Below are 72,089 nucleotides of genomic sequence, written 5' to 3'. Positions count from 1 at the left end.
AGCAGACATTTCTGTCTATTTTGTTTACTGCTGCATCCTCAGTGCCTAGAAAAATGTTTAGCACAGGGTAGATCTTTTAAATATAAATATTTGGCAGTTGAACTGACAAATGCCTTTAACTACTTGTGAGATGCCAATAATTTTATAGCTGCATTCTTATACTTACAAAGCCTCCCCCAGAATGTGTAAGCTTTAGGTCTTGCTCATTTGCCGCCACACATTTATTATTTCTTTAATAAAACATATGACGAAACACATGGGAAATTAAGAGGCCAGACATGGTCTCATATGAGTGCAAGCTAAGTTTGCTCATGAGCATGACTGATGGAATTAAGGTCTTGACTGGGAGTGTGGAACACTTGAAGGGATGAGCACCTTTGGCAGAGGAGAAAAAACACTGCAGCTCTGCGATATACAGGTGGAGTGGTCCCAGACTTTGTGATTCTCAGCTTTCTCATCTATGAAATGGAGCAGTTGCAGTGCCCCCCCCTCACTGATTTGCCATACGGATTTCATGAGATCATGTCAAAGCCAGTAGGAATTCCAGGAGGTTGCACCCATCATGCTTACCACTGAACTAGGGCCACACACTTCATACGTGACTTAGGAACATGTATGCATTATTCTGCAAAGTGCCTGCCATGTCATAGGCAGCAGGCTGATAGTGAAGATAATCACTGCACATGTTTAAATATCACCTGGATGCCGCGGCCAAGCCATAAGAAACAGTCTCCATCCAGCATCAGTATTTGGATCATAAAATTAAATCCCTCTACCATCACACCTGCTATAGTTTAAGTGCTCAAACTTGGGATCCAAAAACAGGTAGGAGAGGATCACACTGGTTCCGTATGGCCTAAACTGGGGTTGACAAAAGGCAGCCCACAGAAAGAAGTTCCACACATTGCTTGTTTTGGACAGCCCGAGTGTTATGAACGCTTCCTGCATTTTTAAATGGTGATAAAAATCAAAAGACCAGTAATAATAGTCTTTCGTGACGAATAATAATTTGATGAGAAATTTCAGAAGCCCAATTTCAGTGACCATCAGTAAAGTGTTACCAGAACACAGCCAGGCTCTTTCATTTATTGTCTCCTGCTATTTTTGTGCTACAGAAGTAGAACTGAGTGGTGGAGACTGAGAATGTATAGCCCCCAAAGCCTAAAATGTTTACAATGTCACCCTTTAAAGAAAGTGTGTGGGACTCCAGGTCTAAGAGAATCTAAGGCCTCAGATAAAGGTAAACCTGGTTTTATTTCTGTTGCTTTAGTAGCAAAAAGCAGTGGAGCCAAGCAGAGATCCATAAAAGTATTTCTGGGAAATACTGCCAAGTATGTTGCGTGCGTACCCGCAGAAAGATATTCACAGAAACAGCTCATGTTCCCTGTCTCTCAGATGCTCTTTTTCCCCCTCATCTCTGGAAGAAAATGGCAGAGCACGTTTTACATCTTCTGCAAAGAAAGCTCAATGTGGGCTGAAGGGTTTATTCTTGATCTCACGCTGCCTTCCAGCATGGCTCTGTGCTTCCAGTCTTGGCCTCAAAATGTGATGCTTTTTCAGATTATTTATTCGATTTGTTTCCTTTCCTTTGGAGTTTGGCATTCTGTCCCACAAACATGCTTTTCCAGAGATGTCAAAGCCTACTAAATTTAGGAAAAGTAGGTTGCCTTCTTCTGGCTTGTTTCTTTTCCTTTCTTTAGCCCTAATTTAAAGCCAGCATCTCCCTGCCCCTCTCCTCTTTAGAGCTCATCAATTGGTAATTCATTAAAAAAGAAGAACACAGTGTTTTTGTTTCTGCCAAGGGTGTGGGTGGGTGAAATATAGTTTTTGGGGGAATGCTTGGGAACTTCAGCATATGCACAACACCAAATTCAGAGCCCTTAATTGCAAAGTGTTCTTTCTGTTCCTGTTGGAGGGGGATTCCCATGGATACAGCTGCCAGGACCATAGGACTAGGGTCCAGTCCTTCTCTGCTGAAAGGCTCTTGATTGGGAGACAGGGTACTTTCTGAGGCCACATTAAGCTTGCTGCCCTATATTATGAGCCCTGTGACAGCAGAGAAATACCAGGTCTACTTTTCCAGCTTCCCCCCTGAAAAGGGCCCTTGCAGCCAGAGGACTGACATTTCACTGTATTTCTGCCTTAATTAACGTCTAGGAGATGAACTCTGATTCCCACCCACAGCAGCATCAATTAGATAGAATTAAATGCAGTGCTTCTCTTCAGTTCTGCTATTTTTACCTGCTGGCCATCCTTTTACCTCTCAAATAAGACAACCACATAGTGGATTTCTAGATAGTAGCTCAGAATGAGACATCTGGCTACAAAAATATGTTACCTGAGGCTGACAGGCCTTCTGGTGCCTTGGATATCCTCCTCGGTCTGGCTGTGGAGGGACATTGGGATCCAGAAGGGAGGGATCTCTGGTGTTTCTCATTGGGAAGTTCTAGTTCAGGGAGCAATGCTCTGCTTCTGGTTAAGGATGGCCCACCCCATGATATGCAAAGGAACTGAGCATATGAATATTAAGGGTGCTCTCCCACTAATAGCAAGGCTACCTCCTGGACTCATCCTAACCCCTGTCACTTTGCCAGGGGGCCACTGCAGAATGGAGAATACCGTGCGGGCTTACAGATCCTCTGGAGACTCAATGCTGCTGTCACCATGGTGCCTAGAATACTCTCCTCATTCAGTAAGAAAACATGCACGTAACAAAAGAGACAACAATTAGTTCAGGGTCACCAGCAGATTCTGAACTTCTGCTAAGGAGGCTTCTGTTAATGAGGGCACTGGAGCCAGGCTCATCATTTCCTAGCTCTGTGGCTTTAGGCAAGTTACTTAGCCTGTATGAATCTCAGTTTCCTTATCTACAACATGAGAATGATAATCGTCACTACTTCATAGGCTTCTGATAAAGACTAAGTGAGATAAATCATACAGATGGTAGTCATATCTCAGCCATCAATTATGTGCTTAATAATGGCTAAGTTTTGTTGCCACTGCTATGATAATGGTCAGGATATGCCTATACTTTGCTAGGCCCAGGGCAAAGATCAGGCCCTTTCTTGGCTTCTGAAGACCTCTTGAGATTATGGACTCTTTAGCTTTGTTTAAAAAAAAAAAAAAAAAGCAGAAGAAGAAAGTATGACATAAAAATAGTAAATCAAACTGATTATAATTGAAGGAATAAGCCTGATTATAGACTTACATGCCAACAAGGGTGTTCCTGCTCCTCAATGTGCTACAACCTTCTCAGATTATTTTTGTAGGACTGTTAATGTTCAGAGTCCCAGAAGCAATGTTCCCACTGGGAGAACTGGGTCCCGTCCTGGGGGTAATTGTGGGTGTTTCAAAAAGGGTTATGGATCTGGGAAGCAACTGGGGAAATTGACCAACAGAGTGGGAGGGACATCCCAGAGCCACACCTCATGGGAATGAAAGAATGGAACCTAATGGGAATGGGGCTGTGTTTTCCTGGGGCCCAGAACACTAATGGGCAAAGTGATCACTGTCAGGAAAGGGTGCAGTGGTTTGCTTTCTGCACACCTAGAACAGCTGGACACCAATTAGGAGAAGTTTTGAAGAGGTTTTCAGCCCATATTTGTAATTAATTTTTGAATCAATGGGTTGGCCTCCTACTAGAATTTCCCATCCTGGGAAGTAGAGGAATTCTTTTCATCCTAAGGAACGTCTTTCAGGAAGGTCTTTAAGGATGAATCCTCATGGTGGGGAGGTTAAACTGGCTGGTTTCTGAGATCCTTTCCTAATTTAAATTCTGAGAAGATATTTTGTTAATTTGTTTGTTTGTAGCAAGAGCTTATTTATATGGGCTTAGTGCACCAAACCTTTCTCTCCTTTCTATAGTATCTAGATTTGTTCTGTGAGTCTGAAATATAGATGTGTGTCATTCCTGCCAAAGATGCAGCTTTTCCACTAGAGAATGTTCTTTGGAGAATCGGAAGCATTAGAAATGCATATTTCCCCATCTAAGAAATAAATCATCCCTTATGTTCTTCAAAAGCAAAATACGGGGAAAGGATTAATATGGAAATCCTAGTCTTTGAACGCAAAGTGTGACAGCCACTTCACATTGTTGCCACACAGACACCCAAAGTAGTACAAACTGGATGAGCTTCCAAACAGGCGGTTCGTTTGCCACTGAAGCATGACCAATGCCTCAGCTACAACAAGCAAACAAGCGGCTGAACATGTTAACATCATTTTCCATCATTTCTATTTGATGTGGATTGGGTGGAAAATCTGGGATGCAAGCCATGATGTAGATTTTCAAAATTGATTAGCATTTTCTGGACATTGGCAGCCATTTCTATGGCATTTCAATGTGAGTTAAAATTGATTAGTGCTTTTGGAAAAATGTATACTGAATTGCTGTACAAATTGAGGCAGCTCCAAACATGGGTTGATGACAGGATACAGGCACACAATAGAATATGAGATCCATGCAACTATGGCCACTCTACTGAGATGAAATCTTAAGGGAGAGGGTGTGAATGGTTCTGTGCAGTTTTAGATTAGCTGTTGGTACTTGTCGAACCCTTAAGACTCTACTTGTGACAATGTGTAAAATGGGTTGCATGCTTGTAGGGGAAAGGTTGTTTTGTTCTTTGTCATAACATTAATCATGGGGAAACTCATTTTAGTTGTTAATGTGAAGGCACTATATAAATTTTGCAGAAATTCCATTGTAAACATGTAGATGTCCACTCTCTTTAAAGTTTCAGAGGTTTTCAGAATGGCTGTAACAAACATTCAACTGATTCCAGATGACTGCTTATAGGAATGATAAATTGGTTTTATAATTTCTCAATTCTCCTCTATTTTGCCACATAAAACCACAGTTCTCTGAGCCACTGTGTCCCTTTTCTGTTATCAAACACAGACAGGAAGTTAAGAAGTGAGTCCTAGCAGGCCACATCTTGGAAGAATGAGAACCTTCAAAGGTCAGCTTTTCTTGATTGTCAATAGCTGACATTTAAGCATTTATTTCAGACATTACTGATAATGTTTTTTGAGATAGTCAAGAAGAATTGCTGTGTCGGTATGCAATTATGTTCATAATGAGATGCAAAAATGCAAATATGGCAGTACGTGCCGGTTCTTTGGAGTGCCTTTTGTCAGAATTGCAAGCACCATGAGACTTTGATAGATACCATGTCACTGTGCAGAGTTGGAGGGCTGATAGCTTTTAAAGAAGCATCTATAACATGATATCTCTAGATGCTAATTAGCAGGAACCTTTAGCAATGATAAATGTGGAGGTCATTTGTTTTTTTCTTGGTAAATCTTGACAACTTCATTGAACCAATTGTATCAATAGGATTGTTGGTAGATGCAGTGAACATCTTTATCCTTTTTTTATTTAATGCGCCATATAAAATACATTGTATATTCATAAGCATATCCACTATCTTGCATGATTGATTTTTGAAGTTCATTTAAAATGTAAATAAGAGGATAACCCATTAAGTAACTTCATAAAATACTTAAAAACTATATGTTTTCAATATATTATTTCCATTTTTTGCATTTTATCCTTTTGTAAAAAAATCAGAGTTTATATAGATGGTGGCTTTGAAAATTATTTCATATTATGAGTTATTCCAATTGTTAATCTGTTGTTATTTTTCAAGAATCACAAAGTAATTACAGCTAAAGAAATGGCATAATGAAGGAGGCATAAAGCGGACTTTTATTTCCAGAGCTTTCTTTTTCACAAGCATAGTATTTATACTGAATTCTCACAATGGCAACAGGAAGCGATAACTTGGAACAATGAATGATCCTAGCCAACAAACCATGTAGAGAGAGATGAAAGCGCAGCCATGTGTTCAACAAACATTCCATAAATGTCTACTGAGTGCCATATTCTGGCTAAATATGGATGAAAGCAACACAGCCATTCCCCTCAGGAATCTTGGGTGTAACAGGGGTGTCAGATATGAAAATGACAATTATTTTACAAAATGACGGGGGCCACATGGCAGTACATGAAGGGGCAAGAAAGTTCTGAAGAAGGGATCATACTTCCCAGATGGTCTTCTCCATTGCTGAAGGTCTCTGCCCACGAGCAGTACATACTTTTGCCAGCTTCCACTACCTGCCTCACTCACTGACTCTAGAAAAGGGGAGCGGGCCTTCTACTTTTTGTCTGTATGTAGTAAGGCAACTGAGCAGCACCTGCCAGTGCTCATGGGCATGCTGAGACCAGGTGGTGGTAACAGCTTTTCTGAAGGAGGAACTTTTCTCTCTAGTCTTTCACTATTCGTAGGATGTGAAGGCAACAGCTGCCAGAGAATTAGTTTGAGCCAATGACCTAATTAGAAGTGATCACCCCATGAGGGCAGGGAAAATGTTGCCATGAACTATGACCCCAGTGCCAGTCTATCACAATGCCTGGCACAATTACCAAATATGGGGTAAAGAAATGAGTAATCAAAATGTTATTGAATATTCTGATTTGTGTAACTAGTATGGCTCAGTGGACAAAAGAAATGTCATAGCTATAAATGATTTTTCAGTACTAGAACTGAAATCAGAGAAATCCAGCCTAAGACATTTTCCCAATTTACCTAATAATCAGTTGCTTGGACAAGGCTCATGGATAACTGATACTAGATCAGGGATATGGACTACTTTTCAGGGTAAGATATTCTGTCAAGCAAAGGTCAAGAAGCCGCATCAGATGCAGAGCAAGGAAAGAAACTGGGGTCATTCAACCAGGAACTTAAGAGATTTTATAATTCACGACTGCTATCTTCAGTTCTTTGGGTCAAGGATATATAAATGTCATATAGATGAGAAATTTGTTTTATTTTATGTATCCTCAACAGCTCAGATTTATGCTTAAGCATGCACTCTTAAAGGAGAAAGATCTGGTATAGGAAAAATATTTCCAAGGGTTCCCCATAAGAGAAGGGGCAGAAGTACAGAATGGGTGACCCTTTGTTGAGCTCCCAAATGAGAGGATGCAGGTACTAGTTAGATGCTGGTAGTGACAATGAAAACAGATGCCACTAAGTTAGTAGCTGGGCACACTGATGATTTCGGCTCTACTCTTACAAGAGTGAAGTATGGTAGTAACTATGTCCAGGAAAGGGCAAACCAAACTGACTACTCAAGAAAAAAATTCATTGGAAGTGGCATAAAATTGCCTATACTTCATAGACTAGTTAGCCAGAACCTAGGGATTGTGATACATTATACACAGTCATTTTCTTTGGCCAGGTTTCTACCATCCAAGTTTTGGCTGTTTCTTTTTCTCCTCTCATACCCTTCTACTCTGTTTCTTCCCCTAGCATAATTGATTCAACATATAAAGTTGTTACTGCAGACACACACTGCTAGCTGAATATCTTTCAACTTGGAGAACTGGGAATGAGTCCTAAGGGTCTTGACTGCTGGTCTTGAGCTCTTAGGTTTAAAATCCACTGGGTGTTATACTGCCTCCTTCAAGTGTTAGCTAGAATTCCATTCATGCCATGGTTGTGTATTTTGGTAGTAGGCAGGTATGCTGGAGAATATTCCGTCTACAAAATGTGGAGTGGAAAATAAATGTGTACCATACATTAATTAAATTTCATCTTAACCACTTCACAATCAGGACCACAGTGTAAGTAGGGGCAAAAAATTGGCATCAACAATTCAAATAGCTATAGTGATGTGTGGGAAATAGTAATCTTATGAGAAAGAAAAAGAGTTTGGCTCTTTTTCTTTCCTTTTAAAATGATCCTAGTTCCACTGTTAATTATGAGTTAGTTTCCACATTCTGGACACACATATTTCTGAGTGGCTGTCAGGGATGCTATTGCAATAAATTGTATGCTTAGGTCTCTACTTGGATGTAAAATTTCCATTTCAGAAAAAAATGATACCTCAGACATTGCATTTCAGGGTGATAATTGCACTTCTCAGGTGGTTAAGAAAAAGATGATCTACAAATAATAATTAAAAAGTTGTGCCCCAAGGGAATGGGGATGTCAGATAAGGAACTCAAATATGTGAAATGTTAGACTTACGGCTTGACCTTGTCCCACTGTATTCAGTGTTATAAATTCTAGATACATTTAAGCTTCAATATTTGGAGGTGACAGTTTGAGGGTGCATTAGGTGGAGAAAAGGTAACATTTAAACTAGTGTATTAAACTATCCCTTTGATGACATAGCCTCTCCCCAAATACTTGAAAAGTGTCAGGCGATTAACACCAGTAATTAATCAACTCCAGTTCTCCTCTGTACTTCAGAGGCATGTGATTGGGGGAGGTAAAGAGTAACTTTCCCTTCCCACCCCTGGAATGTGATTAAAAGAGGTTAGGTAAGGATGAGGTTGAAATCCCACAAATGTGTTATACTTTGGTCTACACATAATTTTAGAAGTTTTTATTTATTATTATTTAGATTTTATTTTTATTCGAGAGAGAGAGAGAAAGAGAGAGAGAGAGAGGCAGAGACACAGGCAGAGGGAGAAGTAGGCTCCATGCAGGGAGCTTGACATGGGACTCCATCCTGGGTCTCCAGGATCACACCCTGGGCTGAAGGTGGCGCTAAACCGCTGAGCCACCCGGGCTGCCCTAGAAGTTTTAAGATTAGTTTCTCTCACTTAAAAATCAGAAATTCAAACAAGGAATTTGGATCTCTGAGTCTCTTGGTTTGGCAGGTGAGGGTTGGGGTGGGGATCAAAAGATCTAGCAATACTGAGTCCATTGTCATACATAGCCATCATTAGTCCTGACCACTTTCTTAGAGTAAGTCATGAGTGCTTCAGATTACTGCAGTCTCCACTGACTGTACATTATTCACCTAATTTTGCTGTTCTCCTAGCTCCTGTATGAATTTGAGTTTGTGTCTGAACTTAATTCTGAAGGAAATCCGAGCCCTGCCTGTGTTTCACAGACCTGCACAGAGCTGAAGTTCACCACATGATGACAGAGGGTCTACTGTGTTCTACACACTCTGCTAGGGAGCACAGCAAAGATTAGAAAGATGTGACCCTTCTCTCAAGGAAGTCAGGCTGGCTCAAGGGTCAGATATACAGACAAATAATGATGGAAGCACAGAAGCCGTGCTGCATAGATGCCTATACACAGCATTCTGGGACAAAAGGAACAGTGAGTCCTTGTGCTGGAAAGGGGACATAGCGTCTAAACTGGGTCTTGAAAACCAAACAGATATTTTCTATCTAAAAGGAGGAAGAATGGCATTCCAAGGGGAAAAAAAACATCCTAAGCAGAAGCATGGAGGGACCCTAGAGAGAGGTGTATTTGGGGATTGATGGATAGCTCCTTACAGAGAAAGGATGGGAAGATAATGGGAGATGACGCATGGGCCAGGTTATACCACGGAGTTTGGTTTTTAACATTTATAAAATAGAGGGTATCTCAATGACCTCAAGCAGAGAAGGAACCCATCAGGCTTACCTTTAGAAAAGAAGTCTTTTCATAGTTGTTGAAATATAGGTTTCATGAAAGGTGAGCTAAGCTAGTGACATGGAAGAAATCTTGTCTATGGGTTAGTATTAAGGATTATCTTTTTTTAAAGAATTTTTTTAAATTTATTTTTTATTGGTGTTCAATTTGCCAACATATAGAATAACACCCAGTGCTCATCCCATCAGGTGCCCCCCTCAGTGCCCGTCACCCAGTCACCCCCACTCCCCGTCCTCCTCCCCTTCCACCACCCCTAGTTCATTTCCCAGAGTTAGGAGTCTCTCATGTTCTGTCTCCCTTTCTGATATTTCCCACTCATTTTTTCTCCTTTCCCCTTTATTCCCTTTCAGTATTTTTTTATATTCCCCAAATGAATGAGACCATATAATGTTTGTCCTTCTCCGATTGACTTATTTCACTCAGCATAATACCCTCCAGATCCATCCACGTCGAAGCAAATGGTGGGTATTTGTCATTTCTAATGGCTGAGGAATATTCCATTGTATACATAAACTACATCTTCTTTATCCATTCATCTTTTGATGGATACCGAGGCTCCTTCCACAGTTTGGCTATTGTGGACATTGCTGCTATAAATATCGGGGTGCAGATGTCCCGGTGTTTCACTGCATCTGTATCTTTGGGGTAAATCCCCAGCAGTGCAATTGCTGGGTCGTAGGGCAGATCTATTTTTAACTCTTTGCGGAACCTCCACACAGTTTTCCAGAGTGGCTGCACCAGTTCACATTCCCACCAACAGTGCAAGAAGGTTCCCCTTTCTCCACATCCTCTCCAACATTTGTGGTTTCCTGCCTTGTTAATTTTCCCCATTCTCACTGGTGTGAGGTGGTATCTCATTGTGGTTTTGATTTGTATTTCCCTGATGGCCAGTGATGTGGAGCATTTTCTCGTGTGCTTGTTGGCCATGTCTATGTCTTCCTCTGTGAGATTTCTGTTCATGTCTTTTGCCCATTTCATGATTGGATTGTTTGTTTCTTTGCTGTTGAGTTTGATCAATTCTTTATAGATCTTGGTAGTAGCCCTTTATCTGATACCTCAACTTTATGGTCAACTAATATTCGACAAAGGACAAAAGACTATCCACTGGAAAAAAAGACAGTCTCTTCAATAAATGGTGCTGGGAAAATTGGACATCCACATGCAGAAGAATGACACTAGACTACTCTCTTGCACTATACACAAAGATAAACTCAAAATGGATGAAAGATCTTAATGTGAGACAAGATTCCATCAAAATCCTAGAGGAGAACACAGGCAACACCCTTTTTGAACTTGGCCACAGTAACTTCTTGCAAGATACATCCATGAAGGCAAGAGAAACAAAAGCAAAAATGAACTATTGGGACTTCATCAAGATAAGAAGCTTTTGCACAGCAAAAGAAACAGTCAACAAAACTAAAAGACAACCTACAGAATGGGAGAAGATATTTGCAAATGACGTATCAGTTAAAGATTTTTTTTTTTTTGAGAGAGTGCATGAGCAGCAGTGACAGAGGGAGAGAATCTGTGCTGAGTATGGAGTCCTATGTGGGGTTCAGTCTCATGACTGGAGATCACAACCAAGCTGAAACCAAGAGTCAGATGCTTAATGAACTCTGCCACCCAAGTTCCCCATTCCCTTCCTTCCTTCCTTCCTTCCTTCCTTCCTTCCTTCCTTCCTTCCTTCCTTCCTTCCTCCCTCCCTCCCTCTCTCCCTTCCTCCCTCCCTTCCTTTCTTCTCTTTCTTTTCTTTCTTTCTTTCTTTCTTTCTTTCTTTCTTTCTTTCTTTCTTTCTTCTTTCTTTCTTTCTTTCTTTCTTTCTTTCTTTCTTCTTTCTCTTCAAGTAGGCTCCACATCAAGCATGGAGCTCAATGCAGGACTTAAACCCATGACCCTGAGATCAAGACCTGAGCTTGTGTCAAGAGTCAGATACTTAACCGACTAAGTCACCTGGTGAATATTAAGGCTAATCTTTTTTTTTTTTAACTTTTTTTTTTCATTTATTTATGATAGTCACAGAGAGAGAGAGAGAGAGAGGCAGAGACATAGGCAGAGGGAGAAGCAGGCTCCATGCACCAGGAGCCCGACGTGGGATTTGATCCCGGGTCTCCAGGATCGCGCCCTGGGCCAAAGGTAGGCGCCAAACCGCTGCGTCACCCAGGGATCCCAAGGCTAATCTTAATCCATGAGTATATTGCATATGATTTAGGAGGGTTTGGTTCCATATAGCAGTGGCATGTGTTGTTTTGTTGACTTCCATGGCATCTTGCATGCCATGTTGCATCCATATACAGCCATCCAAGTGTATCAGATGACTGCCAATGATGGCAATTTCACAACATCAGTGCATAGGTACTCTCTTTGCCATCACCATATGCTGCCACTTGAACAATAGGAATAAACAGATTATGTGGAATTCATGTGCTGCTGCCAAGAGAATCAGCTGGGTTCCAAGGAGTCCCTAGGAATATCATTACTGTTACGAGAGCACTCTGAAATTCGGCTGAAGGTGATCATTTCAAATGAAAAATCACACAGATGACAATGGCATGAAGACAAGAGAGCCCTGTCCATTAGTATGGCCATCTTGAGTGGTGGCATCCAGTTGGAGAATAACGTGACTGGGATGGATTGAAGGTGGTGTCATAGCTTCTGCATGATAAAGGAGGACCGACCTACTGGTTAGTCCTGCCAGAGTGACAAACTTGACTGGGTGAGGCAAAGATGAGGGCAGAGCACATATTGTTTGACTCTGCCAGTCTGAGGGCATAGGCAACTGCACTCTGGATGGAGGCAGATGGCAGACAGCACCTGAAAGTGCCCCCAAGCAGTACTGTAATGTTCAAAACCAGGTGCCATATGTATAACTTTCTGAAATGATACAGTACATTGTCATGGTGGATCAAACACCTTCTTAGTTTGTTTTCAACTTCTCTGGCAGGTGCAAAGTTAGGTCATCTGATCCTCTGCTTCTGTACTAATGGTCACAAAGGAAAGAAAACTATAGCTCTGTTTTCTGGCCCATAAACCTGTGTCTACTGCTCCCATAACTTTTGTCAAGCTCTGCTGTTTCTTCATTTGTCATCCCTGCTAGATTGTTGAATCCTCGAGGGTGGCAATTTTACTCTTCATCTCTTTTACCAAAGACCATGTTTCTCAAATTATAGTGCAGTGGGTGTAGTTTTTGTGCCAAAATGTTTAGCAAAGTGGGGATGCTGTCTTATGGGAATATTTTGGAAACAAAGCATTTTAAATTAAAATATTTCGATATATTAAAAGACAGTGTCCTTTTTATTGGCACGCTAAGATGAAACTGACATTTCTAAAATGTTTTAGTTAGGATTAGACTACTTTGGAGTCACCTCTTAGAACTTGCTGGGGCAGGGGAAAACACATTCATGTCTTCTGTTGTTGGAAGCTTGTTCCTACATCTAGAAGCAATCATCAGTTGTTTAGTACTTGCCTGTGGGAAGTTGGGAGGAAGGAGAGAAGAGATTGGTCACACTCAGTGTTTTTCACATAGTCTTCACTACATTATATATGAAACACATCACCAATGTCTGGATGAGCCAGTTGGCCAGTTATCCTCTAATATTAGAAACCCCACCATAATGATGGCAAACTAAGTCCAAATATATTGATTTCAATGTGGTCTGAGTAAGAGCAGTGAGTGGAGAAGTACAAATTTATCTCTTCTGTGGGTAAATGAAGCCAGAAGCATGCCTTTAGAGGTCACTTTGTCTCCAAATAAAGGGTATCAGGTTCCATTAGATGAAAACCTTGGGACTCATTATGCACACTTTCTGGCTAAATACAGATGCTCCTCTACCTTCTCACATAATTTAGTTCCTCACTACCAATCTTTCCCTTCTAATGCAGATTTTCCATCTGGTCCCTAGAAGCAACAAATCTCTGGCCACCCACTTACCCCTTATCCTGCTGTCTCCTATGGAGAATAATAGTAGATGGCACTATAAGGTTAAGAAACTGCCCACTGGACACTGTAATTACTAATCTTAATTTCTTTCCAGTGTGAATCCATACTTTAATCCCAGAAGTATATAGATATGGTTGTTGGCTTTTTTTGTTTGTTAACCCACTCATTCAATAAAGATTTATTGAGTAATATTATTTTTTGTTGAAATTTTTTAGGGAGATAGAGAGCACCAGCAGAACAGTCAGAGGAAGAGGGAGAGAAAATCTCAAACTGATTCTGAGCTGAGCATGGAGCCCAATGTGGAGCTTAATGTGGAGTTCGATCCCAGGACCATGAGATCATCCCCTGAGCCCAAAGCAAGGGTCAATTGCTTAACCAACTCTGTTGCTCAGGTGCCCCCTGAGTACTACTATTTTTTAACCAATAGTTACACAAATAGTGTCTAAAGCACAGATGACTCAAGAGTATAAGTAAAAACTATGCATAATTATAAGTGACTATTTCCTCATTTTGCACATTGATTTTTGTATTATTCTGTAAAGAAGGGCTAAGTAACTCCTTATTGGTGTGGGATTCTCTCATTCATCCATTCTCATCTGTGAGGCAGAGCAAGATTGTCACCTATTTTGATGGAAAGGAACCTGAGGTACAGGGAAGGAGAACACCTTTATGTTCTAAATGCCACCAATTTTCTTACAGAGATTTTTGTTTTCTCTCTCTCCTTCCCTCTTATCTGCCTCTTCTTGCTTAGAAGTCAGACTAGACCTAATTATGGCACTTACTGGCCATGTAAAAATAGGAGTAAGACTTACTGGTTTGCTGTGGATATCAAATGAAATGAAGGAACCCATGTGCAAGTTCTCAGATCCATGCTTTTAGAAAGGAGATAGTCAATGAACATCAGGCCTGGTATCTCCCACGGACTTGATCTTGGAGCCTGGGTGAGATAGATGGTCAAGCAAAAGGGGCCAAGTTTCAAGATCTCTATCCTCTATCATGACTTCTCTTTAATGCTTTTATTCCCTTTTTGATCAGCTGTGGACCAGAACCAGTATCATCAACATTATGTGTTTGAAGGAAAACAGTAATCTTCTTTGGCAAATTTAGTCTTTATTCCCTTACCCCCTGATTCCCCTTTGTAATGGCATCAACTCCCTTTTTCTAGTACCCAAGCCATCTTCTGTGTCTTACTCTTTGCCATCCACTACATAAAATCAAAGGACAAATATTGTTAATTCTACCTGTCTTTCCTTCTCTCCATCCCCACTCTCCTAACCATGCACAATTCTTTGTCATTATGGGTTGACTTGGATTATTGCTAAAGCTATCCTGCTGGTCTTATCACTCTTATTCTCCTGGCACAATTTTATCAGGTTAACCTTCTTAAAGCACAGCTCTCCCCGCAGGTTCTCTGATAGTATACCATCACTCCAGGTTAAGTCCAGTCTTGCTGATGTGGCATTAAAAGCATCCATGCCTTTCCAACCATGTTTCCACACTTGGCCTCCCTTTGTCTCAACCCACTGTGTCTTTTTTCCATATTTTTTGTTTATGCACATGAAGTGCTTACCACTCCACACTTCCCTGGGCATCCTACTAGTCTTCAAAACCACCTGAAATGTTACCCTGTCCTCACAACCTCCCCTGATCCCCACTTCTGTTCATGCTCTCTCTCTCCTCTGAATGTACATCAAGGGGTGCTTAGGAAACATTAGGTAAATGAATAAAAAATGAATTAGTGAGTAAACAAATAAGTGAAAGAATAACTTATCATACATCACAGCCTTTGAATATAATCAACATGGTATCACTCTAGATGTCTCCTGCTGGAAAAACAAAATATCAAACAATTCAGGAAAGACAGGAGAAAATCAACATTCAGTAACCACAGCAACACCAATAATGAAATCCATTTTCCTGACATTTGCTCCTTTAGAATTATGTTTTTAATGACAGGATATTCATTCATGAAATTATTTCCTTTATGTCAAGATTTTATTCTGTTCCATCAATCTGTATATATGTCTTTACACAATACCACACTATCTTGATTGCTCTGGCTTTGTGGTATAATTTTAGCTCAGGTGATTTGATTTGTTCATCTTTTTCAAAATTATTTAAGTTCTCTAAAGTGTTATGTTTATTTTAATTTCTAATACCCAAAGACATTATGCTTTTAGAAGATAAGAATGATGGGTTAGTAGACTCAGCTAACTATTAGCAAAACAGCCCTGGAAAGAGCTTTTAAATTCACGGATTTGTTGACAAAAGTGATTTTTTCAATAGTATGCATATATTGCATGTGTGAATGTACATGTACATTGCATACATGAATGTATATATTGCATTCATTAATGTACGTGTATATTGTATGCATGTATATATTGTATGTATGTATTACTTTAAAAAAATGAATTCTCCACCTCTTGGTAAATCAGTGGTGGATGGTACTCAGGATTCTGTGCAGTGCCTGTTTTGTCCCCACCCAGGCTCTCTGTGAGCTGGCCCCCATCACTGCTGGTAGGTAACTATGTGATATATAACTTGCAAGCAGCCCTGCTGTTTGTTACTGGCCATTAATCTCCCTGGTGCCTTTCTTCCATTCAGACTAAGCCTTTATGTTCTAAATCCAGCTATTCTAACGCTCCCCACTTGTGCTGTGTAGAAAAGACTCAGACTGGCAGATTATCGCAGGGCAGTTAAGCATGTAATTGCTCAAATGAGTTAAAATCCCTTCAAATATCTGTCTTTGTACCTCATCACACCACTTCACGGACTCAAATATTTGACAATTGATGAAGATAAACTAAAGGGGCCTTCATTAGCTACCAACCACCGTGACAAGCTTCTTTCAGCGAAAGGCTGGTAAATTTTGGAACTTATTATCTACTTAAAAACTGCAGGAAAGCAGAAAAATACTTCAGTGAACTTTAGAATAGAGAAAGCTAGAAGCTTTGCATGGAAGCAGGGGTCAGAGAAAAAAACTGGTTGGCTAATCTGAGGCTGCACTTGTTAAAAATGTGGGGTAAGACAGGCAGATGCACTTATCCAATAAAGGAAGGGAAATATTATCAGATTCTCCCGGCACCATCCTTAATGACCGTGTGTTAAATTTAGAGGTAATTACAGAAATGGCGAGAGGGTGGCAGAAATCCAGTGCTGTGCAGAGGCTGATCTTAGTGTGGGGTTGCCTAGCTGCCAGGAGCCACAGCCCCCTGCTCCAGGATAAAGTCAGGTGCTGTGCTGAGCGAGTGTCTGGGGAAATGCATGGAACTTTGCTCTGGCATAAACCCCAGCAAATCCTCTGACTTTCAGGGACCTCACTGCTCTGTATTAAGCTGTTCAGATCTGATGCCAAGGAAAACAGGTGCTAACATGACCAATGTGCATCAGAGTAGAGTAGATGCCGGGCTGAGAATGTGATGGTTTTGAATCTTACCACCACGAGATGTCAGGCAATTATAGTTTCAGTCGCCTTATGTACAAAATGGGCCTACTAATTCATGCTGTATATGATTTTTCCATGAAGATTAAACCAGAAGAGTGCTTGGTACAAATGTTATTATTACTTTGTAAAATGGGGGCGGTTCAAATTCAGAGTGCATGTGAACCTGCAAACTGCATCCTTGCATAACAAAAATAATTGAAAAAAAAAAAAACACACCAAACAATAAACATGGAAAAATGGTAGAAGGAACCTTATGAATTACATTTTATTTTTTGGGATTGGTTTCCATAAGCTTAATGTGGTGAGGCTGTTCTGATTGCTGTACGGAACAAACACTGTTGGTTTCCAAACAGTGTCTGGAGCACAGACTTACCCAAGCCAACGCTTGTCTACTGTGGGCCTGGCCAGACATTACTCTCCTGTCTGGTTAAATAGCATGACTAGTTAAACAACAGTGGTGAATGGACATCTTTGAATAAAGTCTTGACTTCTTGGGAGTTTTAAGGTGTTATTTTTTAATATGATGTTGGCTTTTGTTTAGACCTAATAGATCTAATTAAACACTCCAAAGAGAATGACATTAAAACAGGATTAACTTTTATAGATTATACAGTCTGTCTTTTCAATGTCACTATCATTTATCTGTTGCCACACATACACAGTTGCATGCATATATACATTAGGACTCCACAAAATTCAGCTGTGGTTCTAATCTTCTACCCTAAATTGATGATTTGATTTTGCTTTGAGTTTGGGGGGAAGGCTGAAGACTTTGAAATGGTCCTTTTTGACCTCAGTGTGTAATTGCTGATCAAATGATCACGTAGATTATTATCACATCTATTAAATTTATGTAATAGTGTAATACATTGTAACTAATACAAACAAGGTGTATTTTTTTAGTATACTGTGATATATTAATATTCACTTTTTGTAAAGATGTGTTCTGCATGCAGATATTTTAAACATTTTATATTTTATGTATTTTATATTTAATATGTTGAAGTGCTATTAGTCAAGTATAGAATAGTATAAATGATGCAACAATAGTTGTGAAACTTATTACTTTTGTGTGCAAAAGACTTATTAAAAGTTTGCCAATTATTAAAAAAATAAATGGTGGACATAAATATGAAGATTAGATAAGTAGATTAGAACATTGGGGAGTCAACTGTTGTTTATATTTTATTAAAAATACGAAAGAAATAAGAATAGGGATAAGATCATGTCATAAACTTCATAGAATTCTTTGGGGCTAGTATCCGTAATGATTAAACACATCCTTTAGGAACTGTACCTATCTTTGACTATTTAATTCCACTTATCCCTACTCCTCCAAAATTGTCATATCTTGTGAGGATGAATTGAAAGAACATCAAAATTTCTCAGGAAATAAAAATTTCAAAAGCGCATACAATCACATTCACAATAAATCATCATTTCAGACAAAGATTGTAGGGTGTAAAAAAATTTAGAGAAATCAAGCTACTGCCCCAGGTACCTCTAATGAGCTCAAGTAAAGAGCCCTTCCAGTGTTGCAGATGTACAGTGTAGTGACTTGTATGATCTGGTTGCCCACAGTCCTAAAAAATGACTGTTCAGAGGGTTGATGGAAGGAGGCAGGTGGGATGGTGGTAGAGTGGACTATATGGAAGAGGAGCATCAAGGCGGGGGCAGTTGCTATGTTGCATGTTAGTGATGGATCGCAATTCTTTTTTATACTTTTTTTTTTAAGATTTTATTTTATTCACTCATGAGAGATACAGAGCGAGAGAGAGAGGCAGAGACACAGGCAGAGAGAGAAGCAGGCTCCGTGCAGGGAGCCCGACATGGGACTCGATCTCGGGTCTCCAGGATCACGCTCTGGGCTGCAGGCGGCACTAAACCGCTGCGCCGCCGGGCTGCCCTGGATCACAATTCTAATCCTGAAAGTAATATGACACTGTATGTTAACCAGAAATGAAATAAATTTGAAAAAAAAAAAGACAGTTCTTACATAATTGAAGTTTGACTTTAATAGTTTTTAATAACAGAATTGAAACAAAACATTTTAAGATAAATTTTTGTCATTCTGTAATCTGAAGGTGTATTCTCTGTTCATGATGTGTGGCATCACTCTACTTATGTTAGTCTAGTATAGACATGATGCCATCATGCATTATATACTTGTTCCTTTTCTACCAGGTTTTATTTAAATCATGAAGGGCTCTGAATTTTTAAGTTGATTTTTGGGGCATTTATTTAGGCTTTTATATCGTTCTTTTCCTTTCATCTCTTTTTAATTTTTTTTTTAGAGGGAGAGAGAGAGTCTAGTGGTAGTCTAGTGGTAGTGGGGTAGGGGAGAGGCAGAGGGAGGGGGGAGAAAGAACCTTAAGCAGACTCCATGCTCAGTGCAGAGCCTGAATTGGTGAAGCGGGGCTCAATCTCAGGACCTGGAGATAATGACCTCAGCAGAGATCAAGGGTCAGAGGCTTAACTGACTGAGCCACCTAGGCGCTCCTATTCTTTGATCTCTTAATGTACCCCTAAGGTTTGCACACAGACTTAATTGCTAGAGGTTATTTTAAGATTGTCATATTTAAAAATTATTTTATCATCATTATTTGGGAAATTGGTCTTTGCTTTTCTGCTTCTAGCTTATCTATTACTTCAGTCAAGGCTATTTTAGATTCGCAAAATGCTTTTGAGCAGTTTTTCCAGGTCTGGAAGATTATGTAAAATCTCATCATTCTTAGGTTTGTTACTGTTATACTGGAAGATTGTTCATGACTCTGGCCAAGGCTCTTCTGCTTACTTGGTTCCTTCCAGGCATGTTGCCTTTCCAGGCACCCATCTTTTCTGGTCCACCTCCTATGCCCCACACTGCTCTCATTATGTTGTTCTTGGTTCTGTGGACACTTGTGCCTTTCATGTTATTTCCTGTGTCTGGGAAGACCTTTATTTCAGTGTCCACCTATTACAATTCCATGTACTCTTTGATATCCAATGCAAATATTCCCTACCTTAGGAAGGTCTTATATTCCTGGTCTTTTGGGAGAAGCAGGGAGAAAAAACTGAAATAGGTGCTCTTCTTATACCACCATCCCACTTCTAGTGAGAGGTGTTCTTAATAGCTTCGAGTGACATGGTAGTAGAAACTGCAGGCTATGTCAGCATTTTGCACATCTGAAACTTATAAGCCACAAACACAAAAGAGGAGCTGGGTCTTTATCAACATGATAACCACACAAGAGCAAGGTCAGTGTCTATTTGGTTTATTGTTATATCCCCTGGACATGGAACAAAGTAGTCACTCAGGCAATATTTGTTTTATGAAAGAAAAGATGTGAAATACACTGATAAATGAATTATTCAAAGAGTTGGCATAGGTCTAAGCAGCCTTTCAGTATGTAGTAAGATTAGAGATAAAGCTTATGGATATTATAGTGCACTAGCAAGCACATGCATGCACACATTTTACTATTTCTATTATGTATAACAATATAAATTGTTCTTTGGAATATACCAAAATATAGGCATGAGATTATTCTTTGAATTAGATGTGTTTATAATCTAAACACAAATATATTACTTATATGACTAAAAACTATTAAAGTAAAAACCTTCTAAATCATTATAAAATGTAAAAGGAAACAGAAAAATATGCATGATTATCTGATCATAAGTCAGGAATAAATCTTCAAGCATAAAAGTTGAAGAAGCCATAGTTTGACTACATTTAAAAGTATAAATTTCTTGTGGGGCTTGGGTGGCTCTGTTGGTTAAGTGTCTACCTTTGGCTCAGGTCATGATCCTAGGGGCTTGGGATTGAGCCCTGCATTGGGCTGTCTGCTCTGAAGAGTCTGCTTCTCTCTTTCTTTCTGCCCCTGTTCATGTGATCTCTCCCTCACTCATTCTCTGTTTCAAAAAATAAAATCTTTTAAAAAAAGCATAAATTTCTCTGAATTTACATACATATATAATATACAGATATTTATAAATATGCATTTATTTATATACAGACATATGTATATACACTCACATGAATGAAGTTAAAGATAAATTTAAATAATAAAGATTGGGGTGCCTGGGTGGCTCAGTGGTTGAGCACCTGCCTTTGGCTGGGGTTGTGATCCCAGGGTCTTGGGATCGAGTCCCACATTGGGCTCCACGCAGGAAGCCTGCTCTTCTGCCTAGGTCTCTGCCTCTTTCTCCATGTCTATTGTGAATGAATGATTAAAATCTTTTAAAAAATAATAAAGATTATTTGCAATAAATACTATTTCTTTTTTTTTTTAAAGAATTTTCTTTTTTTTTTTAATTTTTATTTATTTATGATAGTCACAGAGAGAGAGAGAGAGGCAGAGACACAGGCAGAGGGAGAAGCAGGCTCCATGCACCGGGAGCCCGATGTGGGATTCGATCCCGGGTCTCGAGGATCATGCCCTGGGCCAAAGGCAGGCGCCAAACCGCTGCGCCACCCAGGGATCCCAATAAATACTATTTCTACCTATATCTATCTCTCATCATAAACCATGGATGCCATAAGGAAATTATACAAATTTTTCAATTGCTAAATGAAAAGAATTGTTGACCTAAAATCCTCCACCCAGCAAAAATATTCTTCACCAATGAAAGGGAAATCAGGACATTCTCAAATGAAGAAAAAGCAGTAAAACTTGTCTCCAGCAGACTTACTCTAAAACAGAGGCTTGAGGCTAAAGTAGTTTCTATATACACAAATGAATTGATGAAGACTAGCAACATCAGGTAGGAAAAAAATAACATGGTAAACAAAAATATGGGTAAATGCAATAGACTTTCATTTTCTTTGTTAGTTTTCTAAATTATGTTTACAGCTAAAGTAAAAATGGTAACACTCTTTGATGTGGCTCTAAATGTGTATAGAGGAGTTAAGACAACTACCCTTTAAGCAAGAAGGATAAAGAGACATAAAGGGAGATAAAATTTCTGTACTTTGCTCAAACTGGAGAAACGAGAATGCCAGTAGACAGTAATGCTATGTACATATAACAAAATGCCCACAGAAATTACTAAAATAGCTGTATGAAGTGATACAGGAAGGCAGAGAAAATAAAATAGAGAAACAAAACAACAGGATATACTTAAGGCCTGACATCAATGATTACATTATATGTAAAGTATATAAATTAAAGGACATTGTCAGAATGGATTAAAAAATGACTCAACTATATGCTTCTGCAAGAAGCTACCTTCAAGTATTATGATATTGACAGGCTAAATCAAAAGGATAGAAACATATATATGTATATGTGTTGATAAAAGGGTCAATCCACCAACAGGACACAGCAATCCTAAATGTATGTACCCAGCAAAAGATGAAGATGTGTGAAAAACAGAGAATTGAATGGAGAAATAGGGAAATCCACAATTGTAGTTGGAGACTTCAATGTCTCTCTCAACAATTAATACCACAACTATACAGGTAATCATGAGAATATAGAAAAACTCAGTAATACCATCAACCATCAGAATCTCATTCCTGTTCCACCCAACAACACAAGATTACATTTTCTTTTCACATACGCATGGAATATATATACCAAGACAGATCATATCTTATTCCATTAAAGAAACCATACTTATTTTACGAGAAATGAAATCATATAGTTAGCATGGTGGAATCAAACTAGCCAAGAAATAGAAAATAAACAATATTCTTAAAACACTTGTCAATAACACCTACCTAAAAAAACAAAAACAATAACTTTTAATCAAAAAAGAAGTTGCAAGGGAAATTAAAAAAATTTATCTGGATCAAAATACAATCTATCAAAATTTGTGAAACTGAAGGAAAGTGGTACTGAGAGGAAAATTTATACTACTAAATGCATATGGTTATAAAGTCTCAAATTAATAATCTAGGTTACTGACTCAAGAACTTATAAAAAGAACAAAACACCATGATCAAGTGGGATTTATTCCAGGGATATAAGACTGACTTAATATTTAAAATATGTATTCCATCATATTAATAGGCTAAAGAAAAGAAACACATGATCATATAAACTGATGCAGAAAAAGCATCTGACAAAATCCAACACCATTCATGATGAAAAACTCTTAGAAAAATAGAATAAAAAGAGAATTCCTTCAATTTGATAAAAAGCATCTACAAAAAACCCTACAGCTAACATTATACTTGTGTAAAGGTAAAAGACTGCTTACGCCATGAGTCTGGGAAATAGGCCTGGATGTCTTCTTTTACCACTCTCATTCAACATAGTGCCAGAAGTCCTAGCCAAGGCAATGAAGCAATAAAAGGAAATAAAAGGGCATGTAGATTAGAAAGGAAAAAATATATACTGCCTCTATTTGTAGATGATATGAATTATGTACATAGAAAACAATAGTCTATCAAAAAACAAAAACACATACCAACCCAGAAAATTGCCGTGACTTTAGCATGGTCACTGTATACTAGAATTAATTTTATGTCTAAATAACTACATACAAAATAAATTGTATTTCTGCATAATTATGATAGCAATAAATATGTGAACACTGAAATTTAAAATATGATACCATTTATAGTCAATAAAAAATTTCAATGTAAATTTAACAAAATATTTCTATGATTTGTATGCTGAAAATTGCAAACTGTTGAAACAAAGTAAAGGATTTCTAGATCAATGAAGAAGTATACCCCTGTTCATGCATAAGACTCAACATAGTAAATATGTCAATTCTCAATCTGATATGCCAACTTAATGCAATTCTTATTCAATCACAAGGGACTTTTTGTAGACCTACACAAGATTCTTCTAAAATTTGTAGGTAAATAGAAGATTCCAGAATAACTAGGAAAATTTTGCCAAAGAAGATTAAAATGTGAAGAAGGTGTCTACCTAATTACCTAATTTTTTTTTGACGTATTCTTTAGTTGCAGGAATCAAGAGTGTGGTACTACCGTTAGATACACACGTAGATTAATGGAACAGAAAACAGACTTACCGAATATGCACAACTGTTTTTTTTTTTTTTTTTTGACAATGGCGTAAAAACAATTTAATGGAGGCAAGAGAGCTTTTTAAGCAAATGGTGGTGGAGTAAGTAGACAGTCACAACAAAAAAGAAAACACACATACACAAAATAAAAAAAAAAACCCTAAATTTTACACTTCACACAAAAATTAACTCAAAAGAGATCACATATTTAAATATAAGATACAAAACTATAAAATTTCAAGAAAAAAAGAGAACAATCTTTGAGATCTGAGATTAGGCAGAGATCTTAGACTTGACACTAAGAGTACAATGACATGACATGGGAAGGAATGGTAAACAGGAACTGGAAGTATATTATTAAGTGATTCTTATATGTTATTGAATGGTAAACTGTTATGAATGCATGTTATATGCATTGCATGTTATGCATGTTATAAATCCTAGAACAACCACTAAAAAAAGACAGTAGTGGAAGAAAAATCAGGGAAAAATTATTATTCAAAATAAGGCAGAGAAAAGGGAAAAGAAGAATGAATAGCAAAGAAGCAGAAAACAATTAAAAACATTAGGTAAATTTAAAACCATCCATTTCATTAATTACATGAAATATAAATGGTTTAGACATTCCAATTAAAAGGCAGAGGCTGTGACACTGTATGAAGAAGCAAGACACAACTCTAGGCTATGTACAGAAAACCCACTTTAAATTTAGAGACATAGCAACAAATAAAGGGCTGGGAAAATAGAGTATACAAACACTAATTAAAAGAAAGCTTAAGTGACTCTTAATATCCAACAAGATGAATTTTATATAAGGGAATATTATCAGGGATAAAGGAATAATTTGCATAATAATGGATCAATTAATTAAGAAGGCATAACAATCCTAAAAACAGGCCTTTAAGATACATAAAGCAAAGGGATGCTTGGGATGCTCAGTTGGGTTAAGTGCCTGACTCTTCAGAGTCCCGATATGGAGCCTCCATCAGGCTCTGCACTGGACAGGGAGCCTGCTTAAGATTCTCTCATCCTGGGATCCCTGGGTGGCGCAGCGGTTTGGCGCCTGCCTTTGGCCCAGGGCGCGATCCTGGAGACCCGGAATCGAATCCCACATCGGGCTCCCGGTGCATGGAGCCTGCTTCTCCCTCTGCCTGTGTCTCTGCGCCTCTCTCTCTCTCTCTGTGTAACTATCATAAATAAATAAGAATTAAAAAAAAAAAAAAAAGATTCTCTCATCCTCTGCCCCTCCCCCCACCCCTCTCCACCTCCTCTTACTCTCTCTCAAAAAAAATAATAAAATACGTAAAGCAAAAATTGATAGAAGAGGAGAAAAATAACATATTCTGGGCCATAAAACAAACTTCAACAAATTTAAAGTCATTGAAATCATTCAAACTATTTTCTCTGACCACAATATAATTAAACTAGAAATCATTAATAGAGTGATATCAGGAAAATCTTCCAATGATAGGAAAGTAAACAACATGCTTCTAAACCACACATGGGTGAAAGAGAAAGTAACAAGAAAAAATATATGAAAATACTGTGGCTGAAAATGAAATCACAAATTCTTTTTTTTTAATTTAAAGATTTTATTTATCAATGAGAAACATAAAGAGAGAGAGAGAGAGAGGGAGGGAGAAGCAGGCTCTATGCAGGGAGCCCGATGCAGGACTCGATTCTGGGACTCCAGGATCACACTCCCGGCTAAAGGCAGGCGCTAAACCACTGAGCCACCCAGGGATCCCCAACATCACAAATTCAACAAGAAAACAACCAAGTTATAAAGTGGACAAATATCTAAACTGACACTATGGAAAATATACAGATGGAAAAGGAGCTTAGGAAAAGTTGCTCAACATCATATGTCATTAGGGAACTAAAAATTAAAAAAAAAACAACAGGGATCCCTGGGTGGCGCAGCGGTTTGGCGCCTGCCTTTGGCCCAGGGCGCGATCCTGGAAACCCGGGATCGAATCCCACATCGGGCTCCCGGTGCATGGAGCCTGCTTCTCCCTCTGCCTGTGTCTCTGCCTCTCTCTCTTTCTCTCTCTGTGACTATCATAAATAAATAAAAATAAAATAAAATAAAAAATTAAAAAAAAAACAACAACTATTAAGATATACCATGTACTCTGTTAGAATTGTTAACACTCAAAACCAAATGCTGGTGAGGATGTGGGACAACAGGAGCACTCATTCTTTGCTAGTGGGAATGCAAAGTGTTACAGATACTTTGGAAAACAGTTTAGCAGCTTCTTAGCAAATTAAACATTCTCTTACCATAGGATTCAGCGATCATGCCCAAATGAGTTGAAAACTTACATCCACCCAAGAATCTACACACAGATATTTATAATTGCCAAAACTTGGAAGCCATCAAGATGTCCTTCAGTAGGTGAATGGATACATAATTTGTAGTACATCCAGACAATGGAATATTATTTGGTGATGAAAGGAAATGAACTATCCAGTCATGAAACACATGGAGGAAACATATTTAAATGTGTTTAAATGTGTATCGCTAAGGTAAATGAGCCAATCTGAAAAGCCACATACTGTATGATTCCAACTGTAGGACATTCTGTGAAAGACAAAACTATGGAGACAGCAAAAAAGATCAGTGGTTGCCAAAGGCTCAGGGGGAGAGATGGAGGGATGAATAGGTGGGGCAAAGGGTATTTTTAGGGCAGTGAAACTATTCTGTATAATGCTATAATGATGGATACGTGTCATTACACTTTTGTCCAAACCCACAGGATGTACAGCACAAACAGTAAACTCTAATGTACACCATGAAATCTTGTTCATAATGTATTAATATTGGCTTATCAATGATAACAAGTGAACCTCACTAATCCAAGATTTTTAATATAGGAGAAGCTGAGGGGAGTATATAGAAACTCTGTACTTTCCTCTCATTTTTCTGAAAACCTCAAATTGCTCAAAAATTGTCTACGAAATTATAAAGGTGTGACATGTGGAGCCACCGCAATTCAATGTCTGGGTTCCCTGGGATCCATTCCTGGGTCTAGGAATTGGGGAGATGGACAGGACACCCAGTCATGATTTCTGTGGGACTCACAGGGATGCCCAGAGCCACGCTGCTCCAAAACTGAGTTGCCATTTCTCCTGAAGCAAAGTCTCACAGGAACTCCTCAGCCCTGCCTTCCTTGGTACTGTCCGCAAGTTCCAGATGAAAAACCTGGGAAATATGATCATCACAGGTGTCGTTGCTCTCTATTATCAGGCACAGGGCCACAAGGCATCTGCCTCAAACCTCCTGCCCTTCTGGCATCATGAGTGCAGTGGGGGATACTCCTAGTTCATGAGGATGGGCTGATGGGTTGGGGCAGGCCTTATGCTCACAGATCTAGAGGTCCTGGAAACCTGACGCAGGAGCTTTCACTTCCAGGAGTGAAGTGAGCAAAAGTGGGCCCGGCCCCTCTGACCTCACAGCCAGGATTTCTGTGATTGGTCCCAGGATCAGGGATGTGTAGGGAAACCTAGGGCCATAACCAAAGGCCTGTGCTGAGAAAAAAAGGCAAATGAGTCCACTAGGGTTCATCCTGCTCCAAAATAGAATAGTGGATTCCCTGAGCACCAGATCCCATGCCATCTTGGAGCCAAATCAGGACATAGCACCCCTGCAGAAATAGCTACCACCTACTTCTGCTCCTGCTCTTATAGGGCCCCTAGATTGGCTGGCTGAGGACCCACCCCTGCTGGGAGATCCACACTACCTGTCCTTGCATCTACAGTTGCAGAAGCCCTAGAGCCAGCTCAGGACTCAATACCCCATGCAGGGAGACCTATCACCTGCTCCTTTTCCTTCAAAAGATCTGAGGCCTCCTCAGGTCCTATCACCCCTGCAGAGATGTCTACCACCTGCTCATACTTCTGCAGGAGTCCCAGAGACAGCTAAGGACAAAGCATCCACGCAGGAAAAGCTATCATCTGTACCTGCTCCTGCTTCTATATAAGACCTGGAGCCAGCTCAGGACCCATCCCCATTGCAGGGAGAGCCATCACCTACTCCTGCTCCTCCAGGAGACCAGGAGCCAGCTTAGAACATGGCACTTTTGTAGGGAGAGCCTGTGGCTGTACCTGCATCTGCAGATGACCTGAAGCCACTCCAGGACCCAGCATCCCTGCAGGGACAGCCAGGTCCTATATCTGCTCCTGCTCCTACAAGAGACCTGCAACCAGGTCAGAACCTAGCACTCCCACAGAGAGATCAACCTCTAGACTCACCCTCAGTACCAGCTCCTTATCACCCCCTGCCCCACTGAAATTTTTCTTCTCATCCCCGTATATTGTTTGTTTGGTATTTTAAAATTTATTTTTTCATTTTACATTTTTATGACATTATACATTTTAGGTTTTAAATAAAATTTGTTTTATTCTTGAAAAAATATGGCATCAATGAAATAATTTTTTACTGGCAAGTTTATAGAATTAATGCTCATATTAGAAAGCAAGAATTCAAATCAATAATATAAGTTTTATCTTAAATTAGAAAAGCTGAGATGCCTGAGTGGCTCAGTGGTTGAGTGCCTCCTTTTGGCCCAAGGCATGATTCTGGAGTCCTAGGATCAAGTCCCACATTGGGCTCCTTTCATGGAACCTGCTTCTCCCTCTGCCTCTGCCTCTCTCTTGGTGTCTCTCATGAATAAATAAATGAAATCCTTAAAAAAAAACTATAAAGGTAGACGAAATTTTGTCATTATTAGCATACTAATCACAACAAAACTGGACTATACCAGGAATGCATGGTCTATTGGGCACTCAAAAATAGACTGATGTAATTCACTGTATCAGTAGATTAAAAGAGAACTAGATAATCATTTTAAAGGATGCATAAAAAGAGCATTTGACAAAATCCAGCATTCTTTCATTTTAAAAACTCTTAGCAAAAATACTATTAGAAGGGGAGCTTCATCAACCTGATGAAGGATATCTTCATCAAAACCTCAACAAGTATTTTTTATAGAAATTGACCAACTGATTCTAAAAATGTATATGGGAAAGCAAAGGCAAACCTAGAGTGTCAAAATGTTTTTGAAAGAGGAGATTAAAGTTGGGGAAGTGACATTGCCTGATTTCAAGATTTACTATAAAGCTGCAATAATCAACATACACAGGTAGGTGAATGGATTGATAGAACAGAATGGAGAGCCCAATAATAGAAGTACATGTGCCTGTCAGCCAAGGGACCAAGATAATTTAATGGAAAAAGGTTGATCTTTTCAAGAAAGGTGCTAGAACACTGCACATGCATATGTAAATATATAAACTTCAACTCATACTTCATATCTGCCCCCCCACAAATATTAGCTCTAAATGGATCATATCTTCAAATGTAAAATCAAAAACTATGAAACCTGAGGCACAAATACGAAATATATTTTTTGTATTTAGGCTAGAATTCTTAAATGTAACACCAAAAGCACAAATCATAAAAGATAAAATGATAAATTGCACTTTATTAAATTTAAAACTTGTGTTCTTTGAAATATGCTGTTATGAAAATGGAAAGACAAGCCACCCAGTGGAAAAATTGTACTTGTAAACCACCTATCTGATAAAAACTTCTATCCAGACTTTATAAAAAACTATTTTTAAAATATTTTACTTAAATTCAATCTGCCAACATATAGTATAACTCCTAGTGCTCATCCCATCAAGTGCTTTCCTCAGTGCCCATCACCCAGTTACCCTATACCCCCACCGACCTCCCTTTCTGCAACCCTTTGTTTCCTAAAGTTAGGTTTTTGTCTTCCTCTAATTTTTCCCCACTTTGTTTCCCTCTTTTCCCTTATAGTCCCTTTCACTATTTCTTATATTCCACATATGAGTGAAATGCTTAAAGTTCAATAATAAGAACAATATAAGAATATTATAAGAATAATAATAATAAGAAGAAGAAGAACAAAATATCTAATAAAAATTGGATTTGAATGGACACTTCACTGGTGTCTTTTCTTCACCAAAGAAGAGGTAATGGATGGCCATACAAGCATCTGAAAAGTTGCTCAACACCATTAGTTACTGAAAACCAAACTGAAATCATGATGAGATACCAACTTCACATGTATTATAGTGACTAAGATCAAAACAACAACAAAAAGCCTAACAACATCAAGTGCTGACAAGGAGCTGAATAATGAAACTCTCATAAAGTATTTCACTTATACTATATTTGCAATGCAGCTTTATAACAGAACTCCTTTTTCATTAGCCTTGTTTCTATAGGTAATGATGGTAGAAAAGTCAATTTCTCAGAAAGTTAGATATATGATTATCAATCCCACTCATGGGATTTGCTCTGGAGTATACAAAACGTATCCATACATACAGCTTCCTATACTTGAATATTTACAGCAAATTTATTAACAGTCATCAAACCTAGAAACAGCCTAGATGCTTATTAATGAGCAAATAATTGTGACACGTGAATACATATGATGGAATACTATCCAGCAATAAGAGAGGAAGAGATGACTTACCCATGCAACAACATGGATCAATCTCAAAAACACTGATAAAAATCAGACTGAAAATGCAAAGTAGCAGCTCCAGGAGTACATCATTCATACCTCTCTCAGGAGATTACGTTGTGGGGGTCCTGTTTGACAGCCCCTAAGCAACTCCCTTGGATTTACCCTCATATTAACCATGTTACCTGAGAAAAACACTTAAAATTTGCTTTGGAGAAAATTAATAAGACTAATGGAGATTTATCATCCTGCATTTAGAAATAGAAAATATTCCATAAAAAAAGACCCTGTGACTATTTCCCTCTACTCAGAATAATTTGAACTTTTAGCCTCTAACTGAAGTTAATCACACTTGATCTCTTGAGTAAAAATGTTTTTAACATGAAACAATACTCCACTGAGATTCAACAAACTCTATTTTAATTGTAATTGATTTATACCAAAAGATAAAATGAGTTAATTAGGACATGCTATTAGAATTATTGGCAAGGGAATACATTTGATACAACTAGCAATGAATGGGGATAAGATGGAAGATTATTTTAAAGTCTGAAACAAAATAAATTTTAAATTCTAGTATTATTCAGTTAAAAAAACACGTATGTCCATGTGGATGAAAAATTTACTCTTTGACAAAATATTTTTTTACATACAGAATATATAAAACAATCTTCTATAAAAAAATCATACAGTACCACCTGGTTGGTCAGGACCAACCATGTGTTCATTTTACATAATTTTGCCTTGGTTTGAGCCTCTAGCAATTCTGCGTATACAAGAGATATTCACAATTTCTACCCAGCAGAAAGAATGCTTCTATATCTAGTATCTTCATTTCTCAGGATTTTTGCTCTTCCTATGTCCCATAATTGTTTTCTATAAGCTCATTTTTATACCCCAAGAGCCATGCATGATGAAGAATGGAGTAAGTAAGGACTTCATGAAGGCAGAAAAATTATGTTACTGAAATATGGGCTATATCTCCTCCTGCTTTTCCCTCATAGCACCCTAAAAGAATAAGGGAGTGTTCTTAGAAGTAGAATCCCTGAAAGGTGACAACATAGAAGAATCAATTGAGAATATTGACTATAAAAATAATTTTGTAGATAAACATTGTTTGAAGAACAAAATAGACACCATCAAAAATCAATTCAAGATCTGAATGAGTTGGTCAAGGACCTCTCCCAAAAGCACCAGACAGAGATAAGTGTACAGAAAAAGAAATGTTTAGAGAGAATGAATATAGAAGTAGTCAGAAATAATGAACACGATTTAACAAGATACAGAGGTGTCAGATTAAACTTGTCTAGATTTACAGATATTAGAGTAAAATGTAATGATTTCAAAGGCAGAGAAAATTGTAAAATCACCAAAAGAGAGAAAAGTGAAATGTCCACAAAGGAATAAAGAACAGGTTGCTAAAAAAAAAAAAAAGAACAGGTTGCTATGGGACACACCTCAATGGCCATCTTGGAGGCAAAAGCATAAGAGAACAATATCAAAAGATTGAAACTCTGAATTTGAAATTCAGTTTTTATAACCATTTGTGACATTTACACATGAGGATGAAATTAACCTATTTTAAGAAATGAAAGGTTTTGTAGAGTTTGTCACATATCGACTATCTTTGTAAGAATTCTTGGGGATGTAGCCTGCAAGAAAAGACAGATTCAGAAGAAGCATTGACCACCGCCACCCTTGGAACTAGAGTAAGGGATGTAATGAATTATACCAATGTCTAAACAACAAATGAAATAATTTGTCCTTTACTATATAGAACTAAAACTCCAGAAGTTACCAGTCTGGAAGATGAGACTTGAGTGGAGGGATGGGAGAAAAATGAAAACAGGAAAAAAGTATTTTTTTCTTCTCAGTTAAGAGAGGAAAATATATTGTTTAGATCTAAAAAAAGATAAGCACAGAGACACATACTAGAGGAGACCTGGAAATCTTTATAAAACTAATATAGTTGTTGCTCTGATTTAAAAGTAAAGCATGCATGTTAAAGAAAATCAGGGAAGTTTCCAAAAGAGTAAATATTTAGTTAAAGCTATATAACCCCATTTTTGGAAGTAATGATGTAACATTTTATTGCTTTCCATTGAGATCATCACATGATTATACATGCACATGGTTTTGGATTTCTTTCTTTCTTTCTTTTTCTTTCTTTCTTTCTTTCTTTCTTTCTTTCTTTCTTTCTTTCTTTCTTTCTTTCTTTCTTTTAAAAGATTTTATTTATTTATTCATGGGAGACACACAGAGAGAGGCAGAGATATAGGCAGAGGGAGAAGCAGGCTCCCTGCAGGGAGCCTGATGTGGGACTCAATCCCGGGACCCTGGGATCATGATCCGAGCCAAAGGCAGACGCTCAACCACTGAGCCACCTGGGTGCCCCAAGATTTTGTTTCTGTCACTTTATACTTTGTCAAGAACATTGACTTACAACTGGAATATCAAAAAACATGATTTTTTATCATTGTGTAATATGTAATATTCCACTAGTATTGTATTTAACAAACCAGTTAATGATCCAGTATTGAAATTATTGCTGTCATTTCCTTATTGTTGGATGTTTTGGTTGTTTTTCATATTGTACTATTATAAATAATGCACTCATGCAGCCCTTCATCAGGTATCTCAGACTGTATCACTGAATATTTTATTAGGATGAATTCCTAGGAGTGTGACAACTGGCACAGCAGATGAATTTTTCCTTTTCAAATGCTGGAAACCTTGGAAGGAAGTGATTGATAACTCTGCGCAACAATACTTGATGTGTTGAGCCGAATCATGAACAGGTGACGAGCAGTTCAGGTCATGATAGTTTTGGCATTACCGACCACTTGGTGGCAGTTCCTCAGATTGCAATAAAAATATTTTGGAGGAAAAAAAAATAAAAATAAAAAAAAATAAAAAACTGTTAAGAGAAAAATGTCAGTGTGGGTTTTTTTTTTTTTTCCTTTTTTTAGTTGGGGAAGGATAGAGGGAAAAGGAGAGAGACAATCTTAAGAAGGATCCACCTCCAGCTAGGAGCCTGAGAGGGAGATGGATCTCACAACCCTGAGATCATGACCTGAGCTGAAATCCAGAATCAGAAACTTAGCTGGCCGAGGCACCCAGGCACACCATGGGTTTCCATATCTTATGGATAAGTAAAGAAGAATAAAGACCACTTAACACTATGTTTAGACATTTTCAGGAAATAGATAACCTTATCTTACACATGTCCTTAAATAAGAAAAAAAGTGAACTGTCTAGTTCATTTTTGTGAAGCTGGTGGAACTAGAGCTGGAGGTCAGGACTAGAAAAGGAAATTACAGGCCCAATGGAGTACTAACTCAACAGTAGATTTACCCCAGAAACTTGAGGGTAGTTGAATATAAGGTCGCCTCAAAATGTTAATTCATTATTAATGGCCTAAAGAAGAAAAAGCATATGATTAATTTTAAAAAATGCAGAAAAGTCTATACCAAGATCTGTTTCACAAAAATCTATAGAAAACACTGTATTTTAGAAATTTTAGGGACACCTGGGTGGCTCAGTGGTTGAGCATCTTTAACTCAGATTGTGATCCAGGGTTCTGGGATCAGGTCCCAAATCAGGCTCCCCACAAGGAGCCTGCTTCTCTGTATGCTTATGTCTCTGCCTCTTTCTCCATGTTTCTCATGAATAAATAAATAAAATATATATATAAAAAAAGAAACTTTAGAAGTGCTCCCTAGGATTCCACTCTCATTATTTTTCACCTTAGTACTAGACATTCTAGATAGGGAAATAGGAACAGAAATGAAGGTGTATCAAGAACAAAAATTTTATTTTGGAAGTGTCCATTACATGAAAAATCCAAAAGAATCAACTGATAACAGTATTGAAATGAATTGGTGTTTAACTAGATAGCTTGATTCGAGATCTATATTCAATGCCCAACATTTGTTCATTATCCTGGAAATCATAGACTAAAATAAGTAATAGTTAATAAGATACCATTTTAAATGGCAAAAAAAATTCACAAATTATTTAGGGGTTAATTTTATAAATCATGCACAAAACTTTCACAGAGAGAAATTTAAAACTGTATCAGAGGACTTTGGAAAAAACATATATATAAATAGAGATATTATGTCCTGAGAAAGAGAACAGTGTTATAAAAGTATTGATTGTTCCAAAATTAGCCTATAAATTCATTACAGCCCAGAAAGGAATTTTTAGAAAACCTTGATCATTTATATATGACTTACACAAAATAAAAAATTATGAAAATATAAAAACAAATTTGGAAAAAGAAAAGCAAGGTTAGGGGGTGGTGGCTGGTGTGCAGAGTGGAATTAGCTATACTAGATAGTACAGCATGGGACAAAGCCATTCACAAAGATAGTGTGAAAAGAATGTAAGTATACAAAATTAGTGAAACAGTTTAAAGTAGGAAAAAAAAATCCATGTGCATGGGAATGTGATGTGTTATAGAGTGGTCAGATTTCACAGACCAGTGAATCAGTAAGGAAAGGAGCACTTTATAAAGAGGAGGGAAATCAGTTATTATAGGTAACTACTCTGTATCATATACAGAAATGAATCCAGATGAATTAAAGTCTAAAAAGTGAAAGTTAAGACTGTGCCTGATAGAAAGAAATGTAGGGTAATATTTTATTACTCCAGATTTTATTTTTTAATAATAAATAAATTGATTAATTTGGGGAGGGGTGGAGGACAGAAAGAATCTTAAGCAGATTCTATGACCAACCCAAGCTGGGATGCAGGACTTGATCTCATGACTCTGATATCGCGACCTCAGTAGAAATCAAGAGATGGGAGGCCTAACTTGCTGAGCCACCCATGTGCCCCTATTATTCCATCTTTTAAACAAGATTCAAAAAAGTGTAAATCATAAAGGGTAAATTAGGGGATTTCAGTATATCACAAAAGCTTTTATTCAGTGAAGTCCATCACAGATAAAAGTAACAGATAATTAGGAATAATACTCTACAATTTTCAAATTATTAAGATCTATTATATGTAAACATATGTACTGTAACTCATGAAGGGAAAAGTGAGACGACTTACAGAAATAGAAATCCAAATAATGAGTGTGTGTGGGACCTACCTAACTCACTAGTAACCAGAGAAATGGACTCAAGGCTATTTTGAGATACCACTTGTTAAAAGTGGATATTGTTCATTTGAGTTGGATATTCTTGACTGTTGGTGGAGCATGGCTAAATGCTGCTGCTGGTAGGAGTGTAAATTGATATAGTCATTTGAGAGGGCAATCAGCAGTATTTAGTAAAATGGAATGTGGATAAATTTTATGATTCACTTGTCTCATTTTGGCTATATACTCTTGGAGAACTCTCAACTGAGCACAGGACAACGTGTATGGAGATGCACTCCCAGTATTTATTTTTGTAAGGGGAAGAATTGGAAGTAATCCCAGTATTCATTAATAAAAGACTAGTAAAATGCGGGATATGCATATGAGGCAGTAGTATACTGCAGAAGGAAGGATATTGATATGTAGCAACATGGATACATTTCAAAAATGTAATTACATGAAAAGTAGGAAATAGAACAAAATATATATGAAAATGCTATTTATATGATTTTATAAGTATGCAATATACCTTTTCCTCAAGAATGTAAATATAATAAAGGAGGTAGGGAAGGTGATATATTAAATATACAAGGCAGAATGTTCATGAATTCCTGTCTGGGTTGGAGGGTGCTTAAGAGCCCTTGTGCAGTTACTAATCTTCTAAACACCAAGGTCATGGACCTGATCATTACTATTTTTGCTTCCTTTCTGGAATTAAACCTTTTCCATGTGACAAACTCAGTGTCTTTGGCTCATTCTATGCACAAAATAAGAAAATGAAGAAAGGTAGTTTTATTTATTGCGAGAAAAAATAGATAATGTATATTCTTGGCAAGTGGCATGACTGTGTAATTGTCAACTTTTATTTTCTTTAGAAGGGGCATACATCCTTATGTGAATAAAAGCCATCTCAGCTATAGATTATCTTTATTTTTTTTATATTCTTAGACCTCCTTCTTAGCCAAAAGATACATATTCTAAAAAGATCCAGCAAATGAAAATCTGTCTTCTGATTCTTGACACAGATGAAATTTAGTACAATTCTTTGACAATGAGGAAACAAATTATCATTGATTCAGATTAAGGTTCTCAAATAGGAGATGCCTCCAAAATTCTAACGGTTCCTTGTCTTTAAGTTTTTGTTTGTTTTCTTTCACAAAAATAGAAAATTGTAAATATTGGTATTTTGAGTAATGGAATAAAATAACATTTACTGCCTTAAAATGAAACTTATTATTATACAGTTTCTTAACTTTAGATCTACTATCTACATATATAATGAGTTAAACATATCAATTTAGCCTCCCCCAAAGTAAAATCATGAGGGGAAATCTCATTATGAGCTTACATGTTTCTGTACTTAGGAATAACAGGAGGTTCCCACAAAACTACTTATTTTGTTAAGGATGATTGGACTCCTTTGCATTATGGTTTTTATTAGAATTTTCTATTTTGGTGCTAATATTTTCACCTTGTTTGGCACCAACATATGTAAACCTGACCCTGTATTTAGAAATGCACAAAGCATGGAAATGGAAATGGCAGTGTTGTGCTTTTGATTAAAAAAGGCACAATCTGACCTTGCCAATTTAGTGCTAACCAGTTCCATGGTAAATATAACTGTATTACATAGTGGGATGCAATCCCCAGGGTCCCCAGGTCACTACCTTTTTAAGGATCTTTGGGACCACCATTGCTGCACTCTCAACACTTGGTCTTCCCACCTGAGCATTCCAAGTGAGATCAACAGTTAGGGTATTTATGATTATAGTGAGTTTGGAGATAGAACTATCTGAAAATTCCAACATCTTCATGAGTTTTGTTGAGATCAGACTACTCATGCCTCTCTAGGTATATTTTCCTTAAATATCTTAGCGAGATTTGCCACAGTTAAGATGGAATTTTGCAACTTTACCAGATTGTGAGTATTTTTTAAGTTCTCCAAGCATACAGAATTTATATCAGTTTTCCCTGTTGCTCACCTAGCTGATAACACTTTCTATTTCTTTCCCTTTCCTTCAAAGAAGCCAGAGAAGAATGAAGAGGAAAAAGAGTGGGAATTAACATCTTTTGAGCATCCCTAATACTCTTAGATATTTTCATATTATTTAATTTTAACCAGAAAGGTAGCATTAGTCCTTATTTTATGAATGATGAAATGGAAGTCCCTAAAGTCAATAAATGTCAATATCACACGGTCACCAAAAGGTAGAGATTTGCTCTAGTTCTGATTTCTGAAGCCCTGGTGGTGTCACTCTTCCATTCTGAAAAAAAGAGATGGAGAAAGAAAGGAAAACAAATTCTAGTGTCCTGAAATTTCTAGTTGAAAGAATAAAATATACCCCCTTAGGCTCCACTTCATGCAGTGCACCGTTCTCTTTCCTTCTGATAGAAAAGAAGGCAAAGCTTGGAGAGAGCAGTGTTTTGGGTACAGAAGGCTGGGAGGTCATCAAAGTGCCACTGTCCCGGGAAAGTCCCAACACACTTCTGGGACATTGAAACAAGGCTCTGAGGTTTGACTCCGGATGCCATTGTCTCTCCCTGCCCATTGCCCCCACCAAGAATGCCACAATCTCACATGTTGCAAATTCTCTCCGTGAGACCTCTGAACAGTTTAAATTAATCACACAAAATGACTGATTTATTGCAATTTTTTTGTATGTTATCAAAGAGAAAACTATATTTTTTGCTCATCTCTTCGTTCATACATTTTTTTCACTCAGAGAAAAATAGGGTCAGAGTCTCATTATCTTCCCAATATTTCTCACATTACCTAGGACCCATACATTTGTGAATACCTGGTGCCAAGGAATCACAGTCACCTGCATTAGTCTTGGGGATAAATAATATATTAATTATAAATTAATTTACAATCAAGATGAATTCTACATTAGATACTTTACAGGTTTCAAATATATTTTCTTCTTCCTAAAATGAGACTATTTCCCACATGAAATAGAAAATGTTTTATGTGATATAATTTTAGACCAGTGCTTATAAAGCATTTAAAAATCAGTGCTTATCAGAATTTCTAAAATATTGTAAAGTATATGTATAATGTTGATGGGTTGTAGAAGTTATGAAGGAGTATAAAGTATATCAACTTCATTAGATCATGCCAAGATGTTTTTTAAAAAAATAATAATAAAAATCAGTGCTTGACATATTAAAAATAACAATATTTTACAGTTGTCATGTATTGAGTTCCTTTTATGTGCCAAGGACTTCATACATATCTCATTTGATGAGCTGGGTATTACCATATCCATTTTATTAATCACATTATCAAGACTCCTTTAGTTTGTGGCTAAGTGGCGAAGCTGGGAGTTTTCATTTATTCAACAAATAGCTTTGAATGCCTAGCACTAAGGATATGGATATTTGGACACTATGTTATATTGTGTTCCTGTGTCATAAAGTTTTATATATACAAATTATATGCATTTAATCATGTGTCAAAATAGTTTATCCATATGTATGCATTGGGTATGAGAAAACATGGTTCGGATAAAGTAATATACTTGATTATTGGGAGGCCTAATTGAGAGTCTAATTGGGAGGCCAATTTTTATCCCCAAGTAACGGGCTTATTAGTTTTTTTTTGTTTGTTTTTTTTTTACAAGACTCCTCTATATTTATTGTCCTCCAAAGGTCATTACCATTATTGTCCTCTCTCCAAGACATTCCCTACTTTGTGGTTACTTTAGGATTGGCTCCCAGCCCTCCTTCCACATGATGCCTCTCTTCCTGGTTATGCCATATCCATGCTATTTGCTCCAGCTTCATCTAAAAGCCTCAACTACCTCACCCCTGATGACCTACAACTGCCCTCCATTGCATCTGTGCCTGGTTAGACTCAACTTTTAAGTGCCAAGAATTTTTCAAGCTTCTAGATTTGAAATGCAGAGCTTACTCTTTCTAATCACATCACATGTCACTTTTCCTATTAACTTCTACCAATGGAGCCCACTCTTCTTTTTTTGAAATCTCAGGCCTCACAGCAGCTGGCATTTAATTAATCAGTGCTTCCTATATAACAGGGGCTGGTCTACACTCTTTGCAAATCATCTCTGGTACCATCCCAACAACCCTCTCTTATGTACTTCAGACATGGGCAGGACTGGGATTTGAACCCAGTTTCTCTAACTTCAAATACACATCTTTTACAGATGTTTTAGTGTCTCACACCTTCTTAATCATCCCATTTCTTATTTATATGTGTCCCTCCCCACAGTCAGTAGCTTCAATTACATTCTTGTTGGCATTTCAGAGTTTCTTTTTTTCTAGGACTTTCCAATGACTACTCTGCTCATCTTCATTTCTAAATAAGCCTGACTTCTGCTTTCTCCACTTGCAACAGGTAAACAGTGTTGTAGAATGTTGATTTACAGACTGCATTTCAAGACTCTGGTTGTAAATCAACTTACCAGTGTGAAAAATGCATTCAAAATATCAATGAACATAGGTGACATTCCATCTAGTAGGTAGGGTTGAATATTCTTTTGGGAGATTTTGGTTCTATGCAAGAAATTTAGTTCCACATTTGGGAAAAAGGAGCATGACTGGATGGTGACAGAGTGAGAGATCACCTTATCCCAGTCAGAATGGCTACTATCAAAAAGACAAATAGCAAAGGTTGGTGAGGATGTAGACAAAAGGGAGCCCTTGTTCACTATAGGTGGGTATGTAAATGGAGCAGGCACTGTGGGAAACAGTATGGAGGTTCCTCAAATAGTTAAGAATAGAACTACTATATGATCCATATGCCTGGACATTTACCCAAAGACAACAAAAAACACTAATTTGACATATGCACCCTTTTGCTTATTGCAGCATTATTTACAATAGCCAAAAAGATATGGAAGCAACCCAAGGGTCCTTCAATAGATAAATGGATAAAGAAGATGTGGTATACATGCAGAATGGCATATTACTCAGCCATAACCAAGAATTAAATCCCACCATTTGTGACAACATGGATGGACCTTGAGGGTGTTATGCTAAGTGAAATGAAACAGAGGAAGACAAATACTTTATGACTTCTCATATCTGGAATACAAAAATCAGAATGAATGAGTGAACAAACAAAAAACAACAACACTAGACTCATAAATACAGAGAACAAACTGGTGGTTGCCAGAGGAGAGAGGAGGGAAAGACATATGACATAGGTGAAGAGGATTAACAGGTACAAACTTCCAATTATAAGATAAGTAAGCCACAGGGATGAAAAGCACAGCATAGGGAATATAGCCAATAGCACTGTACTAACTTTGTAAGGTGACAGATGGTGACCACACTTATTGTGATGAACATTTTCGTCATGTTCAATGACCAGGTAGTACGCCTAAAGTGACTATATTGCTGTGTGTAGACTATACCTCAATTAAAAATAATTTAAAAAGTAAATAAAACGTCACGTGCTTCTGGACATTTAAAAGTAATTGTTGTAGCAAGCTCTTACGATTGAGATCACAGAGGGTCCCCCCACGGTACCTTCAGCACATCACTATCCCACTTGGCAACACCTTTTTTTTTTTTTTTTTTTTTTCAGAGCTATTGACCAGTTGAGTACCTATCAGAGCTGGTCCTGGTATGCTCTGTTTTCTTGAAATCACATTTGACCTCCTTACACCTAGCAGGGGGCCTTTCTCCTATTTTATGAAGATACACCTCCATGACCTTTTTGCTGTCTCATGATTTATTGGTCAGCTTTCTGAGTATTTGTGCACCCCCTCAGAGAACACAGCTTTACGTTATTTAATCCGTAGAGTCCCTGTGAGTAGCTGGAGAACCCTGCTCCCCCAAACTCTGCTGCTCTACCTCAATCTCTCCAACTTCCCTGTTTCACCCCTACAGCTCCCGTGCATTGGTCTTCTGGCCTGTGCTCTGTGCCACCTATGTTTGGAACGCTTTGTCCTCCCACAAGCATGGCACTTCTGCTTGGCTGAAATGCTGTCCTATGAGAGACATCTTATCTCTTAAGCTGATGCCATTTCTCTCTTTTGTGTTTCTATAACTCTTTTTGGTTTCTTTTAGCTCTCTCATGACACTTTCTGGTGTGGCATAGATAGAGTTAACTGTGTGCATGCCACAACTTCTCCCCTAGGTAATAAACACTAGGTATTCCAAGTCTTATTGTCCTTTGTATCTCTCAGCATGCCTGTAGAAAGACACAATATCAACCTAGGGTTCTTTGGGCCCCAGAGGAACAGACCTGCGTGACTACCACAGACCAGACCTGGCTCTCAGAAGGATGCAGGAAGGGCAGAGAGTGCCCTCAGAGCAGCATCAAGCATTTCTCTTCAGTAAGAACAGTCCTACAGAAGTCTGCACATTTGTCCAAGGGATATTATTTTAGGTCCCTCCAGTGAGAGCTACTGAGTAAGGGAAGGACACTAAGCCAGGCAAGTGCCAGAGCTGTCCTGGCTTAGAAGAAACCCCATGTTCCAACTAGGAACCAGTATCTTCTGAAACAGTCTCTAGCTCAGCTGCTAGGCTCCCTGCAAGGGCCACACCCTGACAGAAGAATCCTAACACCTACTCCATTTATACTTCCTCTCTGTAGGGATGCAGTTCCCCAGTTAGGGGTCACCTGAACCATAAGCAGTGTTGCCTGGACACACAACTCCCTTCCCACCTTTATCAGATATCCCAGCAGAACAGAGATAGAAAGTTCTATCTAATGACAAATGTGCCTGTGAAGGAGGAGCAAGGGCTTTTTTTAACTTCATAACCACAGAGGACAGCTAATGTCTACTGAGTATCTATTACTATAGTTGTTTTTCATAGCCGTATCATCCTATTTTTCTAATAAATTTGAAAACATTGTTCCTATATGTTTTACAGATGAGGAAATTGAGGTCCAGTCCAGAGAGGTTGAAGAACACCCAAGATAACTGTTTAGTAAGCAATAGAAGTTTAAATTCTCATTTGTCTGGCTTCAAAACTAGTATTCTTTTTTTTTTTCCTGTACCATGCTGATTAACTTAGCATTAGACAGAAGGCATGCAATGAATATTGCTTAGCGTTAACTGTCTTGGACTAGCCTAATATGAACAGAACACCTGCATTATTTTAAGTGAGCTCTCCCCACCCCACCTCAGCCCCCAAGATACAGATGGGTTTATCATGGAATGGTTATGTCTGAAATCCAGAGTGATTTAAATAATCAGATACAATGTCTATTTCAAAAAAAAAGCCTCATAACAAGTAAGTAACAGAACTAAAACTTTCATCAGTTTCTCTGTGTCAGGTCAATTACTCTTAGTCTCAGCCTTATTTCTTTGCAGAGTAAAGGGATTATGTTTGATGATCTCCAAGACTTTCCCATTCCGACTATCCTGTAAGAACAAAGTCTGAGTCCTTTCTGCTCCACCTGGGAAGCCTAGGTGGCCAAGGGGGAAGCAAAGATGAAACTAGTTGAAATGACTAACTTTTTTTAATTTTTTATAATGAAGCGTTCTGACCAGGGACCTTTTTGCTTCTGGAAAGTCTCATGTATGAACCAACCATTTAATAGGGATGATTTTCAAAGTATGTGGTTTTGCATCTCTATGAGAAAAGAAGACTCATAATCCAATGAGTAAATCCACTATTTGGTGAAACAGAGAATTGCCCTCTGAAACACAACCAACATCTCTTAGCATGTATTTTAGTCAGAACTAGTATTTACTTTGGAAGTTTATTACCCTTACTATATAAACAAGCTTGGGGGTTTTAATTATATGTGAGAAATTAAATTTTATACGTAGAGACCATTACATAGTTATGGCAGAAATTACTTCTTCAAAATTTCTAAAGTGAAGCCCTGAGGCAATTTTTATTCATGTAAGGGCTCTTCTTCATCTTTGGTAAGAAAGCCAATCATCTGGTTATTTTAAGTTGGTTACCAAATAGAAATATACATTAAAAAAAATTGGCAACAATCTTTCTTAAATGCACCAGAACTGTAAATACTGGTTTTAATTAAATATTGTCTAAACGATTATTAGTATTTTCTCTCTCAAACCTCAATGAAATTCATCATTAGGAAACATAACATTCAAGAGGTCATTTACATGCTTATTTCTTTTTTCTTTAAGATTTTATTTATTTATTCATGAGAGAGAGAGAAAGAGAGAGAGAGAGAGAGAGAGAGAGAGAAAGACATATGCAGAGGGAGAAGCAGGTTCCATACACGGAGCCCGATGTAGGACTCGATCCTGGGACTCAGGGATCACCCCCTGACAAAGTCAGATGCTCAACCGCTGAGCCACCCAAGCATCCCAACATGCTTATTTCTAAAATTGTATCATGGAAAAAAATAAAATTGTATCATGGATATAAATTTCTCTTTCAAATCCATTCTTAATCTGTTTAAGATTTCATGCTTTTAGAAGTTGCTTAAAAATCTTTAAAAATCTCATTTGTTCTAATTCCCTCAATAGAACAGTACTGGTAATAGAAATATATATTTTTTAATATTAACAGTATTTTTTTAATACTAACAGTTTTGTGTAATCAAATTTGTCAAGATTTTTCTTCATGATGTCAATTGCTTTGTGTATAGAACAGACTCCACCATGCTGAAGTCAAATAGCTATCTATATTTCCTTTGTATTCTATCTTTAAAAAAATACCTCATGCTCTTTAAGTATTTTATCCAATTAGAAAACTGGAAGTTTTCTTTTTAAAAATATTCTGGGCTAACTTTTCCACTATAACACTAATCCAAACTTTATTAATGGCAACTTTTGCTATTTCAGGCATTTATACAGACATCTGTGGTTGACCTAGGTCCTAATTGATCTGCCTGTGCAATTGACATGCTGTTGTCAATGAGAATGCCGGCAAAGATTATTGGATATGCAAATAACAAGTCAATATCTGACATTATGGCAAGCTTGGATTTGGCTATATGTTAATTCAATACAAATCTACTTAAGTTCCTGCTGTGTGGCTCTCCTAAAAACTAAATTTAGGAAGTGATACAAAAATGGCAAAGATAAATAAGACACAGTGCTTACTCCTAAGATATTCTTTTGTTTAGCAAGGAAACAAGATATATAATAGACAATGAAGAAAAATAAAAAGACTTCTATGTTGTCCAAAATTCTTTGGGGATGCAAAGGTTGTAATTAAAATTAGATTTTAATCCTCCTATATTTAGTTATTTTCATGTTGATATAACCAAAACATCACACTTATTGTGCTGTTAGGAGAGGTGCCAAAATTGGACATCCCATTTCTTCTCTTCAAATCCTTACAGTGTCAATCCTGAAGCGCAACTTTTCATAATTCTACAGTGGATCACTGGATTTCTGGATTTCCTAAATGTCTTGCTATATTTCTCTTCGAAAGGTTAGCGTCCCAGTGAAATTTCTGACCAGAATATCTCCAAACTTTCCCTGGGGACAGCTTGAGTGCATGCAGTCTTTAGTAGCCTAGCTTAGTGACTGTCAACTGTCTCCTGTGTGGTCCAGTATAGTGTTAAATCAGGGCCTGTGTGAACATTAAGATGAGCAAAGGATATTTTAGTGTTTGACCCTGCCCAAACATGTTTCCGAAAATCAGAAGTTAAAGGGACACAAGGCCTTATTTACTGATCATGATACATTTTTAAAAGCTGAAGCATTAAGATGCTACCAGTGCGGACCCACATTCAGACCCTCTGGACTTGGCAGGAGAAGCCATCAGTTCTGGCTACTGGACTATGTTCCTGACCCTTTGCTGGGTGCTGGAGAGAGATATTCATCAGACACAAATCCGCACTGGAGGAGTTTTCTTGCAACATGTGGAGCAAGGGTTTGAGCGTTTTTGGGGAAAAAAAAATCCTCTCCGTGTTCACTTAGGACAGAGAAATAAGACTATTTTGAAATGGTAATTGACGCCTGTGAAATTCATTCACCCTGTACTATTTAAGACAACATTTATCATTAATTGAAGGATAGAATGACATTATCATCTAAGCTTTGTCATCTATATGTTTCTGAGAAAACGGGAAGCAAAATTTGAACAAGGTTCTGCAGAACTAGGAAGAATCTGACAAAATCAAAATTCAGTCATTCCCTTGGAATTTTAGACTTTTAAGTCTCTCTCCTGTTTAAATTTTGCAGAAGACCAGTTAAACAATCACTTTGGCTGCACTAAGTATCAGTATATTTTTTATTGTATTATTTATGAAGCATATAATTTGAACCACTGGCATAAACCATGACTCATGTCAATATGTGTCCTATTATATTTTGAAAGATATTTGTAATTTAATAAGGGGTTTGTATAAAATAAAATTGTTTAAAAATTTCTGAAACTTCAGAGAATTATTTCAAACAGTTTTAAGGATGGTAATGAGAAATATACAAATGTTGGATTTTAATTTGGTTCTCTTTTGCATTTTAGTAATGTGGTATAAAAATCATTCCTGCATTTTTATCAAATTTAAGTTTGCTACTGTTTCGACCATCTGTTAAATGTCTATTTTGATGTGTAGCTTTTCCTGAGCTCATCATTTAAGTGCATCTTCAAATTAAAATTTTACAAATGAAAATTTGAACATGACGGAGTGAAGTTTACTATAGAAATCTGGCAATTCTGAATGTGGCCATAGGACAGGGAGAAGGGAAGCTTTGTGCAACCTGCTCCTGGCTTGTCTTCTGGGTTCATAGGTTCATAGTAGGAACACTCTGGAAACTGTAATGAAATGAAAAAGAGCTAAAATATTTCATCAAAAGGGTGTAATTATTTATGATCAAATGCAGCCTCACAACTGGCTAGGATACAGCTTTGAAATCCATTCCAAAGCAGATGAATAGAATACTCTTAACACTGTCCAACACTTCTGGCCCATTTCCCCTTGAATATGTTATCATCACCCTTGTTACAGGCCTTGCATATGTGGGACTACACTCATGGCTTTGCAGTCTTTTGGCAGAAATCATGGAGCCCTTTTCTTGCTGCTATTGCTTGCCTTAAGGGGCTTTGGCTTCTGTGGAGTTCAGCTAGTATCTGTTTGGAAGTCTAATTATGACCATAATTACTATTGTTTCTTTCAAATGTCACCCATGAATCATATTTGACTTACTTGAAACTTTTCTGAGCCTACTACATTCTAGCTTCAAGGAGATGCTTGCTAATGACTGCATCATATCCCCTCCCTCTTGACAATATAAATATTAAAGCCATCTTTTTATTCTGTGTCAAGTCCCCCATCCAAATTTTCATAGCTTGTATGGTTCCATCTCTGATTTGATTTCCTCCTACTCAGTATTCCTTCATGGCTCCATAACCAGTATTCCTCCATGGCTCCATAACCAGTCCATATTGCGACCCAATAACCAGTCACAGAGGATTTTCAAGATCCCTGAATTGGACAGAGCTCTGACTTGCATTTAATCTCCTCAGTAGAGCTAAATAAGCATTTTCTACAACTGTTTCTGAAATCCCCAGTGCAATTACAACTTAAAGATATTACAGGTATGATGGATTTAGCAGTTACAATTTTTTAGTCTGTACAATTATTTAGTTTCAAGTAATCCTACCTCATCTACTTCTTTTCTTTTGTTTTTAGTATAAGCTGCCTCCAAGTTCCCATCTCTTTCACCTAATTAACAATTTTTCATCACTTATTTTTGTGCTCCACCCCCCCCCTCCCGTGCACATGTCCCAGGGACTATTCTTAAGAAACTTCTATCTTTGGGTCACAGTGTAAGCAGATATTCTAACAGCTTTCACAGGCATAGGAGCTTGAGCCAGCCCCCGGGAGATGCTTCCTTGGTACATCTTGAAGCCATCCCATGAGGTCTGCTACTATCATGGGGCACTGCTAAAGTGATAGACTGTGACCCAAAGGTTTTATATTATTCTTTCCAAATTTGGGGAAGACTACACAAGCTTACTTCTGCTCTCACATCTTTTTATCACCCTTCCCTTTCACAAATAATTTGATTCACCTGACCCCAATGGACCTTTACGGACTTAGTGTCCCAGCACATTCTGGAGACTGCATTGCAAAAATATGCTTAAGCTATTTCTATTTTTTTGCTTTGCTTTTATTTTTTCATGAGCCTTGTTTAGTAGCCATATCCCAAGTCACTTCATGGCACAGTATACTAGTTGGCCTCAGACCCACAACTGAGCCACCTCTCCTTAGCCCCTATGCCACAACTCTTTGGTTTCTAATTTCCCTCTGCTTTATCTTTACCGAAGCCTCAGAAACAAATCTGTTTATTCTCTGTATTCCTTTCCTCCATTTTAAACTTTCTACACCTTGTTTCCTCTCAAGATAAGTGATTTTCAAATCACATGTAATAAAAGTAAAATGCTTGTCGTTGCCCAGAAAGTAAACAGAGGTACATACACATATATTTGACATGTCCAAACAAAGGGGGAGGGGGTATGAGTGTGTTCATGCATTGATTCAACAAACATTAACTGAGCATCTACGATGTACCAAGAAGTTATCCAACCTGGGAAATAAATGAATCAATAAGATGGAATCCCTGCCCTCAAGGAATTTACAGTGTTTTGGGAGAGATGAAGGACAAATTAATTGGCAATGAGGACACTGACTTCTGAGCCACAGAGAGGAGCAGGGGGTGGTGATGCTGGTGGAGTCTTTGGGTGGGGGTGGGGGCTCTCTCCTCATTGGGAGAAATTCCAAAGATCTTCAGAAAGGAGTTAAGTCTGAGAGGCACCCAAAGAATCATGCCATAAGAAGGATGGCAGGAAGAGTGCTTTCTAGCAGAGTCAAGAACATGTGTCAAGATCAAGGAACTAGAGAAAAAGTATTCTTTCCTGAAACTCAAAGTGCTTCACTCTGGCTGGAACATGTCCTGTCAGGTCAGAGGTGGCTGGAGGGAAGCCTGCATAATCAAAGAGCAGGGGAAGGAGTGAGCAAAGTTCCCCTAATGACTTACAACACCCAAAAGCTCCACATTTCAAGAACAACCAATTATTGAAAATCTGTTCTGTGAAGCTATTTCTTGCCCTCCTTTATTTGAGTGGAAGCTCAGGCTGGTTCCATAATTTTTCCAGGAACTCTCAGTTTATAATCAGCCTTTCAGTCAAGTTTAGTCGTAAGACAGATCCATTTAGTAACTAAAATGCCCAGCCCTGTGTAATGGTCAAAACAGAGAATTTCATTTCAAGCCTTTTCCCTCCTTCATTAGTGGGTGTAGTTAACTTCTCCCCAGTTCCCAGGCTTGAGCTTTCCTTCTGCTCACCCATCTTTGATTTCCACCTCAGCATTCAGGAATGGGGCAGTGGGTTGGTTTTCATGGGATCTGGTTGTGCATGTTCAGGGCTGACTTTTCTGTGAAGTACTATCGAGTGTACTTCCCCATGGAGCACATTTAACTGCTTCCCAGCCATGGGCAAAGCATGTCTTCAATTCAGCAATGACCTCCTCCTTCTCAGCCAAACACTCCTCCCAACCACTACCATATCCCTCCTAGCAGCTATTATGGACATGATATAATTTAGCTTCCTAGTCAGCTTTTCTCCTGGAGCAACACATCTGGTCAATGCAACACAGTGATCCACCTTGGCTCCACTTCCTATCCTTGGCAATGCAGCCACTTCCCAGGGAAGTTGAGTCTCTGCTCTGCTGTCTCACTCCCTTTCCTTAGAGCAGTCATCTGTGGGTCAAGCACCAGTGCATTGTGCTTTGCAAAATCCAAGAAATGCATGTTAAGGGCCCTGTGTGGTACCTTCAGTTTTCTTTCGCTAGTGATATGGGGGAGGTAAAAATGCCACATCACTTCAAGAACTTTCTACAAAGAAGATCCTTCTCTTTCCCAGGCCTCAAATATTTTATACCCTTCGTGTGGGACTAAGGTCTGGTATCAGTTTTTGATCTCCTTCTTTGACCCTTTTAAAGCTCCTTATTAAAAAAAAATAGCCAAAAATTTCCACCATTTTTTTCTTGGCCTTTTAGAATATCAGTGAAAATAAAGTATGAGCCCTCTTTTAACACCTTGTTTTATATATATATATATATATATATATATATATATATATATATATACAGTATATACAAATATATACTGTATTTGTGTTTATATAGTTTGTGCTTTATCTTGGCAAAGAAGAGATCCGTAAATTTAATAGCCTTAAATGTGGTACCAAGGACATGAATCCTGACATTTATAAGGCATATTCTTGATATCTTCTGCTTTTCCCCACACTGTGGTCCTGCCCAGCAACCACTCGTTAAGAAAAAAGAATGGATGGTTTCCTGTTGTCAGATTCCTCAAAGCTGCCCAAGAATAAGGGGTGGTATTGATTCAAATTAGATTCAGATAAGCAAGTAGATGGAGGCTGCCATATAGCCTGGATCCTCCACTCTATCCAATGTCTTTATTCTCTTTATTCCCTTAGGCTAAATTGGATCAGACACTTGACAGATAGCTGGGGTATGTGTGAATAGGTTGGGTAAATTATGGAGGAATGGGCACTCTTTGGACCCTGAGACTCTCTTCCATGTTCTTGACACAGCTTCCTCAGATTCTCCCTATATGGATCTCTAGTTGCGCCTCTTCCCTGAAACCACCTCTTTCACCTTTTTTTAGGAACCAAGAAATCAAGTGGCTTGGACCACAGCCCAGATGGGAGAAGAGAGTGCCCTTCCTGGTATGATTGAGAGTTTCCACTGCCTCCATTCTCTGTTCTTCCTCTTCTCTCTACCTAGGATTCCACCCCTTCTTGTGTGTTCCCATCTGATTAGATTTCCCTGTAATGCATTTCCCCCCTACTCCCTATTCAGTGGTCATCCTCCAAATCTCTGCATTTTTGCCATTATATCTGATTTTCTCTTTCTAGAGAAAACTTTTTAGAAAATTATTTGTTTCTCCATTTCTTTCTTTCTCATTTGCCAGCATCAGGATGTGAGTGTTCATCTTTTGTTTTGCTCATCTAATATTTCCTCAGACAAGCAGGGATGGCAGGAGCCTCAATTGGCCGCAAGGGCAATAAGGGTATGGAAGGAAACAGACAGGTTGCCATGTTACTCCCCAAGGAACAGTTGATGCAGCCAGATCACCCTGCCCTGGAGAACTCTCTGAATAGCCCATTCCCACACTCTTAGCTGCCCAGCCTTTCTCTCCCCCACCCTCCTGCAATTATTAACTATAAAAAAATAACAACTGAAGAGATCAAGCTTCTTATTAATCACCCTCACTATCTGGCTCTTTCTTCTCCAACTGGAAACAGTAAGAAATCACACTGTATCCCAACGTTGTCTGTATCCCATTGGATAACTCCTCAAAGAATACCCTGTCCACCTGGCCCAGCCTCCCTTTCCTTGCAGTCCCTCTGCCCCTTGTCAATATTGACTTTATCACAATGGGAAAAACCAACTCTCCATTAATTTTCAGTTCCCTACACCAACAGAAGCCTGGCCAAAGGTCAATAAGTGTTAATTAAAGTGATATTCATCAGTGATACTAGACTTCCAAAGTCTTCTTATGTATCTATTAAGTAAATCAGAGGGAAAGTCCAACTAAAGCATGAAGGTAGAATAAGAAGATTTGAGGAGAAAGGAGAGAAAAAGGGTGAGTGAATATTGATTGCACTGTACTTTTAGCGTGTAAACCCTAAAACTAGAGCAGTTTTTCTGAATAGTCTGAGACTACTGTGGGCTCTTGAGAGCTCTATGTCTGCACTGCAAAGAGCTTCAACAAAGGTGCGTGTCTCCTGTAGTAAAGGATTAAGACTGATTCCATATCTCAGCTGATGGAAACTCTGGTCTCAGCTTTTAGGTTGGGTTTGTGATTATTGATCTGAAATGCAATGGGACAATTTTTTAAACCATGTGAGACCTTTTGTGCCTTCCCCTTCCCCTGCCCATAGCTTGCCATAAGGGAAGCTGAGTCAGGCTACGGTTGAAGGTCTCTGGAAATTGGTTTAATCTCAAACAATCTTTTGATAAAATTCTTGAGAAAGCAGACGTCCCAGTATGATTTACTAAGTACTCAATAGACGTTTGTTGAAATGGGTAGATTATATTCCAAGCCCTACTGTGGATGATGACAAAACAAACACGACCAGCCTCTGCCCTGAGACATCTTATGTAGCCATTGTATCAAAGCTAAGAAGTAGAAAAGAAATGGTCTTGTTCAGTGCTCTTGTTTCAAAGACTTGATTAAAACTCAAAGGCATCTGCCAACTTCAGCTGACTCCTCCTTCTTCTCCTGCCATCAGAGGCTGATCAGATGGAGTGAGCACAGAGGACTGACTGTCAGTACCAGCTGTAACATAGGGTTGGGAGCACATATGAGGTCAAAGGCCAGAGATCGCAAATAATGGCACAGTCTTCCCTCACTATACCCTAGTGGGACAAGTACCCTGATTATCCACACAAGAGCCCATCAGCGGACACCTCCTCTTGCCCTCACTTAGGGTAAAGAGATCTTGAATCCTGGGTAGAATCCAAACACATCTGATAGAGAATCAGCCCTGAGTCTGAATAATTAATTTCAAAGGTAGAAGAGATTAAATGAACTGAGGGTTTTTTGGTAGTCCCAAACTGTCTGACCCGCATCCTACCACAACATTTTCTCCCTTTGCTTCCATCTGTACCAGAGGTTTATATGGGGGTGGGGGAATGTGATGATTGTGGGGTACATTTTCAGCCTTACAGGTACCTTGTGCCCAGCACTGCTGGCCAGAACTTTTTTTCCCCTCCCTAATTTCTTCAAACACATCCTACATCTGCCCTTTATTTCCATTCCCTCCTCCTTCTTCTCAGGACTTTTCTCTGCTCCTTTACTTTTACAGTGAAGCTCTGAGTATGTGAGAGATTCTAGGGTGCTAAAGGTATTGGCCTCAGTGGGACAAGGTATTATAGATGAGAACTCAGCTTCTGCTCTTTTGCATGCCCTGAACCTTGCCAGAGTTAGGTTGTATAGAGATATTTTTGTTTCTGCCTTCTGATGACACTATCAGTTATTCATTTATTCATTTATATATCAACTCACTGCTCTTTGTCCTGGATTGTCCCCCAGGGGATGTTTACAATTCATTTGCTATATTTCTTTTATTATAGCTCTCTTATTTTATCTCTGCATTTTGTTCTTTTTCTGCGTCTCTCTTTGTATAACTCTCTCTCTGTATCTATGAGATTCTCTTTCTCTGATTGAGACATTCTAGCTTATTCATTTGTACTTTTTTCCTCATAGGAAGGCAGGGCGCAAGGATAGCAGAGGTGGAGTGGGATACCCCCTGACTATTCCTGGAGTGTGTTCTGGCAAACCAGCTTATAAACAGAGAAGTATGGAACAATGTACTGTCTTCAGGTCCTGTTCCATTGTTCTTTATGGTTTCTATCTCCTTCTGGGCTTGCCTTTTCCTTACTTATTCTCCTTTCTTGCAGTGGCGATCATTTGGTGAGGTAATGTCTTCACAAAACCACATCTTGCCTTCTGCCCGCCGGGCTCTCTGCCTTTCACTGGGAACTCTGATAAGACAACTCCCTGTGTCAGCTATAGATCCCACATCCAGAAAGGCTAAGTCTTTTGAGATGTCTGATTCCTAGGAGTTTAGAGATTCTCTACTTGGACTGCAAGCCACTTCCCAGGAGATCCTTATACCCAACCCAGCCATTCATGGACTAGGGTCTTCATGGGTTTTTTCCATTTACCATCCAAGAGTTGAGTACTTCTGTTAATTTACAAATTCAACTTCTCACCTTTTGTGTCTTAGAAGGTACTAGAAGTTATTTTATAAGATTAAATGCTTTTAGAGGGAAAGACACTGTTTCTCATTCATTACTGTATCCCCAAGACTGACTTGTTAGAGAATCTGAATGATATATGAATTTTCATGATGTGTTTTGAATGATATCAGAATAGATGTCTAACTCTCAGTCTTTTATGTATACCAGAGGCAAGAAAATATGTAGCAATTTGGGAGGCAGATATGGCAAAGGAGCCAGGAGGAAAAGACAGGAATATGAATCCATGAGTTTTAGAAAGGATTTCCAGGTAAGGCATAGCTTCTCTATGTCAGAGTACTTGTAGCTGAAGAGTCCTAATAGATCCTAGACAATCTGAAGTCAGTCAGAGACTTAGGGATGGCAGGAGTTGCCAGAAGATCTTGCCTTCCCAAGCAGGTGTAACCAAAACTACAGATCAAAACAAACTCCTTCAGCCCTTGGCCAAAAAAAATGTATACATTAAATTTAGAGGCTTAATAAATGATCATGGAAAAGAACAGAGTCCACAAATGCTCCCTTCAAAATAGGCATCCTCTCTCCTCTGCACCACAAGGTCACATCTGTCAAAGATGCAAGATTCCCTGAGGCCCACAAAGCAGCAGGATGGTGCTCTGAGGTCCAGTGGGAGCAAAGTCTTGTCAGAAGAGCCAATCCAAAGGAGTCAGCCAGGGACGGTCCAAGCCAAGGTTGGGGGTGGGGGTGGGGGAAGCAATACCAAGCAAAGAGAAGGATGAGGTGAAAGAGGATCAGAGCAATGCATTCTGATCCCTCTTTTGCCTTGTCTTTCTTAAAGGAACTATACCAACCTATGGCACATGAATAAGAGTATGCCCAAACTATAGTTGGAAAGCCATTCTTAGTCCCATCTGGAGCAGACAGCTCACCCTACTTCCTGGCTGGATATATGTCCCTTCCAGGAGGTAAAGGGAAATCAAGACTGGCCCTTGAGAACTATAGTTCTTGGGGATGATAGGGCCCAGGCCCAAGTCCATTTGTTTTGGGAATGCCTATTTTGAAGGGAGAATCTGTGGTCTCAGTCAACTTAATTTTCTTCAGTACTCCATCTGAACTATGGCCTGGCTGAGAACCAAATCAGGATGAAAGACTCAGGGGACAGAGGAAGGAGTCCTATCAGGGGGATTCACAAGAGCTTGATGTACTCCATTAACTTCTCCCTGACTATCAAGTCCTCCCTCTCTGCCCCACACCCTCCCCTCCAACCTACAGACACTTCCCAGTGTGTCCTACAGACAGGAGCCAGCCCCAGTCCCACCTCTTGGTGAAATTCCTGGTTTCTATTTTTCCCCCTCTCTGGCAAACTTACAAGGCTCATGCTTTATAGATTTCTTCCTCTTCCTCAGAAATTTATGCTGAGAGTTAGGAAGAGAAATGGGTAAGTCAGACAGCAATTTGCTTTTGAGTGCCCGGCCATTGCCCCCTTTCATTTCCCTGATTGGAACACGGTATGTATGCATAGTAAGAAGCACCTTGGCTCCCCATTGCCCCGGTACCCAGTCAGCTCTGGCTTCTCTGGCTGGGAGCCCTCCCTCAGTGCCTTCATGTCTACAGCATCCTTAGTTCTCTCTCCAGGGCTCTGCTCTGTTTCTTGACTCTGAGGATCTATGCCTCCACCCATTCTGCTGCTCTTCTTTGCTATTTCTTTTTTACTTTGTTTTGTTTTAGGGTATATATTCTGTATCTGTATTGGTCTACTTAAAAAAAATAAGAGGACTGTCTCTGGGGAGACAAAATAAAGACTATGAGGCAAGAAAGGGTCATGGACCCTCCAGAAAGGACAAAACCACCTTCCTTTCCTGGTCTCCTTTTTGAGAGTGGAAATTCATGAGTCAAGTGGTCCCCATTTCCCCTTTCTTTCTTTCTTTCTTAGATGCCTCAAGTGTCTACTGTCTGGAGAGGGGGGCAGTCCATAAGGAACAAGTCCCTAACCCATCCCACTTCATTTCCCACTGCAACTAGAAATAGCAAGAGTTCCTGATCTAATCATTGCACTTCAATCCCCTATACCTGGACCCTAGGAAAACTCCTCCCACTCTGTGAAGTGAGATCCTGTCTCATTTACCCTGCACTGGTCTGAAGACAGACTAATGACCACCGAAAAGCATTTTCTTTGAAAGAGTTGCCAGCCCATGCAATCTTTTACTATGGTTGACTGAATGATTCTGGGGTCCTCTGAGTATTAGAGTACCTCAGGATACTATTCTGCATTTAACATATGGTTGTAAGATTATACACTCAAGGATCTATCTCCCTCTCCCACTCGGACTGTGAGCTGATTGAAAGTAGGAAGCTCTTGTAAGGTAAGGACTTGGATCCTTCTCTCACTTTCAGTGGATATATTGATGAAGTCTGTAGGATATTCCAGAGAGACTAGTCATGAAGTTAGTAAGCATTCAAAGGCCACAGATTAAGAAATACCCCATTCGAATCAGTACAAGGAGCATCCCAGGCCCAAGACCTCAGGTCCAGATATCTTGATTAAATTGTAATTTGATCATTTCCTGAACAGTCCACTGCTTTTCTCTAGGAGAGATGTGCCAGGCACACTTTGAAGGCTTTGTTGGCTCTTGACTTCTCAAGGCTGCCAGAGTCTCAAGAGGGAGTAAAATAAAGTTCCTAGTCTGAACTTTCACAGAAACCAGAAGAGCACCTGACTTTTTTGCAACAGCCGGATACTTACTGAACAGTATCTGGTCCCTGACCCTGTACTCTCCCATTTTGTGTTAAGCTAGTAAACTTTCTCCAGGGAAGACATCTAGCCTAGTAGTATCATTTTTCTGCTTCTGAAAAGGAGGATGCTTATCACTGTTGACACAGTAATACTGAGATAGAAGTTTGGGGATGAGAAAAAGAAAGCAAACATACTTCCTTAGGGATTTTTGGAGAGGAGAGACTCTAAGGCAGGACTGTAGGAAAGGAGGAGAGAAATTTCCCGAATGACTGAGGAGGGCCTGGGCCATGGATCTTGGGTGGCAGCAGGTGCACCTGTCCTGGAAATGAGCTCTACCAGAGGCTGTGCAGAGCCTGGGGGCAGGGCTGTTGTATTCCCGGCTCCAGAGGGACAGCTTCTGAGAGCAGCAGTAAGAGCAGGGCCTTCTAAGGCCAAGGACATCTCTCATGTGCTCTGTGTGCCACTTTCCTCTGCACGCTACCCCCCGCTCCCTGCAAAGGATCTTTGTACGTGGGAGCAAGAGGGTCAGCTAATCTAGAAATTGATGCATAGCTGGACTCAAAAAGGGAACTGGCTGTTTCCCATCCAGCCAGGCCTCCAGTCCTGCATTGTTTTCTTTCTCCTCTTCAATCCTTCTTAGTTCAGTTCATTTGGACCCTCCACTGCCAAATTTCCAGGTAGCAGGGCAATCCAGAGCTGAGGAGAGAGTCACTATATAGAAGGCAAGCGCCTTCGGAATCACACAGTATCTTGCTCATCTTGTCTTGGGCACATTTTCCCCAGCATTTTTCTCTGCCTCTGAAAATTTCTGATTTCTTGTTTTGTATGTTTTGAACCATGAAATCCAAAAGAATCTGATTATTCTCGAGAGCCAGCAGCCCGGGGCAGAGTCTGGCCAGCTGCTTCCTCTCCACCCACCTGTCCCTCCTTTTCCTCCCTCTGGAACTGGGGTACTCTGGCACTTGGCAGTATTGGGGGAGGGGTAGGCTGTGTTCACACCTGCACTGTCTTGACTCTGGTCTCTGCAGATCTCCCATCCTTGCCTGGGTTCCTTCTGTCTCTTCTCTCTGTATATCTTTGAGATGCAGAGAGAAGGTCACTCTTACTCCCTGTCTGCAGATGCAACCACAGAATTTCTATCTCTCCAATGTCCTGTGTCCTCTAGGCATCTGAGTTGGATTTAGACTGCTTCCTTTTGCTCTCCTCCTAGGCATATTGGAGGCCAATAATGGAAGAGGCCACAGGGGAAGAGTTCAGGCCCTGCCTCATACTCCTGATCCGTTATCTGAGCTAGGACAGGGACACCTTTCGTCTTTCCTCTCAGTGTCCTGTTTTTGTTTTTTTGTTTTTTAATTATGTTAAAATATACATAAGCTTTTCCATTAACCTGTTTCCCAGTCCTGTTTCTGGTTTTGAGGAAGCCCATCTTGATGATACCTAATGTAACCCCCACCTCCTCTTCCTGGGCACTCCATGAGCCCCCCAGACTTCCTCATTGACCATCATCTGTGTTGTCACCTTCTTCTTGGGATCAACCCCTGGTCCTCTGCCCTCCAACTGGGGATACCAAGGAGGCAGCTTTGAGACACAGTCCCAGCCTCGGAGAGTACCCCAGGGCCTGTATCTTGGGGGTTCCCTGCTTCCCCTTACCCTAGTCTCAGGAGGCATTTGACCCCTCATGACCCCTCACAGACCTGGAGTCTTTAGCATTTTAAAGGTTCCCTACTTTGGAAATGTAGCCTCCAGGATTTTTCCTGATCCGTAAAATTGTTTGTAGAGCATAAAGAGAAATTATGGGAATTTGGACACTCAAAGTGGCAGCTTCTTTCAGACAATGAGATCTTGATGAGCACAGGTCTAGCTCACTGTGTGCCACTCTGAGCAAAAGCAGTCTTCTGGTGACATTTTTGTGATCTTCACCATCTAAAGTGTTTTTAGCTCTCTGTGAGGTGTGATGTGGGAGAAAGACTATGGCACATTGACATCTAAGCCTAACAAAGGCCATGGTGAACATTTGTGACCATTGTCCTCTCCTAGTGATGATTTGTATCCATCATCCTCTCCTTGTGATGTTTAGGACCATAGCTTTCCCTGGGATGTGGTGAGCAACTTGAGAGCAGGGGCTCATGTGGCCCACTTGTTGCTGTATCCTTGACACCAAGGTCAAGTCCATAGCTGTTTGATGAAAAATACGTGAAGAAATCACAGAGGGGTGTGGTGGAATGAGGAAAGAAGAGAGAGCAGAGAAGAGGGATGGTTTCACCACCGCCTACTTGGTAGGGTTACATGGGGCATATTCTGGGGAACCCTTTCCATGGGGAAATGTATAAGTGGCTGCCATGTCAAGGAAGTAGAAATAGTGGAGATCCCAATGTTGCAGGTTGAATAGTCAAAGCAGCTGATCCAGAGAAATTCGCCTGGGGAACCTGGTGAAAGAGAAATCCTAAACCTAACCCCTGACCCAGGCTGCTGGTGGTTCCTTGAATGAACTGTAATTTCATCACTTTCTAAGCCCCTGACTCTTCCAGGCCACCATGCCAGAGGGCAGCTTGGGCCTTCTCTCAGTTCTGGTCTCTACTGAGTGCCCTGGAGTCAGTAAGCTCTGTGGCACGAGGAGCAGGGGAGCCTCATTCCCACTCGTGGGGTCTCCTGAGCCCACAGCAGCTCTCCTCCCTGGGGTGAGTGGACTGGAAGTAAGAAACAGGGTCAGCCAGGGTCAAAGACCCTGGGCGGGGGGAGGGAGGGAGTGGCTCCTGGGGCCCCAGGGACCCGCCTCAAGTGCATATGCCAGCCACAACTGCCTATTCCAGGCAGTTCCTGGGCACCCAACTTCCAACACTTCCCCTGGGGGAGGGTAGCTTCTCTCTCCAACCCCAGGCCCCAGGCTGTGCCAACCTCCATTTGAACCTCCTTGGTCCTTGGATTCTCAGGGCTTCCTGAGTATCAGGGAAGGACAGAGTTTCGAGAAACTTCCAGAAGGGTGGAGGGATCCAAGACCTTGCTTCTGTGCAAATCATCTTATGTCCCCCAAACCTGCTTCTCTCCTTGGACTATCCAAAGTTGTCCCCTCTGTCAATGGGAAATAGGCTAGCATCAAGATGGGATTTTTCTGGGCTTGAACAGAAAGGCATTGGGGCTGCCAGCCCTCCTCAGAGTTGGCAGCCACCCCTCGGGCAGAGAAGCTGCGGGGGGGGGGGGGGCGCCTCTACTATGGGATGAGAAATTTGGCTCTCCCCATCAGGGGCCACTGGACAGGGTTAGGAGGGAGGCAGGCTCTGGAAAGACACTGGCTGCTTTCCTTCAGGCCGGACCAGAATAGGGGTCCCAGTAGGTCCTGGAGGTACAGGTAGGAGGCTGGAGAGGAGCTTTTCTCCAAGGGATGCCTGCACAATGCCACCAGTCGGCTCATGGACTGCTCACTTCAGTCTCTGTTTCTCTCCATCTATGTTTACTCCAGGAGAGGCTCGCCTTGAGTTAGGAGCAGAGGGTGGGGCAAGGGCAGACCACATGTCTGCACACATAGCATGGAACACTTCTGCTCCCAATAGGAAAGCTTTTCTTGCCAACTCAGTGTCTGGTCAGCCCTGGCACCCTAGCCACCTCCCAGCTGCTGCCTCCACCTCGAAGGCTCTGCTCCCTGATGGCTCCTTTCCTTGGGCAAGTTCCAGCCAGTTGGTTCCTTGGTCACCTCTCTCCTTTCCCTTATCTCCCTGACCCTGGTCCCCCTAAGCAACTCTCCCTTCTCCCTCTCTGATCTCTTCTTTTGTATGCAATGATATTTTAAGTACAATTCTCTTCTCTTTGGTCCCCGTCTTGACTGTGGACTCTCTCAATTCTTTCTGCAATTGAGACCTCAGTCATTCGAGCTCCTTTTTCTTGCCCACCTCTGTCCAGAGTCCCAGGTTCGCCAGGGCTTCAGACTGGTCAAACAGCCCTCTGTTTGGACCTCTTTCTCAGAATCAGAAGGGATAGATAGATGAAGGCAGGAATGGCAGGGAGGGAGTGGGCCCCCTCTCCCCCTGGCTGTGCTCTGTCCTTCTATCTTCCCAGCTGAGGGAAGAACAAATTCCTTTCCCACCAGGCCCTGTTTCTGATGGCAAGAAAGCACCAGCCTGGTGATACTACAATGTCACCCCACCTTTCCCTGGTCCCTTCTGTGAGTCTCCAAGACTCCTCTCCATTGGCCATCAGTTGGGCCGTCACCACCTTCTGGGGACCAGCCCATGGCTTCTGCCCTTTGACTGAAGATACTAAAGAGGCAACTTCCAGGCATCCCATCCCCTGTGAGCACTCACATACACAACATCTCGATTTGGGGGGCTTCCCTTCCCCAGTCCTATGGTGGTCTCAGGAAGTATCTGACTCTTGTCCACGATAAGCACATGTCACCCTCAGAACTCCTTACAAATTTTGGGTCTCTAGCATTTGGGGCATGTTCAATGGCTTCCTTGGTTCACCACTCTCACAGGACCATCAAGGTTCCAAGTAATTTCCTTTCCCCAACAACAGTGCTGCTCAAGATCAAGACCCTGTTAACATGGGTGAGTGCATGGGTTTGTTCATTGGTTTTTTTAGAGTCAACTTCTGAGTGGGCAAAGAACATTCTAGCTTGCAACTTCTTTGCTGGTCATAGTGAACACTCCATCTTTTTTGATTCAGAGGATTCACCAGAGCATTTTTCTAATGTTCATTTTTTCTGGATGTGTGTATGTGTGTAGGTCGCAACTACAGGGCGTATAAACCCAAGCAATCAGCCCGGTCTTGCATTTCTGTTTCCATTTCCAGCACGTCAGCATGTCCTTTTCTCACTATGGACAAAAGTACTTGAATACAGGAACTTTGTCTCATTCATCTTTGTATCTCCACTGCCTAGTAAAGCTCAACAAATATTTGATAAAGCAATGACCTTATGCATGAGTGAAACCCTGGACAAATTCCAGAGGATACTGGCAACAGGGAAATCAAAAAGGGAGTAAGTGACACCTCACCCTGGCCAGGACTTCACCCCTTTCCAAGATGTGTGGTTGTGGGGCATTGGAAGCTGGTTTATTTTACTGGGACAATCTTCTGAAGGGACTTTTCCACAAGAATCCTAGGTCTCAATCTGCAGGCGAGCACATGTGAGCATGCTCCAACAATAACACCAGAGTCAGAGCCCCCAAACCCTTGCCTGAAGAGAAATCCGATTCTAAATCTTTCTGCTCAGCTGGTGCTCACTAAGCTATGTGGAGAGCAATTTCATATCTTTTCTGAGATCACAACTCTTCCCCAGACTTGCTTCCAGTTTGCATGCCTGTTTATGGCCTGTCTCAACCCAGGGCGCCAGGCCTTTGAGGCAGCAGAGCCGGTGGATAGGAGCACCACTCGAGGTGCTCAAAAGTACCTCTCCCACTACCAGGGTGGAGGGAAGAAAAAGTGGCAGTTGTTCCCTTTGGGGTTTCCCTGAGCAGCCTGGAAGGGGCTCTTGTGGGGAGGGAGCATGCCTTGGTGCCCCTCTCTCTTGCCTATTCCCTAACATGTCTGGCTGGACCCACAAATCTTCAGATAGCCTTCCAGGAAGAGGCGGCTCAACATCCTCCTCAGCCTACGAGCCATTTCCAGGTCTTTCTCAGACCTGGATTCCCGTTGTGTGCCCTGGAGGGATAACTCAGGCTGGGGTGTGAGGGGTTCAGAAGGCCCCCTACCTAGCCTGCCTTGCCCCCTCCCCCATGGTTCCATACTGGATGCTTAACTGTCCACCATTAGAGGGGTGTTTCCTGGTCACTGATTACTGTTAAGCTGTTAATTTCTTTCTGGAAAGGATTCCCAGCTCCCATCTTTCCACCCCACCTTACCTGATTCTTTTCCTTTCCCTTGTTTCTGGGACTGGGCTTCCATGAGGGAGAGTTGGGAAGAGTTGGTGAGGGGACATAAGACAACAGAAGGGAACTTTTGGGCTTTCTGTTCTCCCCTGTGCAGCTCCCGCTGGCCCCTTTGCTCCCTGCTTCTGCCTGTCTTCTTCTCAGCAATAACCTGGGAAGGAAGAGGACCCCCGCAGGTGCCACTGACTCCCTCCGCACCCCCTGCCGGCCCTGCTCAGGGTGCTGCTTCTGCACTTCAGCCCCCCTGTGCTGCCCCTGACCTCCCCCAGTCCTCCAACTTCCTTTCCTTCCCTCCCCTGCTCACCCTGCTCTTTTTTGACTTCCTATCCTTTCCCTCCCTTTGGGTGTCACTGCCCCATCTTGCCAAGGGTTTCTGCTTTATCTCTAACTTTCTCTGACCCTCCACACACTCTGGAAACTTTGCCCTGGAGACTTTTCCATCTCTTGAAGGCTCTCTTTCACAAGAACTGGGGCGGGTGGAGGGGGGCAGGGACAGTGGGCAAGCACAATTCGGCAGAACAGCCCCAATGTCCTTGCTGTCCCAGCTCTGCTCCCTTTGTCACTATGCCCAAGGCCTGAGCTCAGTGTCCTACTGTGGGGCATCTCCAGGGCCATCACCCTCGCCCAGCTCCTAGCACTTGCAAACCTGCTCTGGTAGATGGCAGCCACCTGGTACAATATCTCTATATAGCTGTATATATTAGAATCTAGGAGCAGTTTTTTAAGGACCTATTCATTGAGAAGGTATATTCATGCTGATTCCCAGGTCATCCAATAGGCTCTCTGGACCCTGTCTTTCCCCTAAGAAAGGTGGGAATCATGAGTATCCTCCCTTCAGGTCAAGGAGCCTCTGCTTTCCTCAGGAGGGTGGGACAGTGAGGAAGGAACCTGTGGCCTCTCAAACTGCCAGCCCCTCCCCCACACCCAGTGACAGTTGCTCCAGTTGGGGTTTCCAGGGCAACCCTAAAGAGCTCTACAGGTACTTTGGCAGTTGGCCTGTAGAACATCCACTTCTCCCATGCAGTTCCTGAGTGCAGAACTCTCTAGAAGCAGGGACTTCTAAAATGACTCAACCCAGACTTTCTGTTAAGACCAGGCTGCTCTGCTCCTACTGAGCCCACGGAAACATATCTGAAACTTGCTGGATCCCTAGCTCCGTGTGGCAGCCTGGGTATTGGTGAAGGAAGGGCCTGTGGAGCTGCCCTGGCAGGGATTTCAGGGGGCCTGGGCAGGCTCCAGCCCTTGCCAAGAACCTCTCTTACCCTTCCAGGTGCTGCCGCATCTCAGATATACAATGCTCCACCATTAAGGATTCCTTCCCTGAATGAAGGCTTCTATTGAACTACCACTTCTTTGTGGGGAAGATGTACTCCAAGCTGCCAGCATTCTTTTGTCCTTTAAGACAACCTGTCAAGACCCCCTTCAGACCAGCAGCTGGGGTAAAGTTGGAGCACTGGGGAGTGGGGGAGGGAGCAGGTAAAGGCAGAGGAATACACCCAGTGCATCTGAGCAGGTTGGAAGAGCAGGAGAAAGCATCTGAAAACACACCCCAGATTGCCTAAATGGGCTTGGTGGGATACTCGCCTGAAGGTGTTACCTCCCCAGGTTGGCAAAGAGCCTCTTTTTTTTTTTTAAGATTTTATTTATTCATGAGACACAGACACACACACACACACACACACACACACACACAGGGAGAGAGAGAGAGAATGAGGGAGGCAGACACAAGCAGAAGGAGAAGCAGGCTCCATGCAGGGAGCTCGACACAGGACTCGATCCGGGGACTCCAGGATCATGCCCTGGGCCAAAGGCAGGCGCTAAACTGCTGAGCCACCCAGTGGTCCCCAAAGAGCCTCTTCTAACAGTAAAGCTCCCCTTGCATGAAGTTGGCCCCCAGGTCCCTGGCTCCAGGCAGGCTCCTGATACTGCAGGGACATCCTGATGCCTCTATTTTCTTCCCCGTAGACCCTCCAAGCAACAGTTCCCAGAAGCCATGACATGTCCCTGCAGCTGGGGGCCTTTCAGGGAGGGTCACAGAGGCCTCCTAAGCCCAGTATTGCCCATGGAGGAAGGAAGGTAGGTAGAGAGTTGAGTCAGCATCTTAAAAGCCAAACTTGAGTTTCTTTTCTTCCTTTCCTCTCCATTTCCTAAATCTGGAAGGCTGTTGCCTGGGGCAAAGGGAGGAATAGAGCAGGGCCAGGACAGAGTAGGGACAGAGGGACGGCCTGACTTGTTTCCTGCTGCTCTGAGGAACTGAGAGTGAGAGGAGACTTTTTGGGTGAGGCCACAAAGTATGGTCAGCCATTCCCTGCTTGACCTCCCTTTCTCTCCAGCCTCTGCCTTCTGGAAGCTTGCCCTGGCCCTCCCTTGTCCTAGGTGATCTCCTTGACTTTGGTTTTTATTTCTGCCTCTGAATATTTCTCCTGTTCCTTTGTCTCTTTGGTAGAAGCCATCTCTCGATAGCTTTTCCACCAGTATGGGTCACAGGGTTGTGAAGATGATGGAGTGCAGTGTCCATGGGATGGCCAAGTGGGCCTTGGCCAAACATTTCTATATCCCAATGTGCTCTTCGCATACTCTTTACCACGTGTGCCAGAAGCAAGAAAGTTCAGGAAGCATTGTTCCACCAACTTATTTTCTTCCCCTCCAACATCTGGATGTTTTGTGTCCTTTTCTGCCTCTTATCCTCCTCCTTTTCTTCTGTTCACAGAGAACGGTTGGACCCCAGGTCAAGGAAGGAGCCATGCAACTCAAAGGGGAGGGCTACTGATTCAGGTGACAATGAAGAGGAACACCTTGCTTCCCCTAACTATTGTCCCTTGGTGTCAGGGATCCCTGACCTGACAGTACCCCCACACCAAAGCTCCTCCATCAGTCATCACAAAGGAGGTGAAGAGTGTAGCATAGCAGTCCCATTTCCCTTCCCCTTTGCCATCTGGCCTTCAATTGGAAATGATAAGAATTCTCCAGATGGGAGATCATCACTTGGTCCCCAGGGAAGGTTTCAGCCCTGCCAATGCCACATCCTCCTCCCCTACTTTTGAAGAAGTCCCAAGAAAGCCCCTTTCTCACCAGACTTTTGGTGTGAGATGTGAGCCCTGGAATGTTTTCTCCATGATGTGTGCTCATGGCCAACTCCATTCCATATATACTTGGTTTTTAATTCCAGGCTAAGGCTACATTCTCTTCAATGTCTTGATAGCTCTTTCTCTGCTCCTAGAGGGCAAGACACTGTTTCTCATACATTTCTGGATCCCTGGTGCTTAGCTCAGAACTTGGCATGCATGCTCAGCACATACTATTTTAAATAAAATGATTTCAAAATGGCATACATGAATGTTGAATTTCTTCTCTGAAGGCAGAGATAAGGGAAGCAGAATAAATCTTGATGTAATCCAATGTGCTCAGGAAGAATGATAAAGGGGTTGAGGAGATAGTGGGGCAGGTGGATGTGCATTCAGGTCGGGACTTATGGACTAGATTTGCCTACTGGGGTGGTGGTGGTGACACTCAGTTCTACACAAGGCCGATCTTGAGGGCACTTTGTGGATTCAGATTCAGGGGCTATTAAATAGATACTGAGGCAAACTACTTACTCTGAGTAGCAGTTGTTGCCAAAACACTGGAAAAAATCCCATCAGGCTCTGATCAAACGAATTCCTCGCTCTGCCTAAGCAAGGCTCAAGGCATTGTAGTGGAGATGCAACCAGGATTTAAGACATTTATCAACACTTTCACTATGCACCCTCATCCTCTCTTATTCCATTTTCTAAAGAGAATATCTAGGCTGGGTTTCTAGTTCATGGCTTTAAAAGCTGGAATCTCAACTCTTTCTGGATCTCCAACTGCACAAGCTCCTGGGTGCAATTAAACTGTGGGGAAAATTATGTCTGCAGTGAAGGATCATACTGAAGGATATGTGTGTGCGTGCGTGCATTCATGGGTGCGGTTTGTTGTTATACATCGATGTGTTGGGTCCAGCGCTCTCTAGACAAGTGTCACAATTATATCATTACATCTCTTGTCTCCACTCCTGGAGATTGCTCAGGACTTTGCTTTACTGATACGGCTCCACAGAGGAGGGTGTCGGCAAAGAGTAAATAGCGCATCTAAGCAGAGAAGGAGAGAGCACAGTGATGGATGAATGGTGACTGGCATGGAGGCCCACAAGGTCTGTGGGGTCAGCTCTTCTCTATCTTCCCAATACCAAGTCCCTCTTTTCTGCCCCCACTGTACTGGAAGTCAGACACTCACCCTTTCTCTAAACCTTCCAAGCCGACATCCCTACCACTGCCCACACTAACCCCAGACTGGTCTTTCTGGAACTCAAATATAATCAAATTACTCACAAAAAGCCCCATAAGACTTTCCATTGACCCCAGCTTATTGGCCTGCAAATCCAGGTTTTCTCTCACTCCTCTCCCCTCCTCTTTGGTCCCAACTGCACAGCACCACTTAGACTTCCTCAAAGCATACCTTCCGCTTCCCTGCCCTGATGTGCACTCTGCTGTTCCTTCTCCTCCACCCAGTGAGCTCTTAATCAGCTTCTAGTTCTGCTTCCAGTCTCATACCTCCTGTGTAGAATGGTTAGTCTTATGTATCAGCTTGGCTAGTTTTATGTATCAACTTGGTAAGCTACAGTACCTAGTTACTCAAACACTAACCTAGGTATTTCTGTGGCAGTATTTTGGAGATGTGGCTAACAGCTATCAATGGTTGACTTTTTAAAAATATTTTATTTTTTCATGAGAGAGAGAAAGAGATTGAGAGAGAGGCAGAGACATAGGTAAAGGGAGAAGCAGGTTTCCTGTGGGGAGCCTGATTCAGGACTTGATCCCAGGACCCCAGGATCATGCCCTGAGCCAAAGGCAGACGCTCAACTACTGAGCCACCCAGGTGCCCTCATTGGTTGACTTTAAATAAAGATTATCTCTGGTAATCTGGGTGTGCTTGGCCCAATCAAGTGAATGGCCTTAAGAATAAAATTGAGGTCTTCTAGAGGAAGACAAAATTCTGCCTCAAGTCTACAGCATCTACTCCTGCTCAAGACTGTTCAATCTGCTGGCCTGACCTAAAATTTAAGATTTTCCCAGCCAGACTCTGCAATCACATAAGCCAATTCCCTGAAATAATTCTCCTTTTATCTATCTATCTATCTATCTATCTATCTATCTATCTATCTATCATCTATCTATCTATCTGTCATCTTACTGTTTCTACTTCTCTGGAGAAGCCAAACTAATTATCCCTTGCAAAATTGAGAAAGGCATCACCTGGATTCACTGGACACTTGATATATAAAATTCTTAAAAGACTTATTTTTAATTTTTTTCAATAGACTATAAGTGAAGAGATCCTACCTTATTTGTCTTAGTATCCCCTAAAAGTGTCTGCTAGATCATATTCTCTAAATATTTGCAGGGATGGCATAACAAGCATGGATTTTGTGGCTATTAGTCCATGAAGTCAGGGGTGAAAGAAGTATCACATTTTCTTTCCATCTGCCTCCCAGCACTCCCAGTGCTAGAATGCAGAATTGTTTTTTAGAATATTTTTTCTCATTCATAACTGGAGTTTTCTCCTTTTCAGAGTTGTGCAGGAATCCCTGGGTTTTAAGGAGCCCCAGACTATTGGGAGGAACCCTCAGGTCATTTGTCACAGGTCATTAGCTCGGGCAAATATTCTTTCTTCCATGCCTGTATTCCAATGCACATGGCCCCATGGGTGCTGCTGGTTTTGTGCCATGTTTGGGGCTGGCCCTGTGCCTGGGCTCCAGCCTCACTGGTGAACCCCACAGCCTCCCTTCTCAAAGGGCTATCCATCCCCATCACTGTGTTTCACCCCCCCCCCAGTAAGATCCATTGCTTTTTATCTCTTAACTGTCTAGAAAGAGCATCTTTCTCCTTTTGATCAGTTAAGATAACCCCTCTCTTTCTTTCTGTGGAATAAGGAGACATCTTTTCTATGTGGTTAGGCTTTTAAGAGAGTCAGAAGAGCTGCCAATTTTAAGTAGCTCCCTGCAAAAATCCCTCAAAGCAAAAAACCTCAAAGGGCCCAGGAAATCAAACACAACTTGTTTAACCAACTATTCTCACATAATTATCTGTCCATCTGTCCACTAAAATGTAACTTTCTAGAATACTAGCTGTAGAGAAATGGCAATGAGATCAAATGAATGTTTTTGTTCATTTATTCGCTCATATTTTCTAAATGTTTTATAATAACATGATAACTTTCATAAATCGAGAGACTCTTATTAAGCCAGAAGACCATGACATGGCCAAAGGGTTTCTAAAGTCAGAAAAAAGACTCAGGATCAAATTCTAGCTTTGCAATTTGCTTGCTCTATGACTCCCAAACCTCAATCAAACTTTTGTTTTCTGAACCAAATAAGCCAATGCATGTAAAGTTCTTGGTAGATGCTAGTATCTACTTCTTTAAGACAGTATCAGAGCTCTTATCCATGCAAGATTGTATCATCAGTAAAGGCCTGGTTCTTGTAGGAAGACAAACTAAAAGTTATTTGTTGAATTAATAACTGAATGAGGACCACAGGACCTCCTGTGTGAATATTTATGCATATTTCTTTTAAACACTCTCATTCTTCTTGAATTGTGTGACAAACTACATGGAGAGACTTGAAGAAGCTAGTAGGATTTTCTCATACGACATGTCATGAGCCCAACAATACACACATTTTATCTCTATAATTCTGAGTCCATGGAAAAATTACATCTAAACCATGTACTTATGATTTGACATCTGTACCAGTGAGAGATGAAGATGTCTGACCACAACCTAAAACAAAACACCACCTGATAGTCCAAAGCACTGCCTGAGTGGCACATTCAGCCTAGCATAAGCACATACTCTGCTTTACATATCTTGAAGATGTGTGTCTTATTTATTGTGTATTGAATATTATTTATCTATTGCTGCACACACAGTTACCACAATCTTACCAAATTATGACGACCTGCATTTATTACCTCACCATCTCTGTGGGTTGGGAATCTGGACATGGTTCAAGGTATCACAGGATTGTAGTGATGGTGTTGGCCAGACATGGCTACTGGAGAAGGTGTTGGCCAGAGCTCAGATACCTTTTGAGGCTCTCCTATAAAAAGATCCACCCTCAAGCTCATTATGAGAAGGATTCAGTTTCTTGCTCACTGCTGTTGGCTGGAGGCTGCCCTCAGTTTCTCACCTGATAGACCTCTCCATAAGAAGTCTTATTCCATGAAAACCCACAAGGAAAAGAGTTAATAGTCTGTAAGCAGGGTGGACGTTTCAATCCTATGTAGTGTTACTGGAGAGTTAACATCTTATCACATGCCCTGTACTCTATCGGTTAGAAACAAGCCACAGATCCTGTCCATACTTAAGGGGTGAGGATTACACAAGGGCATGCATGCCATAAGGTGGGATCATTGAAAACTGTCTAAGAATCTATCAGCCACAGTACCCAAAGGGATGGATCTGAAATTCACCTGTCATGGTCAAAAAGAGTTCATAAGAATTTGTACTCTGATCACAACCAAGTCATCAGGATATGGTAAGATCGGCTATGCTTACCCCATTTGCTTTTTCTGCTATGAGAATGTTGCTGAAAATATTGCCTTTATAACCATTCAGTGCTCCTTTCTTAGGTTCCATGGGATAACTACTTTGACATTTATGTCTTAAAGAACCCAACTTCTTGTGTAAACCAGAAATTTTTTCTTCTCAAATTAATGACAATTGATCATTTTTCACAAGATCTCCTAGTGGCTTACCTGTAATGATTACCTCTTATATTTATATTTTTTATATTTGTTTCCTTACCTGGGCTACATTTTTCTTATACAACTTTTTTTTCTAGCTGTGTCATTCTGTACATTCTTATTAGAAGTCACCCAAAAGAGGTGGAGTTTAAATAAGGAGGGCAGAGTTTGGATAGCCTTCTATCTCAAGGTTTAACTTGGTCAAAACATGACAGAATCGAATTCCTGAACTTCTCACTGTCCACTGAATAAGATATCTGAATGTTCTATATTTTATGTATTCTTTTATTACCAATGAGTGTCTTAACAGAAAAGCTTTTAAATGTAGTGATCCGATGGGTCACCTGCAACTCAATGTGCATAGCAGCAATGTACACGTTATAACCAAACTGTGGAAAGATCCAAGATGTTCATCAACAAATGAATGGGTGGTAAAGAAGAGGTGGTGGAATATTACTCAGCCATCAAAAAGGACAAAGGCCATTAAATCGATGTGGATGGAACTGAAGGTATTATGCTGAGAAATAAGTCAATCAGAGAAAGTCAGTTATCATATGGTTTCACTCATAAGTGGAATATAAGAAACAGCACAGAGCATCACAGGGTAAGGAAGGGAAAACTGAATGGGAAGTCATCAGAGATGGAGAAAAACCATGAGAGATTCTTAACTATGGGAAATTGAGAGTTGAAGAAGGAGAGATGGGTGAGGGGATGGGGTAAACAGATGACAGGCATTAAGGGGGGGCACATGATGTGTTGAGCACTGGGTATTATATGCAACTGATAAATCATTAAACACTACATCTGAAACAAAGTATGTACTTTATGTTGGTTAATTGAATTTAAATTTTTAAAAAGACTTTATAATATTTTGGAAAAAATCATTGAAGTGTGTACTAAGTTAAGCTTAATTTGTTTAATTGATTTAGTTGAAATAGGTTTTGGAGAGCAACTATTAACTGAGTTCTTAATTTGAACATGAAATACATGAAATCTTGTATGCTAAAAATATAGCATTCAACTTCAAAAACATAAATGAACATGAAATACAGACAAGATCTAAAAATGCAGCATTCATCTTCAAAAACTTATAAATGTTATACTAGAGGGCAGACTATAGATGATCCGAAGATGGATAATTACACAACTCCACTCTTAGGTTTTTTGGATAAGGTCATGAAAATATACCACGATATTGTATAATAGTCTTTAGCAGTGGATACGAAACACCAGGGGACCATAAAAACTGATTAGTTATTGGTTTATAGTTAGCAAAACTCTCAGAGTCACAGAAAATAATTGTAAGAGGTCTTAGTAAATTCAACACAGAGCATGGTGCATGTTTATCTCCTTACCAAGACTCTTAGCCTGAGATCTGTCTGTCATTTTAGACAAGTACTAATGACTACCTGAAATATAGCATTTCTTTCAATTCTGAATGATTGTGATAAACCATGATAGTATTAGCACTAGCTGTACTTTGTCATCGGTAGGAACCACTGATAAATTTATATCACTTTATAGTTGTACATATCTTAACAAACAGTTTATGCTCATCACTATTTCCAATCATGGTAGTTATTAAACCCATGGCTAACTCTTATTAATTAATGCATCAATAAAGAAACACATATTTGCTCTACCACACTTTAGAATTATATTTATGAAAATATATTTGAATAAAACCGATTTCCTCTATAATCCCATCTATTTTATTTATTTCTTTTGTACTTAGAAGATCATGCAGAGAAATGCATGGTCTTCACTAGATGCCAAAGGGGTAAGGTCCAAGAATGTTGAGAACTGCTTCAGGCTTAGACTGAGGGCACTGAGTCCCACAGATATCTCTCTGGACAGGATAGTTGGGGGGAGGGCTGGAATTCAGAGCAGCCCAGCTTGCAGGCAAGACAATGTTTTTAAATTGGGTCTTATAGAGAAAGAGGCAGCTTTGGGCACTAAAGTTGTGTAGAGAGGTTTACTCCTGGTCAATTCTGGTATTGAATACAAGCTCTGCTTTATGCCAAGTGGAATTCTTGCTTGGTTCTCTCTTTGTCCCCTGAGTTTTTATTTTAAAAACATTTCAAGCCAACATAAAAGTTACAATGATAGGACAATTGATACCTAGATAGTCTTCACTGAGATGTATGGATTATTAACATTTTCCTTAATTTGTATGTGCTCTTTCTCTTTCTAAATAATGTCTAATATGTAGTCCATGTTGTCATACCCCCAAATGTCCGAATAACGTCATTATTGTATTTGCAGCCTACCCACTGTGTCTGTTTTGAGTCCATGAGGATCTCTCTCACTCTGCCCTTTATCCTTGGTACTGCCCTTTCACCCCAGAAGTCTCTGATCCATAGGTTGTCTTCTCCTCATCACTCAAGGTCTGATCATCATGAATCCGGACACATCCCCTCCTCTGCCCCTTCTCTGGCCATTTCCAACAGCCTGAACCCTTCCACCCTACCTCTGGAACTCACAATCCATTGGCTGCAAAACTCTCTATGCTCTCACTTTCTTCTCAGCATGTTTGCTTTATTTTTTTATTTTTTTTTTATTTTTTTATTTTTTTTTATTTTTTTATTTTTATTATTTTTTATTTTTTTAGCATGTTTGCTTTAGATCACAGGATCACAAATCGCCTACATCTTGAGTTTCTGTCAACCAGTAAGTAAGTAGTTCTTGAAAAAATGGC

General features: G+C 40.2%; 1 long non-coding RNA gene across 13 annotated transcripts; it reads right to left on the bottom strand.

Moving 5' to 3' along the window:
* Window positions 1–17,832: 17,832 nt before the first annotated feature.
* On the bottom strand, window positions 17,833–62,697 carry LOC125754860 (uncharacterized). Of its 13 annotated transcripts, none has more exons than XR_007409831.1 (6): window positions 62,275–62,621; window positions 61,602–61,779; window positions 37,054–46,057; window positions 23,018–27,002; window positions 19,831–20,725; window positions 17,833–18,753 (listed from the first exon to the last, which is right to left on the bottom strand). It is a non-coding gene; the product is annotated as an uncharacterized LOC125754860 (long non-coding RNA). The 13 variants fall into 13 exon arrangements; XR_007409832.1 differs by lacking the exon at window positions 17,833–18,753 and having other exon boundaries at window positions 19,104–20,725; window positions 23,018–23,086; window positions 26,883–27,002; window positions 62,275–62,696; XR_007409837.1 differs by lacking the exon at window positions 17,833–18,753 and adding an exon at window positions 56,767–56,842 and having other exon boundaries at window positions 19,104–20,725; window positions 62,275–62,687.
* Window positions 62,698–72,089: the final 9,392 nt, after the last annotated feature.

Source organism: Canis lupus, chromosome 3, assembly GCF_003254725.2.
Source record: "Canis lupus dingo isolate Sandy chromosome 3, ASM325472v2, whole genome shotgun sequence".
Classification (NCBI taxonomy): domain Eukaryota; kingdom Metazoa; phylum Chordata; class Mammalia; order Carnivora; family Canidae; genus Canis; species Canis lupus.
The sequence above is the reverse complement of the archived record's forward strand: the minus strand, read 5'-3'. Positions and strand labels throughout refer to the sequence as shown.